The sequence below is a fragment of the Mercurialis annua genome, linkage group LG5 (assembly GCF_937616625.2).
Source record: "Mercurialis annua linkage group LG5, ddMerAnnu1.2, whole genome shotgun sequence".
NCBI lineage: Eukaryota > Viridiplantae > Streptophyta > Magnoliopsida > Malpighiales > Euphorbiaceae > Mercurialis > Mercurialis annua.
In genome coordinates this window covers 42,765,003-42,825,950 of record NC_065574.1, presented here as the reverse complement: position 1 = coordinate 42,825,950, position 60,948 = coordinate 42,765,003, and the positions used below count along the sequence as shown (strand labels likewise).

General features: G+C 33.8%; 6 protein-coding genes across 6 annotated transcripts; all 6 read right to left on the bottom strand.

The window, feature by feature from the left end:
• Nucleotides 1-4,666: 4,666 nt before the first annotated feature.
• On the bottom strand, nt 4,667-5,557 carry LOC126681884 (uncharacterized). The gene has a single exon (XM_050377442.1). The coding sequence runs from the start codon at nt 5,555-5,557 to the stop codon at nt 4,667-4,669; it is 891 nt and encodes a 296-aa protein (XP_050233399.1).
• Nucleotides 5,558-5,580: 23 nt separating this feature from the next.
• Nucleotides 5,581-9,430, bottom strand: LOC126681883 (uncharacterized). Its single transcript, XM_050377440.1, has 2 exons — nt 9,016-9,430; nt 5,581-5,822 (listed from the first exon to the last, which is right to left on the bottom strand). The coding sequence occupies exons 1-2, from the start codon at nt 9,428-9,430 to the stop codon at nt 5,581-5,583; spliced, it is 657 nt and encodes a 218-aa protein (XP_050233397.1).
• Nucleotides 9,431-9,502: 72 nt separating this feature from the next.
• LOC126681882 (conglutin beta 2-like) lies at nt 9,503-10,108 on the bottom strand. Its single transcript, XM_050377439.1, has one exon. The coding sequence runs from the start codon at nt 10,106-10,108 to the stop codon at nt 9,503-9,505; it is 606 nt and encodes a 201-aa protein (XP_050233396.1).
• A 5,319-nt stretch (nt 10,109-15,427) lies between these two features.
• On the bottom strand, nt 15,428-16,620 carry LOC126681881 (uncharacterized). The gene is made up of 4 exons (XM_050377438.1): nt 16,530-16,620; nt 16,250-16,469; nt 15,765-16,185; nt 15,428-15,667 (listed from the first exon to the last, which is right to left on the bottom strand). The coding sequence occupies exons 1-4, from the start codon at nt 16,618-16,620 to the stop codon at nt 15,428-15,430; spliced, it is 972 nt and encodes a 323-aa protein (XP_050233395.1).
• Nucleotides 16,621-25,714: 9,094 nt separating this feature from the next.
• On the bottom strand, nt 25,715-30,635 carry LOC126679922 (probable terpene synthase 8). The gene is made up of 6 exons (XM_050374946.2): nt 30,475-30,635; nt 30,125-30,401; nt 27,477-27,849; nt 26,732-26,950; nt 26,531-26,657; nt 25,715-26,449 (listed from the first exon to the last, which is right to left on the bottom strand). The coding sequence occupies exons 1-6, from the start codon at nt 30,565-30,567 to the stop codon at nt 25,913-25,915; spliced, it is 1,626 nt and encodes a 541-aa protein (XP_050230903.1). The 5' UTR covers nt 30,568-30,635; the 3' UTR covers nt 25,715-25,912.
• A 24,368-nt stretch (nt 30,636-55,003) lies between these two features.
• LOC126683073 (uncharacterized) lies at nt 55,004-56,153 on the bottom strand. The gene is made up of 3 exons (XM_050378902.2): nt 55,911-56,153; nt 55,722-55,826; nt 55,004-55,417 (listed from the first exon to the last, which is right to left on the bottom strand). Exons 1-3 carry the CDS (start codon nt 56,151-56,153, stop codon nt 55,004-55,006), a joined length of 762 nt encoding a protein of 253 aa, XP_050234859.2.
• Nucleotides 56,154-60,948: the final 4,795 nt, after the last annotated feature.

Genomic DNA, 60,948 nt, shown 5'->3' with positions numbered 1-60,948 from the left:
AATGGATTAAAACTCGGGGACTAAATCGTTTAAAAGTGAGGGACCAAATTGTTTAATAAAATTAAAAGTGGGGGAACAAATTGTTCACAAAATTAAAAGTGGGGTACCAAATCGTTTTAAAATAAGTGTCGAAAATAACAAAGGGACCTAATAGTTAACGAAATTAAAACTGAGGGACCATTAAGTAGACTGTTGAAACTAGAGGTACCAAACTGTTAATTATGGTATAACTCAGGGACCTTAGCGTAATTTGCTCAAAAATATATAATAAATATAATACAATAATTTTTATAAAAAAATGTATATTAAATAATATTTATGTGTAACTATTTAAATTTATTCATATTAACAAATGCAACCTAACGTTGCAATTTTTTCAGCTGCACCTAAATTCGCACTTTTAGTTTTCAATTCCACCCTTAAAATCAAATTGGACTCTTTTTTACTCGGGAAAATTTCATAAAACCCTAATAAATTACTCGTTTGAACTCTTTTTCACACAAAAAGTTAGAAATGGATGACTTATTTTAACTTTTTCGAAATGGAGAAGAGATCAATTTAATACTTGAGGGTGGAATTGAGACTCAAAGGTGTGAATTTGGGTGCAGCTGACAAAATTGCAATTTAGAGTGCATTTGATAAGGGGCTAAAAGGTGGGTTTTTTTTGTGATTAAGTCTTCTTTCATTCTTCGAAATTCATTCTCTCACTAAGTGTCATATTCACCTGACGACCGCCATGGTATTCTACTCCTTACGGGGAGCTTATCGTACGGCCATCGTACCATATAAGAAAAGATAGGTTTATGGTCGTTATTGCTAGAGGTATAATTGAAAAAAAAAATTAAAGTTATTTTCAAAATATGATTGTCAAATTTATAGCTTTTTTACCACTTCAAATTACATGTCGTTTTATTTCTAATAATTTTTACTAAATATTTTAGAATACTAAAAGAATTAACTATACTATAGAAATCTCTAGCATTTTAATATCTAAAAGAATTAACTATACTATTTCAAAATATTATAGTAATTTCTAGCATTTTACTAACAATAAAATTATTTAAAACTATAATTATTAAAAAATTAAATGAATTAACTATTAATAATTGATGGAATCTGCCTTCTAATCCGGTAAATCAGACCAGCAAAACAGGGTAGAAGCTAATCGAACAGTGGTTGTCCGGTTAACTCTTCGATGCTAAAGTCAGTATTGAGCTTTGAGCAGTGTTTTGAGTATATCAATATAGTTGTGTGTTTATGCATACCTCATTCTCCTTTTATAGTAGATGATTGCATACATAGTATAGTTATAGTAGGAAAGTGAATCCTACTTTGTAAGGCTTAACCCTGATTAGGAGTAATCTTCCTTATTCAGACATGAGTTCTATTGAGGAACGTCTTCCTAAATAGTCTCGTCTTCCTAAGTTAGAGCTTATCTTCTTGAGTTGGAGTTTGTATCCAAATAGGTATGATACTCAAGAATATTCAGTAGATATGGTAGTCTGTTCGAATCCCAGGGTCGACGCGCTTTGTCTGGGTCCTCGGGGATTCGGAATTATTCTTGTCGGATAGGTCGTGGCGGATCCTATGGATTAGGCCACCTGATTTGTGTTTGGCCCTTCGGGCGGGAGTCCGGTATTGTCTGAGAATGGATCTCCTGCGACCCGACTCCATTGTAGTTAAGATAGGATTTCATATCCATCATTAGCCCTCCGCAAGTGAGCTGAAGTCTTGGTATTTATGCCTTAGTAAATTTTAGCGCTTTTGGAGTTTAGTCGTTTCATATTTGGGCGAGTCGTTTTACTTCACCAGCAAGATTTCTATTTCTTCTCTCCTCCACGTGTCGTTTGCTGATTCTTTGTTGTAACTTGATTTTTTAAGACAAGTGTTTGTTCATGTCTTTCTCCTTGTATTTAAACTGTTCATATTTCATCTTCCAATTTTTCTTAGCATTCTGAAAGCATTCCTCTTTTCCTCTGAAATCCTTCTCGGTTTTCCTGCAATTTGTTTATTTCGATTCTTCATTCTACAAGTTGAGTTTCCACGTACTTGTGGTTGAATTAGAGGTTTAAGACAACTCCTTTGCTCTTTCATAATCTGCATTTCCTGGTTTTTTGTTGTTTTTGATATTCTGGGTAAACTTTCCTTTAGTGTTCTTGGTGTTCTTTGCTCTTATCGATTCCTGCCTTAGCGAAGATGAGGTCTGGGATATTTATTATAGATACAATTTCCCTTCTGAATATAGAGTAAAACTTACTGGGTATGGGAAGCCTGCTTTCGGGTCTCCCGGTTCGCCTTGTAGGGCCATCATTTTTTAGGAGCAGCTTGTTGCTGGTCTTCGGTTCCCCTTAGATCCCTTCTTGATAGAGTTGTGTAGGGACTTAAAGATTTCTGTAGGACAGCTTCATCCTGGGACCATTAGGGTCCTCCTTGCATTTGTCGAAGCATGTAGGCTTCGGGGTCAATCCCCTTCCCTTAACGTTTTTTACTATTTTGTAGAGTTAAAGAAGTGCGATGCTTGTTTTATTTTTCCAGTCGGTCGTAAGGGTCGTTCGTCCATCTATTTACCCTGTTTTGACTGGTTGGCGAAAGTGCTTTTTCATAGTCACCCATAATTTTGCTTTTCTTCATTTTCCTGATGGTTTTTCTATTTATCGTCTTTCGAACTATCCTTCTCCTTTGAGTTTATCCGAGTCGATTCTTGCTTATGATTTGTCATTTCATAGTATTTTTCAGCGTCCAATTTTAGATGTTTTAGTTAATAGTCACATTCGGTGCCGATGGCTTCGTTTGGAGGATCCTTCGCGTGGCTTGGCGGATCTTCATTATGCGTTTCTTGAAGGTATTTATTTCTAACTTTGTTATTTTTCTTTTGTTTTGTAGGATGTCTTCTTCATCTAATGATATGCTTTCCGTTTTTAAAGTAGATTTGGACGTTCCAATGGGAGGTCCTGAAGTAGATGTTGCTGCCGAGCCGATTCCTGAAGATGAAGCTCAAGTCGCCTTGGTTCCTGCTGGGGCGATTTTATTAGCTGGTGATGGAATAATCGTCGTGGTGGATGATGATGCGGTTGAAGAGCCCGCAAATGATGAGGTTGCTGTTCCCATACCCCTAGCTCCAGTGATTCCTTCGGAAGAGGTGGATGTGTTAGAGTTAGACAAGGCAAACGTCCCAGACTCCGAGGAGGTTTACCCGAATCAAGTTCTCAGTGATTTTCCATCTCGGAAGAGACGTCGGGTTTATGAGGGGTCTCCCTCAGGGGAAGGCTATACGGCGGTTCGTCTTGCGCTCCGAAATTAACGGAGTGGGTTGAGGGCCATGACCCGGCCAGTTTCCTGAATCCTCGGGTTCTGGCTGAGTACATCAGGAGTCTGGCGATTCCTGATGATATTGCTTGGTTTGCCTCTAAGCCCGGTCAGGAGCTTTCAGACATTGCTTGTTTCCATGGCATCTCGGTGAGTTGGTTTTTATTTTATTTTCCACTTTTTTAGCTTTGTCAATTTCTCTTTGATAACTCATTTCTCTTGTTGTTTTCATGTTAGGCCCTTCAAGCTGTGCTGGTTTTGAACGATCGTCGGCAATGTGCCGAGGAGGAAGTTGAGTGTCTTACCTACCTCTCTTCTGGTGACGTCCGAGTCGGAGAGGACAAAGTTAAAGATTTCACTGGAAGAGTATGATTCGCTTCTCCTGCAGCTGAAGGCTCGGGATGTTATTAATGATCGTCAGGTCACAATGATCGAGAAGAAAACTGATGATTTGACTCAGGAGATTGAGGAGCTCATTAGGGTGAATACTTATGTTGGTGAGGAGCGGAATAAATTGAGGGCCGAAGTGGAGAAGCTTCATATTCGTCTGCTTGACACGAAAGCTTTTTATTCCGCTTTAATCAGCGAGTATCGTCTCGCCATTGGGAGGAAGCTCTTGGAGCAAAACCCAAAAATTGATTTATCTAGCGTAAATGGGTTAAATCCCTAAGTCATTGCTCATGACCTGCTCGAGAAGATGGCAAAGGATCGTTCGTCTAAAAAGTAGATTTTGATTTTCTTTTTGGCCTTCGCCTTGTTTGTATATGATTTTGTAGTCTCATCTTTTTGTAATTTTGATCTTCTTATGAATATACAACTCTTTTTCTTCATTGTTGATTCAAATGCTTGGTTTATTTTTATTTTTTGCTTTGGATTTTGCCTGATTCGTTTGCCTGTGATATATTTTATTGTTGATGTTTTTGTATTTCTGGGAGTTAGTCTTCTTAGAGATGTTCTTGGTATTTTCCGAGTCGGTTTTTTCTTGTTTTTGTATTGTATTTAGAGTTAATTTAAACTCTATATTTGAATGACATTTTTCCTTGTTTGAGAGTTAATCTAAACTGTTGTTTTGACGTTTCGCCTTGTTCGAGTTAATCTAAACTCCTATTTTGGGCGTTTCGCCTTGTGTGAGTTAATCTAAACTTAGTTTTTATCGTTTCGCCTTTACTTGATTTTAATTACAACTCTTTATCTTTGATTCTTTGCTTTTTTTTCTGGTTCCTTTTTCGCGTTTAGCAATCACATAGTAGGAAAATTGAACTTTTATTAATTTAATAACTGCTTACAAAATATTAAAGATAGTTGTAACACCATCGGATAATACACAAAGTCTTTTTTAGCGATGGATTTTTTTTTTCTTCTATTCCCCTTTCTTCTCTGATTTGCTTTCTTGGAGATCTACAACAGACTCGTCGTAGCATTTTTTGGCGATGTTCTGGTCTCCTCTTAGCGTTACCACTCCCTTCTCGGTTGGTACTTTCATTGTCAGGGCTCCTATGCTGGTTACTGCAGCTGAATCGTGGAGGAAGGGTCTCCCTAGGGTGACATTGTATGTCAGTTCCATATCTACTATGTTGAATAGGGACATGACCTTCTTGTTGATTCCCCTTTCCGGGATGATTATGACTTCCAAAGTGACAGCACCTAGTGGGTTGATTGAGGGGCCCCCGAGTCCGGATAGCGGGATCGGTACTCGGCGCAACTTTGATGCGATTCCTCCCAGCATCTTATATGCAGCATTCGTCATCAGATTTATAGCACTTCCTTCATTAAAAAGGATTCGCTCCATGCTCCAGTTTTCGATGATGGTTGTTACCACCAAGGCATCATTATGGGGCGCTTTCACATGTTCGTAATCCTCGACGTCAAAGATCAGTGGTGGCATGTGGGTTTTTCTGATGTTCATCACTTCTCTTCTTTGCTTTCTTCTGATAGTCGAACTGCTGTGCCCTCCTCCATTGATCATGTGTATGGTTCCCATAATTTTGGATGGCCTCTCTTCTTCCTTTTCCTTTCCTTTGCCGTCTCTGCTCCTCTTCTCTCCCTTATCACTACTTTTTGTTTTGTGAGCTACGAACTTCCTCAGCTCGTCTGCGTCTATCATTCTCTCAATTTCTACTTTTAGGTCTCGGCACCCATCTGCTCCGTGCCCATAATCCTCATGAAACTTGCAGTATTTTCTTGTGTCTCTGATTTCGGCTTTCATCTTAGGCGGCCACACCACGATTTTGACATTTTCTTTGATCCACATGAGGACATTAGTTTGGCTAGTGTTCAGCGGTGTAAAGTTTCGTTCATCATCTCGGGGGTCGTATCTCGGTTTGTATCTTCCTTCGGGGTGAATCGTCTACTCTCTTCAGGTCTCCCTCTCCTATCTTCCGATCTTGATTTCGACTTCTCTTTGGGTTTTTCTTTTGATTCCTTCCCCTTCGCCTCTTTTCCGCGAACCATGCAGCCTTCGTCCAGCTCGAAGTATTTTTGGGCTATGCCCATCAGGTTTGAGAAAGTAGTGGGATCTTTAACCAACAATTTGTCCACTAATTTGCTGTAACAACCCGTAATTTTAAGTAATTACAATGTGCCACGAGGTCAAATTGGAGTATTCAAAATATTAAAAATAATATTTTGAGATTCCGAATATTAAGAAAAGTATTCAGAAAGATTAAGATTAATAGTAAAAGGATAATAGTTAGATTTGACTATTTAAGATTATTAAATCACGGGAAGTGATTTAATAAATTCGGAACACGTAAATTAAATTTAAACGTAAATTTAATTTATATGTATCCGTAAAAGTGTATCGTAAGAATATGAGTTTAAAATTTAAATCAGAAATTTAAATTTTAATAAAGGGATATTAACGGGATTAATATAACAGAGGATACGACCGGACGTCGTAGATAAAAATATATTGATAATTAATATATTAATATACCACTTTAAATAGAGAGTTTATTATTTCGGATGAAACCTCAAAATTAAAATGTCGAAACTTAGAAGTTTTGATGAGTAATCAAAGAAAATAGGTTAAAGATATATATATATATATATATATATATATATATATATATATATATATATATATATATATAAGAATTAATAATAAAAGAAAAACAGATTAATAAAAAAAAGTAAGGCGGTGGAGAGTGGCGGCCAAGTTTGGCAAACATACCATTTTAATCCTTGAATTTTTTATTTTAATTAGTTTCAGTTATAAACTAATTAAATATTATTAGTTAGTCCAAATTCAAATTAAATAATTTATAAGTCCCGAGCGAATAATTTTAATGTTAATATTCGCGAAATATTTTGATGAAACTACCGTCAAATTTTCATGAAATTTAGACATAATAATTTTAATCAAGCGGGACCGACTTGGACATATTAAATCTTCCGAAATTAATTAAAAATAAAATATAAGTCGGATGCGAATAAAAATTATATTTTTATTTATTTTATATTTTATTAGATTTTTGGATAAAGTTTCGTGAAATTTGAAATTAGTCTCCGTTTGAGATACGGACGACTAATTAAAAAACTGGACTAAAGTGCATGTTTGAGCTAGTAATGGAAAATTAACCAAATGTATATATACATACATTGGGAATAAGAAATGAGCTGAGAGTCTCATTCTCTCATTTCTTAAGCTCAAAAGTGAGCTGCTTGTGCTCTAACAGAGGCACACAATTAGGGTTATCGGATTTTGATCCGATTTCGCGATTCCGACTCCGATTTTCAACGAATCCATTAGTAATTGAGATATTAATCTCGTATATGAAATTTATTTCGATATATATTAATTATATATTCGATATTAAACGGTAAACGTATCGAATCGATCGTGTACGTATCGATTCGACGTTTTAATTATAGAATTAGATTGTTTGGATTGTGTTTTAGTGTTCGGTGTGAAATTTAGATCGGAAGCATGTCGGAATAGACCAGGGGTATCGCCCCGTGGCTGTGCGAACGCACGGCCAAAGGGCTGTGCAATCGCACGGCCTGTGTTAGGGCTGTGCGAGCGCACAGCTAGGGCTGTGCGATCGCACAAGCCCTGCTGTGCGAACGCACAGCTCAGCTGTGCAGACGCACAGTGATGCTGACGTTAGGGGCGGAGCATTTTCGTCCTATTTCGAACAGTGTGTTCAACATTAGTCCAATCAGACTCTGAAAAGTGAACTAGGACGTTTTAAAAGGTTAAAACGTTTATGAAAAGTAAAAGATATTCGGTTTATTAAAACAATGTTATGTTTAAATAAAACCCTACTTTAATCAAAGTGATTAATGTTAAAAGGGCTATAAGTCCACACCAAGAGTGGTATTATATATTGAACGAGATGTTCAATATGGAGATTAGTTTATATGCGTTGTTTATAGCGTCATCTATAAATAGAGTTTGCTTAAAGTCTATCGTTTATACGATAGGACAATAGTTAGGAATTCGATGTCTGATATTGTTTTGACATTTGAATTCTAGCTAGATGCGACGAGAGTCGATCTGCCAAGTCAGAACACTAGGGTTTTTGACTAGTGGGCTACGAGGAGCATACGTTTTGGGGAACACCGGTTCTGTGAGTTTTACTTTGTGGTTTTTACTTTTGAATATTTTATATTAAACTGTTTTAAATAACAAATTGCACTAGTATAATTCACCATGAAAGATCCATTGGAACAAGCTTCCTATTGGTTGTCAATAGGACTGTGTGAACACCAGCAGTGTTTCTCGATACGAGCATGTGTCTGACATAGAGGTCAGTTAATGAAATTGAGCGTTGGAAGTGCTAGCGACCCTGACTTAACAGTCTGAGACGGAAGTAACAGTTACGGTCACAGGCAATACTGTGATGGCAGTTTCACGGTTACGGTCCAAACACCCGGCTTAGACGGCAATGATTCAGTTCACGGTCTAAGGCCTATATTGTGTAGGTTGAGACCCAGACAATAGTCTACCTTGTAGGGTTTTATCTGGATCGACTAATTACTAATATTTTACATATACAAATGTTTAATGTAATTGCGATTTGAATATTCAATTGTAAAATTGTAGACTCACTCAGAAATATTTATATTTCTGACCCTCTCCAATGTTCACCTTTCAGTTTATGAAGTACGAGGTCGGACTTCCATAATAATTCTAAAAGTCCATGTCAACTATACCTCTAGAGCTGCAAGTAGTTGGGTACGGGAAGTTTGTCTTTCTGTTTACAGCAGTTCAAACTATTTTGATAATCTCTTATTTGAACTACTGTATATATATATATATATATATATATGATTTCAAAGCTGCGTGTTTTCTAAAATGCTTTGACCGGATGTTTGAGAGATACACTGGTTTTGTGTTAAAAGCATTTTAGGATTGTATTGGAAATAGAGCAAGTACGTCATATGAGATTGATGTTTGCGCTCTGGTTTCATTAAATACAATCAGGGTCTTAAGACCCAGTTTTCAAAAATGTGTTTACGTTAAATGAGAGGAAGGTTTTAACGATATTTTCTGAAAACAGATCATAGGTGATATATGTTCTTGAATTGCGATCGCGTTTTTAATAAAGGTGTTAAAGTACTTCAGCAACGAGGTTGCAAACCTTTTTATGTTTTAAAACGCGAATTTTTTTTATAAAGGATGTTAGGCTTACTACGGGTTTCGGAGCAACCACTCCCATTCCCTAGTGCCGGTCGCGATCCATAAATTTGGGTCGTGACATTTGCCAAATCTTGTTCCCTCTCGTAATGCTTCAGTTGCCATGTCGACATTCAAGTTATCTATCTTTATAGCTTGCTTGTTGAATTGCTCGATGTAGCTTCTTATTGTTTCTACTTCCTCCTGAATACATGACCTCAGGATGTTGGTGGCCGTTTTCGCTGGTATGTTCGTGAGGCACCTGTTGTGAAATTTTGTCGATAGTAAGGCGAAGCTCTTGATTGACCCAGGTTTGAGCTTGTTGTACCATCTTTGGACGGTCCCTGTGAGAGTGGTTGGGAACACTCGACACAGGATCGCGTCTGATACGCTTAACAGCCCCATTGTGGCAGTGAACCTGGACCTATGGTTCCTAGGATCTCCTTCTCCGTTGAAAGTTGGCAAGGTTGGCAATTTCATGTTATATGGGATTGTCTCTTCCATTATCTCGGCTGAAAGAGGGCGAACCCTTCAACCTGAGGTCATCTATTTCAAGCTCTTCAGATTTCAGCTTTTTTAATGTCTTGGCAATCTTTTCCTCCAAGTCCTCTTGGACGATGTATGTAGCTTTACTTTTCTGGGGTGATTCCGAGGATTCGTCCTCTCCCACCGGGTGTTTTTTTTTTTATTGCGCTTTTCCTGCATCTTTGCCCTGTTTCTTGCTTTTTGGTGGCGCATCCTCCTTTTTCTTCTCCTTCGCTCCTCTCTTTTAGAATAGAGCCCGCTCCGGGCGTCGTCCTGGTTCGTGCCGTTTCTGGGCGCTTCTCTCGGGTTTTCTTCTTCAGAATCATCTCTTTTATATTCATGGTTTTCTGGGCTTTCTTCCTCTTCGTTTCTTCCTTCGTTTCTTCCTTCGTTTCCCTCTTCGTTTCTTCCTTCGTTTCTCTTTTCGTTTCTTTGTTCGTTCCTTCCTCTGGTCGGCCCTTGACGTCTTGGCTCTGCGTTTTCAGTTCTGCCCCTTCGCCTGGCAAAATTTAGGCTGAAGTTTTCCCTCAGGATCTTCATTGTTTCGTCATAGTTGTCGTTTGTCATTTTGGCTTCGGTGGCCAATCTGTCCAAGTTTGTCTGGACAAATTCCAGTACTTTTTTCAGAATTTCGTTGTAGAGGTCTTGTGCTGCCATGCCTGGCGTTTGCTCTTCATAAGTTCCCAAATTGAAAACAATCGGATTGCTTCCCCTCGTCGGATTGATATGGTACTGGGAGTGGAGCAGGAGGTCCCTCCGGCGTTACTCTTCCCAACAGAGCTATGCATCCCGTCTTCAGTAACATTAATGATCTCTGGTGTGTCATGTTAACACCTCTCTACTAGGTTTCTTTCATTTATTCAATTCAGTTTTTTTTTATTTCTTTTTTTTCATTCGTTAAATTAATAAATATACAGATTATTTGATGTCTTTTTTTTCTTTAACTTTTAAAAACAAAATTTTACTTTTATAATAATATTATCATAATGCTTTCATAAAAATAATATAGTTTATTTTAAATTACTTAAAAGGATGTTAATAAAAAAAAGTTTTTATAAAATATTTAAACATATTTAGTATAAAAATATTTAATCTTTTGTATTTAATAATTATATCTTAATTTTTTTTATATTTTTAAGATCCTCCCTATATCATAACATTTTCAAAAAAACTATCGTGGTATAATTATGAGCTTATCATAATAGTATCACTGATATAATTATGTAGGTATCATCACCTTATCATCTCGTTATCATAATTTTTCTGTAATTTGTTTTTTCATGCATGTTCCATATTATCAGTTTACTATCATAAAACTTTAATATACTATTATTTTCACATTATCATCTCCATATCATATATTATTTTTCATACATGTGTCATACTAACATATTATTATCTTCACATTATCATCTCGTTATAATAATTTTTATGTATTTTTTTTTCATATAGGTATCATGTTATCATACTATTATCATAACTTTATTATTTTACTATCATCTAGTTATAATACTGGTATCATGAATCTTTTTGTAATTATATTTTCACGTACGTTATCATCCAATTATCATAACCTTATCATTATTCATTATAATCTAGTTATAATACTCCAGTGTTATGATAACGACATGATAATGTAGTGATACTCACATGATAATCAGACACTATTTTATCATACATTATCATGGATATTATCATAACATTATCATATAGGTACCATAAATATTATCATCTCGGTATCATAGTGATACTGACAGGATAATCATAAACAGAGTTAGTTATCATAACATTATCATTCTAGTATCATGAAATCCTTCTATATTTTTTTTATATACGTTACCATAACCTTATCATACTTCAGCATCATATAGCTATCATAACAATATCACACTGGAGTGTTATGATAACAACATGATAATGAAGTGATACTAATATAATAATCAGAGGCTGTTATTTATAAGAAAAATATTTTTTTCTACAGTATTATGATAATGTGATGATAATACAGTGATACTCTTATAATAATCAGATGCTGTTTTTTTTTGCAGAAAATCGGTTTTTTCATCATAAATTGTTTTTCATGTAGATTTTTAGACATAAAATTGAAAAAAAACAAAGAATAATTTACTTAGATATGAAAATTAACGTAAATCATATTAATCAACACGAATTAAGCAAAAAAATCACTAAAATCAAATATGAAAAGAACGATAAAACGATATTTGAATGATGGCGGAGCTATGGCGGACTGATGGAGGAGCAGTGAAGAAGAAGAGAACAAAAATGGAGACGAAAAGAAGAAGAAGAAGAAGAAAAAAAATGGCGGAAAAAAACAAATAGAGAAGAAGAAGAAGAAGGAAGAAAGAGAGAAAAAAAAAAGAAAAAATGACAGTTGTTACTTAGAGTATAAAAAATAAGAAAAACCCATTTCCGGGTCCTTAAAGTATACCGCTTTTAATTGTCTGGTCCCTGAACTAATTTTTGTCTTTTATTGGTCCCTCAACTCCACGGAAACACATATTTGAGTCCTTCGAGTGTTGTCCGTTAAGTGCGTGAGATCACGTACTGTCAACTAACGGAAAAGTCTAAAATATATTCCACCTAGGAAAGAGATTTTTTTTGGTAAAGTTTCAAAAATAACTTTAAGGATTCTTCTATACATTTATCCATTCATTTTCATTAACACTCATCATCTTATTCCCTAAAATAGTCACCCTTTACACTGTTCATCTTCTTCCCTAAACACAATTCTTCACTTATTCTCATTTTTTTAATTTCATCCTTTTAAAACAAAAATTAAGAGAAATCTACAAACCCATCTTCAAAATTGAAAAATCCATCTTTAAAACTGAAAAGCACATCGTTAAAAAAAATTGGAATATATTTTTACCAAACAAAAACTATATAGAGGATCCTTATAGAGGATCCACCAACATTCATGGCTTTGTTTTTGATATCTGAGTTTTGAATTGTTCAAAAAGTGAAATGGGTTTTGAGTTTTAGAGATGATTGTGAAGCAAAATTTGAATAAAAAGATGTGGAAAGTTAGCGGAATAACGACCAACAGCGGTGGAGTAACGAGCAGCGGCAGTAGAGGAGCAACGAGCAGCGGCGTGAACCGGAAGAAAGACTCAACAAAGTGAGGAGGACGATCAAGGTGACTGATTCGATGGCCGATCCAGGTAGAAGAAACCGATCTCATCTTTGAGAAACTTGCACATGCGGCTGAAAATTTTTATTGGGTTCTTTGAACCCTTTTGGTTGATCAGTAAAATTCTTATCTAACATTAATATTTACCGAATTCAATTTAATTAATCTGTCTTAATTTATGGATTAAGAGAAGTGTCAATTTTGCGTAAACAAATTTCAGCATTATGCTTTTGCAGATCTGTTAGTAAAATGAAGATGATGGTGAAGTGTAAAATGGTCCTTAATTTGTAAAAAAAACAGTTTTGAATTTTTTTTAAAAATAAATTGATGATTTATTTGTCCTATGTGGAAGCTAAAATACTCACTCTCCATCATTGGAGTGTGAATCTCACACTGATAACAGACATCCATATAGGGACTTAAATATGTGTTTCCGTGGAGTTGAGGGATCAATAAAAGATAAAAATTAGTTCAGGGACCAGATAATTAAAAGCGGTATACTTTAACGACCTGTAAATGGGTTTTTCCTAAAATAATATGGTTAAGAGTAAAATAATAATAAAAGTTAGGTATAATTATAATATTAACATGTGTTAGAGTAAAAAATATAAAAACAATAAAGGGTGAGGTATTTTCTTCATCTTTTCCTTATTGGGGTAGGAAATTAAATTATTTTAAAAATGAAATATTTATCCTAATTTTTTCTATTTTTTTAATAATTACAGTTGTTCTAAAGAACTATTACCTTAACGAGTTATTGGGTACGATCATGACACTACTCCAGACAAATTTTTTGTATTCTTCAATGGCACTTGCTATTTTTTTTAAAGATCAATGATGTTAATTTATTAACTTCAATGAGATTATATATAGTTTCTGCAAAGGTTGATACTCTTGAGGTTTTCAGAAGTGAAGATGATCTTGAATTCTTTTTAGAAATTTCTTGTGCTGGATTTTCAATTAATAATTATAAAGGATGTGTTTAATGTGGATGTGATTCATTTCTATAAGTAATAATAGTTAGAAAAAATTAAAACCTTTATATCTTGTTAGTAGGAAATTTAAATTGAATCAATTTTTTTTATCAAGGATAATTTTTATTAAAATTGATTATTATTTTTTTATGAGAGAAATTGATCATTATTGTTTTCTAGTTTTTCTTTTAAATGGTTTTTTAACGGAAATGGGATCATTGATTGTGATAAACCGACCCCTCGAGTCTCGCCTCTAGCTACCAAACTTGGGTTAGAGAATTACAACAAAAACTACTATCACAAAGGGCTTTCTTAGCAACGGAATGTGCCACCCAATTAAATGATCTATTAACAAAACCAAAAGTATAAGCTTCCTACAATCTTGGATAACTACTTTGCAAGCTACATCGACCGGTTTGTGCTCAGTCATTGCTTCGATGATACTCTTGGCGTCCCCTTCGAAATGAACAGACTTCAGTCTCATACGAATAGCAAGTAGAATGGCTTCTCTAAGAGCTAAGGCCTCACAGAGAGATGGCGAAGTCACCCCATGAAATTGACGTGCACAAGACTCAATTACTCTTCCCCTGGCATTCCTGGCAACACAAGCACCAGCGCTTGTTTTAGTCTCAACATGAACAGCCCCATCGAAGTTTACTTTAATCCCGTTACCACTAGGAGGCTGCCAATGTAAATGCTGCTGTAATGGAGGCGTATAAACAGCTGACCGATTCCCGGTGGTTGTGTTTGCCGCCATTTATTCCGTTTGAAGCTCCACGACCTTCCCCATAACACTCAAAGGATCCGAGTCGTCTTCCCTGAAGATAATGGCATTTCTTGCTAGCCAAATAGACCAGGTGGTCAAAGCCATTTTTGTCCACTATTCCACTTTATAAACTCTAATGTTCACCGATGCCCAAAAATCCATGAAGTTACCAGCATCAAAGCTAATTCCCCAAGCAGTAATTCGTCCCAAGCCACACTATTTCCGCAAACGGGCATTGAAGAAGCATGTGACTAATGGTTTCAGTATTCGGACATCGCGGACATAGCTTTGTCCTCTCGCAAATTCTCCAATGGATGTTTCCATTTGAAGCTAAACCATTGTTTAATGCCTTCCAAACAAAAACCTTAATCTGTTGTCGAATACTAAGTTTCCAAAGGTGCTTCCAAATCGATGAGTTTATAGGGCCTGGGTCAATGGGGTTCCCTGCAGATGTCTGAGAAGAAATCATCGAATGCGCCAAGTGGTACGCCGAGCCAACGCTGAACTGACCCGTCTTAGTCTCGTTCCAAACCAGTTTTTCATTCATCCCAGTAGCTGATATAGGGAGAGCAAGAATAGCATCCGCGTCCGGACTGGGGAAGCAAGATTGCACTAACAGTTTATTCCAGCAATGAAGACGAGGCCGGATAAAATCTGAAACCCGAACTAAATTGCTTGGTATATTAGCAGTAGAAGAAACCTTAAAAGGAAAATTTAAAGGCAGGATCATGTCGGACGTTAATCTCATTACCATTTCCCACTTGCCATCGAATCCTTTTAACCAAGACCTGACGACCTTTCAAAAAACTCTTCCAAGCCCAAGAGCTGTTCCAATGATTACCCGCCTGGGGGAAAGATTCAGTCAGATGATATTTGCCCTTAAAAACTTTAGAGATTAAGGATTCCGGTTGCGTTAACAGTCTCCAACCTTGTTTTGCTAGAAGAACGAGGTTGAAAACTTCTAGATCTCTAAAACCAATGCCTCTAACACCTTTAGCTTGACACATTTTATTCCACGCAATCCAATGAAGCTTTCTCTCATTTTATTTCTGCCCCCACCAAAAATTAGCTAGGATTCGGTTGATTTATTTTCCCAAACATTTCAGAAGAAGGAAGCAAGACATCGCAAAGACGGGGATTGCCATTGCGATACTTTTAATCAGGTGCTCTCTGCCGCCCATCGATAAGAGATTTTCCTTCCATCCCACCACCTTATGTCTAACTTTAGAATAAATATCATTGAACGTTTCCCTTTTGGATTTGTTAATGAAGGCCGGTAGACCGAGGTATTTGTCTTGACCACCAACGTGAGAAACTTCAAGAATCTGCATCACCACTTCTCTTAATCTAGCGGGAGTATTTCTACTAAAGAATGGACTACTTCAAAAAAATTATAAAATGCCCCGATGCTTGACAGAACACCTGCAGAATGCGTCTCACATTCGAAGCTTGAAAGTGCGATGCCTGCACAAATAAGAGTGAATCGTCCGCAAATAGAAGATGTGAAATAAGGGGGCTTTGCGGTGCAATATGGACACTAGAGATCAGTTGTGCCCCTTCCGCCTGAAAAAGAAGAGAGGAAAAACACTCTGCATAGATAGTAAAAATAAGAGGAGAGAGCGGGTCGCTTTGCCGAAGCCCTCTAGTAGAAGAGATAAATCCATGGACCGCTCCATTGAAATTTAGCGAGTACGTGACAGATGAGATGCACTCCATAATCCATTTATTCCAAACAAAATGAAAAGCCATCATTCGAAGAACTCGTTTGACAAAGATCCACTCGATCCTCTCGTAAGCCTTGCTCATGTCGAGCTTCAAGGCGAGTTCATAACACTGATTTCCCCTGCGGGTTTTGAGGTGATGTGTTAGCTCATGAGCCAAAACGATGTTGTCCGATATGTTTTTGCCTTTGGTAAAGGCGCTTTGGTTTTCGCTGACAATCGTCAGAATGATCTTTTGGAGCCTGTTTGTGAGAAAACCTGGAGAGTATCTTGTAATAGACCGGACAGAGACTAATCGGTCGAAGATCCGCCATTGAAACCGGAGTCTGAATTTTAGGGATTAGCGTAATGGACGTATGATTAATCCTTTGAGGTAACCTGTTTTCTGCAAAAAAGGACTGAATACCTGCACAAACATCGCTTTTAGCAACCTCCCAATTCTCTTAGAAGAAAAGGCCGGTCATACCATCAAGTCCCGCTGCTTTCTCCGGATTAATAGCAAAAGCCGCCTTGCGGATTTCATCCTCTGAAAAATGACGAGTCAGCTGCCTGTTCATTGCTCCAGTAACTTTCGGATGATACCAGCCGTAGCTCTTGAAATATCGTCATGATTCGGTCTACAAGATCTATAAATATTCTTGAAGTAGTCCAGGGCTATAGCTATAATTCCACTCTGATCTTTGTAGTTGTTGCCATCATTATCATTTAGCTGCGTAATATTATTCCTCCTCCTTCGATGGATGACTTTAGCATGAAAGTACAACGTGTTTTTATCTCCCCATTTCTGCCAATTTGTTCTAGCCTTTTGGGCCCAATATTGTTCTTCCCGCTGCACCTCAATCGTTAATTTTCTTCAAGTTCTCTGATCCTCGGAGCATTATCTTCAAAGCCTCTCTGATGTAAATTTTCCAATTCACGTCTGATAGCTACCATGTTCTGCCTTGAGTTCATTTTTTTCGCCCTCGGCCAATTTGCTAGATACTTGTTTTTTTCCCAACTATCTGCATTTATACTCTACATAATGATTAGTTGCAAATTTACCATTTTTTTTTTAAATTCTTTGCATTTATACTCTTTTTAAAAAGCCTTGATAATTAACATGTGCTTTTTTCTAGAATTCAGCCTTCATGTATATAATTTTTTTTCTATTTAAAACGTTAATGATAAAAAATTAATTATTTTTATATTTTTTTAAACCTAACATGTTGAATTATTAGTTTATTTTTTAAAGTTTTCATTTTTCTTTTAAAACTCTAACCGCTCTAAATCCACCAATTAATTTTTCAAAACTAAAAATAAATTTTTCAAATTTGAAAAATAACAATTTAAAAAGGAAACACAATAGAGTAACAAAGAACTAAATTATTAATTTTTTTAATTGTCTAACTGTTTTTCTCATACTGTTATTAAAATGAAAATATTTAATTTTAAAATTGAATATTTAACAAATTTAATTACATTGGCAAGACACTTATTTATCTTTAACTATTTATTTTTCAGAAAATTACACAATCTACCCTTTTATATCTCGTTTATATAAAAAAATTAAAAAATTTGTTAGTTGCTCATTAGTTTTTTTTAAGTAACTCATTAGTAGTTTGTTTGTTGTTATTAACATATATAAAAATCATATATTATTAAAGTAGTTTTGTATTTCACATGGTTGTCAAATTCAAACCGGACCGGTCGGTTCGACCGGAAAACTCTCGAACCGGTCATATCAACGGTTCGGGTTGCACTAAAAACCCTTATAATAACAAACCCGCGGTTTTTAATCGAACCGACCGGGTAACCACTGAATTGGACTAATTAACCAGTCAATTAACTGAAAAACCCGGTCCGGTCAATCACTGAAAACCAGAGCCCTTATTAAAAAAAATAAGAAATTTAAATGTCATTGCTGGAAATTGAGCCTAGGTTGTTTAGTGTTTTTAATAGAAGCATTCAATACCACGAAGCTAATTTGCTATTTGTGTCTATGTTTCTTATTGTATAATTTATATATGATTATTAATAGTTATAATTTTATTTTTTTATTTTTATAATACGGGTTTAACTCCGGTTGAACTCCGGTTGAACCTTTAACCCTTGACCCTCTAGTCTCACCGGTTTTATCACCGGGCCGGGTTTGACAACCATGGTATTTTATTTAAAGAGAAAATTAGCCCACATACGGGCTTTAGCCTTTTTAATTAGAAAAGTACGGCTCCAAAAATCAGTCTTGAGATTTACGGTTGCCTTTTTTTTTATTTGATTTTAATGATTTTGGTTAGCAATTATAGACTTTTCAAATTAGAAAAAAACCTTTAACTGAAATGGTAACGTCCCTCTTCCAAGTTCAGATTGCATGTTCCCATTTCAATTAGATTCTTCAAAAATCTCGCCGGAAATAACTCTACAAATAACTCTACAATCCCACTTTTCAAATCTTTCCCATTTGTTTGATTTTAGGTTGACACAAAATCTGAAATGCCGAAAACTAGGTCGTCTTCAACAAATATTTCTGATATGAAATTATCCCCAACAAAGACACCCGCAATGGAAAAATCGAAGAGGGTATCTAGAAAACAGAAGGTTGATTTTAGTGATGCTCCAACTTCGAGTAAGAACCATAGAATTCTTATTAATCAAGAAGAAAGTGATAGTGATTTTGAGGCATTCACAATCCCTGATAAGTAAAAGAAGAAAAATTATTCCTCCTTCTCATATTACTATTAAGATATTTTTTTTATAATTCTTTATTTTTTTTACCTTTAATGAATTTTTTTAATTGTTTCCTGTGATTCAATAATTTATTTAGGGTTGTATAACTAAATGTTGTCTATTTGGTTATTTTGTTTAGCTATGTTTAAATTATGTATTTGTTATGTTAGTTTTCAATTTTTTTAATGCATGCTAGATGTTTATAATTTATTTTAGGGTTAATATGTAGTTGTCTGATGGTTAACTATAGGTGAATCGAGAGTAGAATGTATTTATGTGTTAAACCCTTTTTATGAACTCTGTATTTGTGTTTTCATGTTGCTAATTTGTAATATGTAGGATTGGATATGTGTTTGTTATGTTAATTTAATTTTTTTTATGTATTTTATTGTTTGTTACATGTGTAAGGGTTAATATGTAGTTGTCTGATGGGAACTATAGGTGAACTAAGAGTCGAATGTTTATGTGTTAGTTCCTTTTTGTGAACTTTTGTATTGTAAATTCATGTTATTAATTGTTAACTGGTTAATTGATGGTTATTTAATTGTTAACTCATGGTTATTTAATGTTTAATTGGTTGTTATTTATCTGAATTGACTTCATGTGGTAACTAATAGTTAACTAGTTTGTTTTTTAAACAGAAAAATGAATTTGTAAGTTTGTCGATCTATCAACCGAACAGAATAGGTAAGTTTTTTAATACATAATTTTATTTTATTTTTTAATGTATTATTACTTATAATTCTGCATTTTTATTTAGTGATTGCGGAGCGTTTTGTATTGGCTTTTGTTGAGCATTTGATCCAGAATCTTCCAATTCCAGCAGCCTTGCCCATTGAGAGTCATCATGAATGTATTTCTTTCATGTTTTATCAATATGGTAAAATGAAACAAACGAGCAACATTGATAGCAATGAGGAGGTGGAACCGAAACCAAAGCTGAGGGGGAGGCAGAAGAATTAGATGTCTTTATAGTTTTGAAAGTTTTAGGTTTTGTTTTTAGTTATAAAATGAAAACAATTAGTATTTTGTAATTGATTTGTAGGCAAATTTGTCTTGCCTTTATTTTGTTTTCAGAACATTTTGTTATTATCAAACGTATATTATATTTTGTTTACTGTTTAGTCACCTTACCCATGTTATAATTTTATTTGATTATAATATATGTAATATATTATTATTATTATTATTATTATTATTATTATTATTATTATGACAATAGTATATTATTAGTGAACTAACAATTAACTATTAGTTAACTTACAGTTAACCAAATGAAAAATAGTATATTATTAGTTAAGTAACAGTGGTATACTTAGTTAAAATATAAGTAGTATACTCTTATCTTTTTAAATGATAAGTAATATACTATTATCTTTTTAAATGATAAGTAATATACTATTAGTTAAATAATAAGTAGTATACTATTTTCTTTTTAAATGAAAAGTAGTATAATATTAGTTAACTAACAGTTAACCAAATGTCCACATAAAGATACCTCTCAATTACTAAATTTATAAATAACATGTGAATGGAATACGTACTTTAATACAAATAATAATCTCAATTTAACAGTATATAATTCAAATACAACCATTAAAAAAACATAATTATCTTCATTTTGAAGAGTATGGCATAATTATCCCTAATTTCTTTTTCTGTTTTACTTGTCAACTTGGTCAAAGTATAAGAAGTTATGTTTCTATTTTTGTAGCTTCATTCTTGAACTCAAATCCTCAAATACTCTAAAAGTGTTGCAATAGGTAATTTCCTTGCTAATTTGATTGCTGCATTAACAGACTCAGCAATATTTGATATCATTGTGGAGTACCTGATTCAACACAAGTGATTAGTACAATTAAAACACTGAGGTTGATAAACTATGAGTAAACTAATAGTTAACTATAGGTTAACTACTTAACATTTTTATAAAAACAGAATAATTGAAATAGGAAATCAAATCATTTACCTGTCATACTCCGTCATATATATATTTTTAAAAATCACATTAGTTAATCTTTAGTTAACTTCAATTATTTGTAAAACAAATTTAAAAACTTTTTTTTTGGAATAAAAATTTACAGAAGCATGTTTTAATCTATTTTATATTGCATAAAAAAAACCATGAAATCGCTTTAACAATTTTTTTAATTGTTATGATACAAGCATGTAATTAACCAATTACGAAAAAAAAATTCAGATATTCATTGTTTATTTTTTTTCTTTTGAATCACAACTATTTAATATCATTCGTTCTTTCAAATCATTGCTTTACATATAATTCACCAATTATAACACATAATATCAATCAATTGTTCATAATTAGCTTGTTTTTATTTTCAGAAAATATTAACCTTTTAGAATGGATGAGTTGTTGATTATCTTCCTTGCTGAATTTTTTTGGTTTCTCAATAAGTTTCTGATTTGCTTTTTTCAAATGAGTTTATGTTTGTAAAGATTTTAGCTACTGCTATATATGGAAGGTTTTTTTTAATATTTGCCATTATTTCTATTAATAAATTTTGAAGATTCTTGAAAAGATTTTTCTTTAGTTTGCTCATTTATAGGATATATTAAATACCATAACAATTGGTTTCCTATTTTAATGCAAACCGTATTTCCTATATTAAAATTGACATTTGTCCAATCTGAAATTTCATAACTGCATTATTCAATTTTGATTTTTGCTCTAATAAAATTTACAATATTTTTACACATGTATGGTATTTGTCAATTTTTCTCTCATTTAAAAAAAAAATTCATAAATGTAAAATTAAATTTGAAGAAAAAACATAGTTTAACATAATCTAAATATATAAATATTTGTTTATATAACTAATAAGAAAAAAATAATTAAATCAACTAAGTTTAAATTTAAATACATAAATTTCCAATTTCTTATTACTTTTTCTGTTTTTTTGTTAGTTACTTTAACTTTTATTCTATAATAATAATAATAATAATAATAATAATTGATATAATATTGTAAGAAATTATCAATATTAACATAGAAAGTAGTGGAATTAAGTAGAATAGGGACTCACACATCATCATTTAAGAAAATGTTAAGACAATCCATGCACATTTTCAAATGTCAAATGAAACAGAGAGCAACTCAATTGATCTATCTATAACTATCTTATAATAAAGGATCACTTTATCTCCCGAACTTGGCATAAAGTATCAAAAATATCCAAATTGAGAAAACCGGATCATTTTTACCCTGAACATGACAAAACCGGTTCAAAAACTCCCTTTATGCTGACGTGGCACTTAATTGGAGAGTGAGATTTATAAAATCAGAATTAACTCTAATTAATCACACTTAAATACTAATTAATTCTAACTAAATTTTCAGGGATCTTTTAAACTTTTTCAAAAAAAATCGATTTTTTTTCTTTTTCTTCAACAGGTTGGCCGGAAAATTTTCCGGCCAACCTGTTGAATTAAAACGGACCCGCCGGTGGAACAGACCCACCGGCGGGTCTGTTTCTTTCGTCATCTGGATTCGCCGGCGAAACGCATCTGGGTTCGCCGGAACCCAGATGAAAACTCATCTAGGTTTGCTAGATCGGCGAACCCAGATGAGTATTCATCTGGGTTCGCCGGAACCTAGATGAAAACTCATCTTGGTTCGCGGCGAACCCAGATGGAAAACTCATCTGAGTTCGCCAGATCGGCGAACCCAGATGAGTTTTCATCTGGGTTCCGGCGAACCCAGATGACGGATGAGGCAAATCCATCAAGGAGGAGTTGCTGCTCCTCACCGGAGCAGCAGCTCCTCCTTAAAAAAAATTATTTTTTTATTAAAAATAATAAAATATATAATTAAAAAAATTTGATTATTTTTATAAAATATACAAAATGGTCCTTTTTATTTTTATTTAACATAAATTAGATTTGTAAAGTTTTAAAATAAAAAAGATTCATTTGTTTTTTAATTATTAGGTATTAATTTAAAATGAATTAACAAAAATTAGGATTTTTTTAATCCTTTCGCCATTAAAAACCATCTAAGAAAAGAAAACCACTATCAAAAACCGGAGAGTGATTCTCACTCTCTTAGGTGAGAGTGGGGAGGGGTGTTTTGTACCAAATTTGAGAAGTTCAGGGTAAAAGTGATCCTGTTTTGCTAATTTGGACGTTTTTGATACTTTGTGCCAAGTTCAGGGGGTAAAGTGATCCTTTGTTCAACTATCTTATATGGGGGGAGGAGAGGGGACATGAAAAATTAAGATATTAGTGTTCATTAAAAGTATAACTAATATTTAAAAATAAAGTTAATAATAAAATATTATAATCAATTAATTAGGAGTTTAATTACAACTTGAAAACAAAGTTTAGATAAGGATGCATATAAGTTGTTTTACACAACATAATGACTGTGCTTGTATGTTAATTTAAAAGTTTAATTTTAATAAGGATATTAAATTTGAAATTCGACAATAAGGATATTTTAACTGCATATCATATAAATATAAGTCTAATTCAATAAGGAGACATAAAACTAAATAGAAGTCTTATTGTAATATAAAAACATAAATCAGTTAAGAGTTTAATTTATAATAAACAATACAAGACATTAGGTTAGAATAATTTGGTGAGAGCTATGGCATTCTAATACTTTCTCATAGATTTTTGTGCGTTGTGCCGAATCAATATATGCATACTAACAAATTTCATTATTTGATTAAATATCATATTTTGCAATTTAACTAATATATATGCGTATGTATATATAATAGATCATATAAACATGATTTATGTGCTATAATTTTAATTTAAATAAAAATAATCTATTAAAAACTAGAAAGTAAAATTTAATAATCTAATTAATATTTCATATAATAACGATTTAGGTTTGATATCATGAAATTTATCAATTCAAGTAAAGTTGGTTATATCTATAAATTAATCAAAACGAATAAGAAAAAAAATCATTTCTGCATTTCCTTAACAATAGTTTTATATCGATCTAAAATACTTAACATAATGAAAAAAGTATGATTTATAATAATAGTGCTTCAATGATTAAAATATTTAACGGGTCATATAAATATCATTCACGTGTATAGCACAATATCAAAAATTTTAAAAAAATAGCAGAATTTGTATATTTACTATGAAAAAAATCTTAAACCTTCATTATAATTAATAATATAATAAGGGTTTGTAAAACTTAGAGCATAAAATTTAAATTATTTATGATCCTATAAAAAATATTTTAAAAAAACTATAAAATTCAAATAAAAATAAAATTTATTTGAGAACTAATAAATTAAAATATTAAATTGAAAAATTAAATTATGCAAATGAACTAACGGTAATCTAACGGGTCATATAAATACAATTTCACAAGCTATAATTTTATTTTAAATAAAAGATAATATATTTAAATAAAAATACTACATGTAATAATTTAAATAATATTTAATATATATAACGGGTCATATAAATGTCGCTCACGTGCATAGAACGTGGTGAAATACTAGTAATATATATAAAAGCACGGATTGGGGGGGGGGCTGGCGAATGTACTGAATAATCATTTTTAGTTTATTGCTAAATAAAGGTTCATTAACTAATTAGTTATTTAATTAATCACTATTATAATTAAAGTCCTAATTAGAATAGGTTGCTAAATTATCTCCAATTTTGTTTTTATTATGTAAAAAATAACTAAATTGTCTCCAAATTAGTAGGAATACCTATCTTTTAGTTTGATTGAACTATAAAATTAAACACTTCATTTGGTCAATATATTTATTATTTAAATTTCAATCTTACTCCCTCCGTCCCACAAAGATAGGCCGTTTGGACAAAAACGGGAATTAAGAAAAAAGTAGTTAGATTAGTTAAAATTAGTTTATTTATATACTTTTCTATTTTTAGCCTTTAATAAATTTTTAAATAAATAAATAATATATTGATGACTAATTTTTGTATTGGTGTATTTTGTATTGGTATTAAAAAATGACATTTATTTCATATTGGAACATGGAGCAATTAATTAAGTTGAAGATAACAATGTATATTTATTAGGAGTAAGTAATACTTTTAAGTTTAAAATTATTAACCAAAAATAGAAGGTGGCCTATAATTTGGGACGCCCAAAATAGAAAGGTGGCCTATTTTTGTGGGAAGGAGGCAATATTATTTTTAAAGATTTTATTAATAAAATTAAGTTAATTATTTAATTATGGTTATTATAAAACCAAAAGAAGAATAAATTGAATATGAAAAAAAATTTAATAACAAAATATATTATATTTACTTTTACAAAAATTATTAATTAATTTAATATTAATTATAAATAAAAAATTAAATTATAATAAATTTACTAATATATACATTGACGAGTTACGTTACGAGCCACGTGCATAGCACGTAATGCGAAACTAGTGTTATAAAAAGCGTAAAAATGAAAAGAAAAATAGAGAAAAGAGCGCGCTTGAAAGATGAAAAGTTGGATAGCTATATTTACAATTTTTCACTAAAATGACGTACAACATGTCGTTTCCTCTTGAATTATTAGAACTGGGTTAAGTTTATAACAAAATTACTGTTGTTTTTTTATTGGGTTTTTACATTTATTTATTATTAACATTTTCATATCCTGAGTAAGAAAAAGATAACAATTTATAGTTCATAGCTGTTGTTTCTGGAGATTTTCATGAATTGCCATATAACAGAATATGGACAGAGTTGACAATAAATTGACGATAAGGATTTTTGTAAAAATCGAACTAAAATCAGGAAATTTTTGGTTGTTAATTGAAGTATAAGGACTTTAACAGAAGATAAATAAAAGTTTATATAGGACAGAAAATGAGATTCTTTATAATATAATGGGCAAATCAGGTAACAATACATGTAACAGAATTTAATGGTTAGGATTAAAATACCATCATCCAAAGGTGTTAATTAAAAATGGTATATAAGAGCTGGTTGTGCCGTAGAATCCCATATTTCAAACCTTAGATATATTTGTTCAAAATACACCCAAACTCATAAATATTCAGAACTTGAATAAAAAAACTGAAAAGCAATCAAACATTATTCAAACTCAACATCCAAAATAACTGAAAACACAAACATTCTTCAAAGTCAGATGAAATATCTTCTCACAGTCATACAAACCAATTCTTAAACTTGCAGCGGTTCGAGGAAGAGTTTGGAGACATAAACTTGCAAATGCACGGAATACGTGTAAGCGTCGCGAATCTTATAAACAAAATTCGCCATTCTTGCGAAGTTGAGATAGTAATTGAGAACAGTGGTAGAGACACGACTTGGATTCATGTATTCTTCATTAATGTCCTTCCATGCATTTGCAATCATTTTCTTGATTTCTACGTATGCAATCTCTTGTGAGACCCCAAATTCATTCATATAGCACTCCACACTTGAAGGACAATCTCCCCTGTTTTGCTCATCAACGTGGGACGCAATATCATCGAAAAGTCGAACAAATAACTTAGTAGACTTGACAATGGTTGGAGCTTGTCGAACCCAAATGATTTCTTTCATCCCGACATCTTCCAGTCCAAGAAAGAATGCCGATGTGAGTAGCTCCCCAGTCGTTGTGATTAATGCATTGTTTAGGTACTCATCGAATGTGGGCACAGACCCACTATTATACCATTCTCCCTCTTGTAAGTCAGCTCTAGTCAGCTCCTTGAACTAATTTATGAAAAATATTAAAACAAAATTCTAAATAAAAATTTAATTAATAGCGATGATGAGAAAAAACATAATTAATACCATCTCCTTGGCATATAATGTTTTATAAGATGCTCCGTCATTCTCTGTTTCTCCAAAAAGACCTAATATAGCCTTGTAAAGATGTTGCATGTATTCTGGTAGCTCTCCAATGCTATCAATATTACATCTGAACCAAGAAATAAAAATAAGTTGAGACTCAATTTGTTATATTATTACTATACACAAACATTTTATATTTACCTCTCAAATGCAGCAGTGAAGAGTCGCGTTTCTTCTATTGTGCCGTAGGCATCATAAGTATCATCAACCGTCATAGCCAGTTGCGTATATTTTGCAACCAACTCGCGAGACTTTACCAATTTAGGGTCCACCATACACCCCAACGCCCATACATACACCTCTACAATTCTGTCTCTTGCATACTTTAGCTTGCCCGCAAGATCCAAAACCTCCCACCACCTGATAAATACAAACATATATATGTTCGAAGCATTGATTGAGTATTCTATTTTGAATTTTTTGGGATTAGAATTTAACAACTTTGTTGTTATTGACCAATTATGAAGTATAATCGTTTTTTATAAGTAAGTATAATCTAATTGTATTAATATTTCTAATTTTATATAGACAATTTGTTTACTATATATGTAACTTTTTCCCAATCCTTTTGGATTATTTTGAATAGAGCTAAACATTATGAGTGTTTTTCTTCTAAGAGACATGTTCGTTATTTGGTGATTTTCTACCAAGTTTTTACTTATTTTGATGATTAATAATTGTCTAATATCAATGTAGGTTTAATTGTCGAATCACGTAGAATTGTCGTACTATTTGTTTATTTCACAAATATTGTTGCTTGTTAGATCAAATCCATAATTAGATACCTTTTCATAGTTATAATTCCACGTGCATACCATTCCGTTCACTACAAACTCGACATATGCATTAAAATTACACATACAGTAGTTAAGTTTAGTAATATTACCTCGATACAACAGCTAGCTCCTCTCTATATAATAGTTGAAGTCTGTTATAATCCAACTTGGCGAACTTGAGCAGAATTTCAATTCTGGAGTCATCTTCTTGGTAAATGGAAATAAATAACAAAGCTTGAAATCTTTCCATGCTACAATGGACAGGGCAAAGCAGAGCATTCCTAATTTGATTTTGAAAGTGAGGGCTAACTTGTGTAGATAATGTCTCCAAGTGCTGCTTTGTAAAGTCAAGAGCTTCGTCTAATATGTCTTCTCCATGAACACTCAAAGCTGATGCTTCGTACAGGCTCAGGAGGCCTTTCACGTCGCTTACTATATCATTCTTGAACTCTCCATTGTCGCCCTTGAATTTGTTGAATACATCTGCGCCATGGAAAACGAACTATCATTCACCTTTCTTTTATTCTTACATTTCTCTAACAATTTTTATCATATGCTACGACATAATGCGATAATGAAAAAGTAAAAAATTATTTTATGCATTTGTTGTTCTATGTTATTCTTATAACAGGCCAATTTAATAGCATTTGAGATGTTGGAATCTTAAATGACTGCATGTCTTTTATAAAAAAAATTCTAAGATCCCAAACGTAATATTGGTTTGTTATAAGAATAACATGAAATAATAGATGTGTGAGATAATTATTTTGAAAATTCTGATTTATAGTGATTTTAAAATTATTACAAGGCCTAATGATATTAAAAGCAAAACGTTTTTGACTTTGTGCGATTCAAGACTTTAAAAATTAATAAATCTATTCCAATTTAATAATATCCCATTTGTCTTTTCAGTTTTTTTTTTAGTTTCAAACTTCTTTTTGGCTTGAGCTATTGAAAAATAAAAAACTTTATGATGTTTTTCATTTTTTTTGAATTCCAAGTTAGATTTTAAAATTCTGTTAAATTGTTTGCTAACTAAGAAATTATATAAATTCAATTGTAAATTGAAAATACTAATTGATTGAAAACAAATGATAAACTCTTAAAGGTTTTAAATAGGTTTGCAAAAATCAAATTGTGCAAAACATTTTCGTTTTTCAGTTTTAAATTTTCTTGTCCATTCATAAATTTTCAGTTTTTAAAAATTTTCCACTTGAAACAAAAATGATAATAAGTACAATTTTCCTAATTTGAAATAAATATGATTATTATTATTTGACAAATAATACTACGAATCACGTGTCAAACATATAAACGACACTAATTAATTATAAATGAGCGCATAATTACAATTGTATATTATATAAGCAACAACTTCAAATTATTAAATAAAATTATACCGGATAAAGAGGAGGTGCAATTACTTACTATTGATCAATTTAAAGAGTCATCTCGAGTGTGTAGTTCTATCTTAAGGGTTAATTGAAAAAAAAAATTAATGTCCTTTATCTTTAAAAAAAAAAAACTTTATCGTGTTTGTGATTACTTCATAACTCTTAAAATTCAGTAAACTTTAGTTGACAATTTATAATTTTCGATATATTATTTGTTGAAAAAGCTCTAATATGGCTACTGGAATAGTGTATATCTAATATTTATATTAACCTTTTTTAACGAAAAATAGATATGGTGATTTAATTTGCCAGAATATAAAACTTGATAACTAATTTTGCTAAATTTTAAAGTCTATGATATGTTTGCAAATCACGTTATAGTTTGCAATTTAATTTGTATTTATCTCATATCTTTTTTAATATAATTGAGTGTTCTTTAAAGAATATACAAATTATAATAAAATAATAACCCTCTCAAAAAAATAACAATATCAAAAACAAATTACGCCGGTAAATGTACTATAAATGTCACAAATTAGGTAAAGTTGCTTTTTAAATAGAAAACATCAAACATGTTTTCAAACCTGTACGTAAATATATGAATTTTGAGAAACTGTTTTCCATATCTAAAATTTGAAAACAGAGTCAATTAAATTCCATTTTCTAATTTTCTTATAATTTTTAACACTATCCATTGTAACTATAACTGAAATAAATTAGTTTTAGTTTTATATAAGTCAAACATTTGTACTAGTGATCATTGTATTGCAGTGGGACAAATATAGTAGATTTATTATTACCAGTGTTTTAAAATTCGAATTGGTGGCCGGAACCGGAAGGACAATGGTTCCATTTTAAACAAAACAAAAAGATAATAAAAATTTGGACGGGTTTTATCGCTAATTCTCTTTCTGCCGTTTGACTAGCGGTTCAACTACCGGTTTAACTAACTGAGTGATAATATACCACTTTTAAATTCCGGAAAAATCTCATTTGTCGTTTGAAGAAAATAAAAGGTAGGCACAACCCAAAACTAAAGTTTTTTCTATTCTTTTCATTAGCATAAAATGACCAGCGAGAATATTGACTAATTGAAATGATTTTATTTGATTTTGGAATGAACAAAATAGATTGAATAGTAAGATTTAGACTATGTTTATATAGTTCATGGAATGAAGTAACTATTTTTTGCTTTTTGAGATTTTTTATTTCATAAAATTATGAAATAGTAATTTCACGGAATTGCTATATATTCTATAAATTAAAATAAAGAATAATTATTTTATTGCGGACCTACTTGATAAACCAAATATAGCATTAGAACTATATATACATATGTAACTGTGAGAGAAGCATGCACTTACCGCAAGGAACTTTTTGCCGATGTTGCCTTAAAACTCGGAATATAAGCGCGACAGTATAGAGGTCACAGTCATTGTGGGCAAGAAAATCAGTGAGTGAGGTGAAGATGAGATTCAAGTGTTGTTCAATCAGAGATTCAAAATGATGCGACACTCCGAGGCGGCATAACAAGTTGATGAATTCGATATTCTGAACTACTCCTTGGTTATTCGATTGTACGAGCATATCCTTCACCTCTTCTTTAAGTTTTTCGACTTGATTAGTATACGATTCAATCTCCTGTAACAAAATGGTTAGAACGAAGCAAAACAAAATAAAAGATAAATAATGAATTATGTGAAAAGAGAAATACCGAATCTTTGAGCGAAAAGGAAGCAAAGGTAGTGCCCCATATAGAAGGGGGAAACTTGGCCAAACGACGAGCAAATTCTGCTTGGTTTGCCATTGTTTTCAGAAAATAACAATTGCTAATTAGAAAATAACAATCTTAATTAGCTTATGCTTATTCAAAACATAACATATGAGGCCATTTTTATAGTAGCATCAACACCCAAATTATTATTTCTTTATTTTTTCACTACTGGCCATACTCATATATATTTATATGTTGCTCTATTATCTCGATGAGTATTTTTGTTTCTTCTGATGGACACATACCATAGGGTCGCGAGATGATGAAATTATACACCTTGCTTGCATTTGCATGTAACATGCTCACATGTAAGGAATATTAAAAAAAAAAAAAAAGATAACCCCAACATTTACAATAAAACTTGAACTCGATCTTTGGCAACAAAATGAACCCTAACTTTTAAAAATTTATACAATTTATATGGCTCTACAATACGTTTCTGTTGTATTTTCATGTTTAACTCGGGTTCACCATGAGTGTTATAATTTGCGAATCTACCCCCAAAGTTTAATTTAATCTTAGGGAATATGAAAAAAAGATAACCCCAACATTTACAATAAAACTTGAACTCGATCTATTGTTGGCATCAAAATTAACCCTTAAAAGGCAAAAATACTGAAAACTCCCCCACCTTTGAACTTTTTTTCAATTCCGCCACCACCTAGGAGAATTCTCAATTGCACCCTATTTAGGGTTTTCACTTTTCATTTGTACCCCAAAATAAAAAAAATTAATAATTTAATTAATTTAATGATAAAATTATCAAAACCAACTAAATAGAGGGATTTCATCATTATTTTTTCCATTTGAAAAAAAAAATTAGTATATGAAGGATTAATTTAAATTTTTTTCTAAGTAAAAAGAGGTCATTTTATTCAATTGGGGTACACACGAAAACTGAAAACACTAAATAGGGTGTAATTGAAAATTCTCCTACGTGGTGGTGCAATTGAAAATAAAGTCAAAAGTGGGGGGTTTTTAAGTATTTTTGCCCTTTTAAAAATGCTTCAAAAATGACACAGCAAGTGTACCCAAAAAAGACCTGGTCACGCTTGTGAGGTAGAAGTTTTCTTTTGAAATCAATTCATACATATAATAAATAGGGGTATTTCTATTAAATATCACCACCTTTGGTTTTTTTCAATGTAAGCCACAATTGTCTCAATTGTCAGCTCAAACTTTCCAATCTTTTTAATTATCAGCCCAGGTCCCATTTTCAGCATCTGAAATCTCACGTGGCTCGTCGGATTGCCTCGTTAGCGCCAGCGTGGCCTTATTTATGCGACGTCGTTTTGGATTATTCTTACCAAATAATACGAACTACCATTTTGTCTCAAATATTAGCACAACCTTTCAAATGTTTTAAATTTTAGCCTAAAACCTGTTTCCGGCTATTGGAATCACAAATAACCCTACATCATAGTCATAAATTTACAACCCTAAAATCAAAAACTCTAAATGCTATGTATGCTATGTTATTATCAACTGTTACATAATGCTATGTATGCTATCAACTGTTACTCACAGTTACAGTTACTGCTATCAACTGCCAAGTCATATAAGTTTAATAAGTTAGCAGTTGTGTTAATAGCGTCTACTTCATCTTAATAATGGGTTATATAAGTGCAATAAATTAGTTTAATTGATATAAATATATTTAACGGATTATATAAATGTCGCTCTCATGCAAACAATTACTATTTAGAAATAAATATTGTATTTTGATATTTCTAATTATTTTTAAATGTAAATGAATATAATTTATTTAAAGACAAAATATTATATTTGATATTTTGATTAATTTTAAAGTTAAGTAACAGGTCACGTAAATATCTTAATTAACATTAATACATATAACGGGTCATATAAAATGTCGCTCATGTGCGTAACACGTGATAATAATAAATTAATATTATATATAACGGGTCTTATTAATATCACAAATGTGGTATAGTTTCTATTTAATAAAAGTAATTATAATAGTTTATTTACAAATAAAGTATTATATTTGATATTTTAATTAATTTAAAATTTAAATAACGGGTCATGTAAGTGTCGCTCACGTGTGTAACACGTGGCGGAACGCTAGTACTATATATAAAATCACGGGTGAGGGTGGGGGGGGGGGAAGAAAGGGGGCGGGGAAAGCACATTTACGTTATTATCCTCTTCACTTTATAAAATATAATTATTAATTAAAAACTATTGAGATAATTATAAGAAAAAAAATACAAACTGATGGATACTGAATTCTACCTTAATTACAATAGAGCCGAGTCACAGGAGATCCATTTTCAGGAGATACCAAACTCCCGTCAGAAGAACAATATATAAGTAAGACGTCAGAATCCATAGGATTCGCCATTACGACCTTCAACAAGATGAAGACCGAATCCCTTAGGACTCGGCCAAAGCGCGTTGAGACGATTCTCAACGACACAACAGCAAGAGGCTATTATAAGTAAGATAGATAGTCGATTAACAATAAGTATGAAGTCACAGCTGTAAGTGAAGAATTAAGAGTTAAAGTAAAAAGAGGGAAACTACGACTGACGCGTAGTGATGAATGTTAAGAAACGTATATGGACAATTTTAAGGTCCCAACAAGTTTTACAAAAATTCGAGGACGAATTTTTATAAGGGGGGAAGAATGTAATACCCCAAAACGTCTAATTATTTAATTGGACCACGTGTCAGTTTCGAGTCGCCAGAGTGGCGATATCAGAAAGTGTACCGATAAAAATTAAGATAAATGAGTTTTAGTAGGTCGGTTTCGAAAAAGATAATAGCGAAGAATTTGATAATATATTTCAATTCTAAAGTTTGAATTATAAGGAAAATATCAAGAATAGTCCCAAATTAAAGTTCAGGGACTAAAGTGGTAATTTAGCCACTACGTTTCAAAAGTGGAAATTTTAGGTTTTGACGGGAAAATATTAATATTAGGTTTCGTATTATTTATAGGATATAAATAATACGTTATAATTTAAGAAGTTATTGATTTAGTTATGGACTAAATCGTACGAAAGAAAAGTTTGAAAGATAAGTTGTAACAAAGAAAGAAAAGAAGGACTAAAACAGACTTTTAGCCATTCAATATATGAGTTACCATTTGAATGAGGAAAGGAATCAGAGAGTGAGAGAAGAGTACCAGAAGCTTCGATCAATACCGTCGTTTCGCCGCCGTTTCTCCGTTCGACGTCCGATTCGAGCGATTTTTGCGGCGATTTCTTCAGAATCGAAATATCTATCCATTTTGATCTTCAAATCAAGGTAAGAAATTGATGATTAGTGTGAAAATTGAGGTTTAGTTGGCTGTTTTGATATTTATTATAGAGGGGTGTCGAATTCAACGAACTTAAGTCGTTTTTAACATTTTGGAGAACTTATGATGCGGGTTTTAAGAGAATGGAAGTTGTAGTAGGTCGGGGTGCGGCGAAACAGCCCGGAAACGACGTTTTTGGGGCTGTGCATAGCAAGCAGCTATGCGCGCGCACAGCTCACATAGCTCAGGCTATGCGCGCGCATAGCCAAGCTATGCGCCAGCGTAGCTCAGGCTATGCGAGCGCATAGCCAAGCTGTGCACCACACAGCTTATTCGAGCTACGCGCTCGCACGACGATTCCTAAGGGACCAAAATGGACTTTTGTCCCGATTGACTGAGGTTTTTGACATTTTCGAGTATTGAACTTTAAAGATAAATTAAAGACCCTAATAACTTAAAAAGTAAGATTTAGCTCGACGTTTTACGCAAGTAACGATAATGAAAAATGATAAGGAAATTGTATATTTATTCGAATACAAGGAATAGTATTCGATAAGTCGGGAATACGATTAAGAATTTCTGAATACGTGAATAATACTAAGAATGAAACCAAAACCAAAATTATGAAAATATTACGTATAAACACGGGATTTACGTCTCACTATTAAACGTCAATTAATATGTATCAGACGTACCACCGAGCAGTGAGGGCACTAGATGTGGACTAGTACTAGCATACCACCACATCGACTTTATTATAGAGTGGATAGCGGTCACTGTGAGTTGCACTTTACTTTCGTGTATTATATATTAAAGTTATTTAATATTATATCTTATATATACGTGTATTCTTTACACGCATCGCATTATATATGATTGATTGAAATATTACATGTTTTATTAAGTTTTTACATACGGGGAACTAGTATGCGATCCAAAGAAACTAGCTACCTATTGGGTGTCAATAGGCTGTGTGATCACCAGTATTGAGTCAGTCTAGTGTGTTTGCATTTGAGAAATGATTGCTCTAACTTAGGAAGACGAGACTATTTAGGAAGATGTTCCTAAATAGGACTCATGTCTGAATAAGCAGGATCACCCTAAATCTGGGTCAATCCCTACAAAGTAGGATTCACTTTTCTACTACAACATTGCTAAGTATGCAAATCATATACTGGAAAAGGAGTATGAGTATGCCTAAAAAAATAATTACATTCATATACTCGAAACGCTGCTCAAAACTCTAAACCGACTTTAACATCGGAGAGTTAATCGGACAACCCCCGTCCGGTTAGTTTCTACCTTGTTTTGCAGGTCTCATTCACCAGTTCAGAAGGCAGACTCCATCACTAGCTAAAATAAATAACTATGCTAAGCTAATTTAGAGTACTAATTAAATTAAACTACTATATTCAGATAATTGTTTTGAATACTAATTAAAATAAATTATTTTAAATATTTAACAATTACTATTTTAATTATATGTAAATCATATAGAATTCTAAATAAGATAAACTACTTTCAATAAATTATTATTTGATTTTTTTATATATAAATTCTTTATAATTATAAAATTTTATTATCAATTAAAAATGTTAAACTATTAAATTAATCATTCAAAGTATTATATAAGATAAAATATTCCTAATTAACTATTATTTTCAATATTATTTAATAATTTGACGAGTCACACTGCGAGCCACTTGTGAAACACGTGAAACGACACAGGTTATTCTTAAATGTGCACATTAGATTCCAATAGCTGAAAACAGATTTTAGGCTAAAATTTAAAATTATTGAAAGGTTGTGCTAATATTTGAAATAAAATGGTAGTTCGTGTTATTTGGTAGGAATAATTCAAAACGACGTCGTATAAAGAAGGCCACACTGGCGCTGACGAGGCAATCTGGCGAGTCACGTGGGATTTCAGATGCCGAAAATGGGACCTGGGCTAATTAAAAAGATTATAAAGCTTGGGCTAACAATTGAGACAGTTTGTAGTAATGACTTAAATCGCAAAAAACGCTAAAAATGGTGCTATTTAATAAGAATATCCCTAATAAATACCAGGTTGATCCTTGCGGCGCGTTGGGCAAATAGAATTAATATATAATATTTTTTTAATAATCAACATTTTATTTTGAACATATAAATATTCCTTACTATGTTGAAGTGACTCAATAAATTATAATTAATTAATTATATAGTTCTTTCATGATTGTATTAAATATCTTAAATGTATTCAACTAATATAAAATACGTTCTAAAAAAACTAATATAAAGTACATATTATTAATATAATATCATAGAAAAACATTACATTTTCTCTTAACAAATACTTGTATAAAATAATTTTAAATTTTTCTATATATCATATGACTTATAATTTAATTTTTTATTACACCTCACATAACTGAAAACGAGAAGGATTTGAAAAATATTTTAGCAAAATTAATTTATTTTAAATCTTTATTTATCTTATTATAAATGGAAATTGAAAATGTTATTCACTTAGAAAAGTATTTTATGATCTCAAAAATTATTTAAATAATTTTTTCCATATTAAAACCATATATTGTTATACACATAATATATATGTAATACAAAAGTTTTACAAACATAGATAAAGTCAGTAATATACAAATCTTATTTGTGTACAAAATATATAATATATAAAAGTACAAAATGACACCCTAGGAGGGAGGTGGTCAATGATGGAATTTTCACACATAAGTATTTCAATCTCACACAAGTCACTTTTTGCAATGATAAACCCTCCAGCCAGAACCACACGTGCAAGTTTTCCTGTATGTGGCTCGTCCGTGTTTTCCGAGGCACTTTTTAAAAATAATGAGTAACAACTCAGTGAATAGATATATCAAAAACATATTTCTTTCAGTTTAAATTATATATTTAAAATATTAACACCATTAAACTTTTATAAACCTTTAAAGATATTTATAAAAATCATCAAAACGTATAGACAAAATATTCTACAATAATAACACATATATATCATCTTTAAAACCCATTATAAAAATAATATTGAAAATCACATAAACATTGTGATATCCGTCTCTATAATAATTTACTGAACCTTACTTAGGTACACTAACTAAACCTTTTTATGCATTTTTGATGGCTAACTCTTCTTTTCCATTAGCATGACATGACCCTCTCCTTTCTTCTGCCATCAATGAAGTGCCCAGTGTCAAAACATGCGCATATACGTATAAATAATATCTTCCATGTGCATATATCAATCTCAGCACATAATCAAGTGCATATCACAAACTCAGCATCTCCAACATATTTTATTACAGAGTATGCATATCACAAACATAAATTTCAAATAATTTAATCACAACTCAATTATCATTTGGCAATAAAGCCATTCTCAAAATATATTTAAATCAAACACTTTTACAAGTTATTTACTAAAATAAATTACTATCAAACTTTCCAAAATGCATTTAGTATTTCTTAAATAATCAATAAGAATATCAAAATTATAAAAGCCTTTTCAAAATCAAATGTTCATATTGATTCAAAACCAATTCTTTCATTTCAAACAACATGGTATAAAGCGTCGACATTTTATCGAGCACTTTTTGTGCATCTCAAAACAGCCAAATAAATCTTATTAAAACCCATTAAATATTCATATATAGTATATAAAAATAACATATCAAGTTCAATTATAAGGGCTTCCATATATACTCATCAAAATGCATCCAAAACACACGCTACCGATTCACCATTTTGTGTAATTCGCATCACCACTTTTCTCTTCCGCAACCACATCTAAATCATGTAAAAATAGAATATAATTAAGTATTCACATAACATATACTCCCTATAACACTAAATGTCCATTACAAAACCTTTTAGAATCAATTCTACATGAAAGTGCATGATAATCAACAAAGTATCAATTCTACAAATTAAGGCAGAACATATGCTCTGTAATGAAATAGGTATTGAACTCAATATAAAAGCTTTGGAGAATTTTTTTTTGAAAAATTATATCCCTATGCGTATAGAATCATTATCAAAAGGCCTTTCATCAATACAAGATCTATACACCAAACTATACCAATTCTCTTGAATATGGTTCAAACTGGCAGGACAGATAGACCAATTTAATGTTTTTATAAAATTAATATGTTAGAGACTAATTTAGGAAAAACGTAAATTTAATGATGTAGATAACATCCTAAATTTTTGGTACTAACAAATAGTACTCAATTCGGAGTTATAAAACTTAAAATATTCATCTCCCACTAAGACTGAAATTTTGGATCAAAAAAAGAACATAGTATAGCATAGGTAAATCACCAATAAATAAGTTAATCTGATGAAATTACTTACCAATTAATCTTGATACACTACCTATACCTTAAGAGCTTAAATATTGAAGGTTTATAAGTTTAACCTAGTTCCGAAGTTCTGAAATTTGTTATGCTTTCCTCTTCCTCTCTTGTATGTACACACACATTCTCAATTTACCAAAATCGAATAGGTTTTTAACCTAGACATTTAAGAAATTTTTAAGGGTAATCTTGACATTATAAATCATCCCTTTATCATGTGATTATATTAAATTAAACTTGAATCAAATTAAAATAAGAAACATAATGAGTTAAACTTAATTAGCATAAGTTAATTGTTAAGTGAAAATTAAATTTACAAAGTTAAACTAATAGATGTGTGTAGACACCTATTTTTCGGATAGGTAAAAAGTGATAAGGGACTGAAGCGTCCAATGATTATTTTCAGAGACATTTGTCAGGGTGTCGAGCTATCGATTCAGCTGTTTGAATTCAAGTAGGCGTGATGAGTGCATAACTGCGAACTTCAAGTATTAAAGCATAAATAGCCGTAAATAGCTTACAAAAATCCAAAGAAATAGTAGTCTAAGTCTAGAAATTGGACTAATTGGAATATCTTAGAAGTTTATGGGCTAATTTGCAAATTTGACGGATTAAATTTAACCATACCCAAACCTATATGGTCCCGAAAACCCTTTTTAAATCTTTCGGGCATAAAAATAGCTTTTAGACACACTTTACTTAACCTTAAAAAAATAATACGAATTTAATATAATTACATAGAAGTTTAATTAATCATAAAACGGAAAAGGCTTATTAATTCACGCACTTTCACTTATCACTCAGCGCACTCTTTCAGAAACTTAATGCAAGACAGGCTCTAGTACACCCTAGGTGTCCCTCCCAATTATAAATACACCATTAACACAACCTAGTTAGGTGAGGGACCAGACAATAATTTAACACACATAAACTCTAGAAAATTAGGTTTTGGCCAAATTATATAGCTCACACACACAAAACTAGTTGATTCTGGTCCTGAAAAACAAGCTTAGACGCTATAATTACTTAAGAACAAGCTATTACACACGGATCTGAAGTTGGATACCAGGTCCGGATCACCAGAAACCGGTCCAAGGACTAAGAACGGTACGTTTGAGGACCCATAATCATCTCTTATCACTTTGCATGTTATTGTGATTATAATTGATGAATCTCTTGTGTTTAGGATGCATGCTAGATCATTCTCTAAACTTTTGCCATAAAATTGCTAAAATTGCCAAAATTGCTAAATTTAGTGTTCTTGCCTTAATGCCATGAAAATTGATTATGAGCATGAAATTAGGTTGTTTTTATATGTTTTGCAACTCGTTTTTAGTTTCTGTTTGATTTAAAAGCCTAGAATGCATGTTAGGATACTTTATGCTTTTCTTGCCATGAATGTATTCTAGCTTAGATCTCCACGATTTCATATCTAAAAGATTTCCTTTAGCTGATTTAGGATGTTTTATTAGCTATATATTGATTTTAGGGCATACCAATGTGCTTCTTGTGCGTTTTTATGGCTTTTTAAGTGCTTTTTCATGACTTCCCGAGCCAAACGACGAACTGCCGCGCTGCCGCCACTCATAGTGGCTTCGAGATCTTCATTCCCCCTTCCAAAATCTCTTTCCAGATCATTCCGGGCCCGATCAGATATTATTTAAGTATTTTCGGGCTCGATTGAGCTCGAAATTGGCCCCGTGTGAGTCCACGTGTATGGAATTAGTTGTAAGATCTGTTGGTAATGTGTATGGGGTCCGTCCCACTTTATTTTGGGCCTCGAAGCTCAACTATGTAATCTATCCAGCCAACTGTGCCTTGAAGCCCACGATCGACGAAAGCAGCAACTTCCAAGAAGAATTCTAGGTTTGATTGAACTCAGAATCGAGCACGGTTTCAACTGTTGGAACCGTATCGACAAAACTAAGAACTTTTATATACTGCCCGAAACCCGGTTCCGACCACACTAACGATCAAACCATATCAAGTGTCAAACAAAATCCGGTCGACGAGTATGCTTACCACCTGCCTATGGGAATGTTGAAATTGTTTAAAGTGTTTTCCAAATTAATCAAAGCCCAACAAATCACTTAGACATCTTAGGACTTCCATATAAAAATGTAATTAGTGGTTGTATAGGCTTTCAAGAATGACATAAAACTAAATAAATCTCACTTAGACATCCGTTTTTAGACTTTATGCATTTAAATTAATCCAGGCTAGCCATTATTTTGACTATTTGATTGAAATCGCTAGATTTAGATGTATGCTTAGGAGTAAGTGCTAGTTGTTTCAAATGTCAGTCTAGATCGAGTCATATGTGAGTCTAATTATTTACTAATTTTTCAGACTTGTTTACTCTCCAGTATTATATCTTGTGGATTGTTATTGTATGTTGAGATGAGAATAACCAAATATATCTAGTAAATAGCCAGTAACTGATAATCCAGGCACACGAGTCTCGAGGAGGTCCACAAACCTGGTCTTATGATCCGACGTACGATTATTTTATCCATAAACGGGTAAGGTTATCCAGTCGGTATAAAAGGCATTTCCTAGCTGAGCTAGGTGGCGACTCCATATATTTCAAATCTTTACAGAATAGAGGTCTGTCATAAGTCTGGGCGAGCGGCCCCCGAACCCCAGTCTGCTCCCAACGTGTTGCATGAAAGTTACATACATTAAAACCATAATTTAGTATTTTAGTAATTAAGTTGAAGTTTAATAAGTTTATTAATACTACTATATATACCCATTAATGTCTCATTTCAAATTAAGAAATGCAAAAGTAAAATAAAGAGCTTAGAAAAATTTGCTTCCTTTTTTCTTTTCTTTTTATTGTGTGAGTATTGTGTGACTATTTTTTTTAGATTATAAGTTAAGGGCATTAGAGCCATAATAGCGAAATGGCAACGAGAGGGAATTTTTTCTTTTCAATACCCACAACTCAATAAAACCAATTATGAGAATTGGTCAAATAGAATGAAAGCTATCCTTGGTTCACAAGGTGTGTGGGATATAGTTGAATATGGTTTTGAGCCGGTCGAAGATGAGGCAGCATTAAATTGAGTCCATAGTGATGCTTTGGAGAAAGAAAAATCAAAGTGCTCTCACAATCATTCATCAAGGTTTGGATGCTGATATGTTCAAAAAGTTGGAAATCAACACAACCTCGAAGCAAGCTTGGGAAAATCTTCAAAACTCCGTCATAGGAATTGAGAAAGTAAAGAAAGTTCGGCTTCAAACTCTAATGGCTGAGTTTGAATCACTAATTATGAAGGAGAGTGAAACCATATCAGATTATACCACAAGAGTGTTAATGGTAATTAATCAAATGATGAGATTTGGAGAAAGAATTTAAGATGTTTGTGCTGATGAGAAGATTTTGCGATCTCTCAATATGAAATTTAATCATGTTGTGATTGCCATTGAAAAGTAATAAGACACTGAGACCATGACAATTGATAAATTTTGTGGATGTTTATGTACCCATGAAGAAAGAATGAATCATGGAAAACAAGACCTTGTTAATCGGGCCTTGGTAACAAAATCCTCTAGCAAATAAAGAGATGATTCTTCTACTAGACGTGGTCGTGGACAACTACGTGAAAGCGACCATGGTCGTGGATATGGACGTGGTTAAGGAAGAGGTGAATAAAACTCTTCCAATAAAAATAGAAATCATAATTTCCATATCGGCTGTGGTAGAGGAAGAGGAACATACAATTATGGTGGGTACAATAAGAAGAAAAATTATAAAACTAGAGTGAAGTGCTACTCTTGTAGCAAGTATGGCCATTCTTCTTTGGAATGCCAAAATGAAGCAGTAGAAAAGGAGACAAAACTTTTAGAAAGCCAAGATGATAAACCAAATTAAGCTTTATAGTAAGGAAGAAACCATGACTCACAAGAGTTTTTGGTACGCTGATAATGGAGCCAGTAATCATATGAGTGGAGATAAAATCAAGTTCGTGAAACTCAAAATTAAAGTTTTTGGCAATGTGCGATTTGGCGATGACACAAGGGTGAAAATTCATGGCAAAGGTACAGTTTTGTTTGAGACAAAAAATAGCGGTCATAAACTTCTCCAAGATAATTATTATATTCCACAATTGAAAAATAATATTTTGAATATTGGCCAGCTTTTTGAAAATGGTTGTAAAATTAATAAGGAAGGACATACTCTATGGCTTAAAGATCGTGATGGTAATCTTATTTTCAAAGTGGCGACGACAAAGAATTGAATGATAATACTATATATGAAAGTAGGTGAAGCTATGTGTTTGAAAGCTTTTGTTGAAGATACATAATGGATTGTCATATGAGATTCGGGCATTTAAATTTTGAAAATTTGAAAGATTTAGGAAGAAAGAAAATGGTAAAGGATATTCCAGTAATTGATCATCCGGGGCAGTTAAGTGAAACATGTTTACTTGGAAATCATTCAAGAAAGAGCTTTCCAAAGCATTCCATCTCTAGAGCTATCGTGTCACTCCAGCTTATTCGTTCAGATGTTTGTGGTCCAATTAATATCCCATCGCTTGGTAAAAGTTTTTATTTGGGTTATTCATTGACTATTATACTAGAAAGACTTGAATTAATTTTTTAAAGAATAAATCGGATGCTTTTGATTTTTTTATAAAACTCAAAGATCTTGTTGAAAAAGATAGAGGTTATAAAATAAAATCTATAAGAACTGATAGAAGAGTAGAGTTTACTTCTAATGAGTTTGAAATTTTATGTGAGTTCTATGGAATTCAGAGGTTCTTGACTATTCTAGGATCACCTAGAAAAATGGAGTTGCAGAGAGGAAATATAAAATGATTATGAATATGGCAAGATCAATGTTGAAGAGGAAAAATATGCCATAAGTCTTTTGGGCTGAAGAAGTTGCATGTGTTGTGTATCTTTCAAATTGGTGTCCAATTATGAGTTTGAAAGATGCGATCCCTCAAGACGTTTGGAGTAAACAAAAGATAAATGTGTCCCATTAGCGGGTTCTTGGATATGTTGCTTATGTACAAGTTCCAAAACAACAAAGGTCCAAGCTGGATGATATAAGTGAGAAATTTGTTTTCATTGGTTATGTTGAGAATTTCAAAGGTTATAGATTGTTCAATCCTGACAATGGAAAGATAGTGACTAGCAGAGATTTTGAGGTTAATAAAAAAAGATCGTGGGATTGAAGTTCACAAAAAGAAGGATCATATCTTATCTTACTTTGAAAATGAAAAATCGATAGTTCATGAAGCTGAAGACACACTACCAGCTTCACCAACTCCTTCATCCGAGACATCAACATGGCATGGACTATAAAGAAGTTTTTGCTCCTGTTGCTCGCATGGAGACTATCAGACGGTTGATTTCGCCTGCAGCTCAAAATCATTGGCAACTTCACCAGTTGGATATCAAGTCAACGTTTCTAAATGGGGTTTTTAAAGAGAAAGATTATATTGAAGAACTCGAGGGGTATATTGTTGAAGGGTATGAAGACAAAGTGCTAAAAATTAACAAGGCTCTACACAGGCTCAAACAAGCACCGAGGGCCTGGAACAGTCGGATCGATAAGTACGTTAAAGGGAATGGCTTCGATGATGCATTCATGAGTATGATCTATATGTCTGAGAACAAGATGGAGATCTATTGTTTGTCTATATCTCTGTAGATGATCTCTATTTTGGAGGAACTATACCCAATATGTTCAATGACTTCAAGAAGGCAATGGAACACGAATTTGAATGAGTAATATGCGACTCATGTCTTATTATCTTGGATTGAAAGTAAAGCAAATGGAAGTTGGTGTTTTCATATCACAGGAGCGCTATGCTAAAACTATACTCAAGAAGTTCAATATGTAAAACTACAAGCCGGACAACATCCCTATGGAGATTGGAGTAAAACCTTCAAAAGTAGAAGAAGACGTCGGGAGAAAAGATTCAACTTTTTTTAAAAGTCTCGTTGGAAGTTTGAGATACTTAACTTGCACGAGACCAGAAATTTTCTTTGCGGTTGGACTTGTCAGTTGGTTCATGGAGATACCCACAACTTCTCATATGAAGGCGGCCAAGAGAATTTCGAGATACCATAAAGACATTGATGATAGAAAAAGCACTAAGGGTTTTATGTTCTCGATAGGAAGTAGTGAAATTTCTTGATGTTTGAAGAAGCAACCAATTGTGACACTTTCATTATGTGAATCTAAGCACGCTGTAGCTACTTCTTGTGCATGTCATGTAATTCTCTAACAAAAACTATTGAAAGAAGGAGATACAACCAAAACTTTGATTGACAATAAGTTTGCTCAAGCACATCAAGCATATCGATAGAAGGTATCATTTTATCCGTGAATGTATTAAAAAAACAAGAAATTGAATTGGAGTATGTTAGAACTAATGATCAAGTTGTTGATATTTTCACAAAACCATAGAAGTACGACAGTTTTCAAAAGCTGAAATTGGTGTTTGGAGTTACAAGAAGTTCAAGTTTAGAAGGGAGTTTTATAAGTTAAACTTGAATTAAATGAAGAAAAGAAACATAATGAATTATACTAAGTTATCACTAATTAATTGTTAAGAGAAAGTTAAATTTACCGAGTTAATTTTTTTTGATGAATAGTAAGCATATTAATGAGCCACAAGAAGTGACAAAAGACCTTAACTCAAAGTTTTTTCACAAGAAGTGGAAAACTCAAGGTGGCACAATAGAGGCTACGATTTAGATAAAAGACCAAATAAACACCAAGAACAAGTCAAGCTCCGGAAAAGAAAATACATAAAGGATTCCTAGACAAGTCCAAATCCGAATAATAAAACTCCCTATTATAACTTTAATAAATAAATGCTGCCTAAAGCACAGTCTCAACGATTGAATTTTTATGTATTGCATGAAGGTTACATGCATTAAACCCACAAGTTAGTATTATAGTAATTAAGTCGAAGTTTAGTTACATAAGTTTGTGTACGTTCATTCTATATACTAATATATATATGTATGTAATGTTTCATTCAAATCACAAAGCAAAAGTGAAATAAAGAGTTTAGAAATATTTGTTTTTTTTTTCTTTTCTATCTATTGTGTGAGTGTTGTGTGAGTATTTTTGAGTGTGTTATTTTAAAGGCCTACCATCGTCCAATAGTACGACATGATAATATTATAATATTATAACCAATCAATAAATATCACATTAATTTTTATTAAAATATAAATAATTAATGAGATTTTTTTTGATTTTTTATGATATTAATTCTTGTTATGATATGTGACACGATAAGTTGATGGTTTATAATTCTGTTTGACGAACTTGGTACCAAGTACTTAATACTTTATAGTCCTTAGGCAAAATTTATTTATAAAGTATTTGGATACTAAAATCTTGATTAATAGAAGACAGAACTTTACAGTATCATCTCATCTCCAAGTTCACTAATAACTTTCTCCACTTCCATAGTTCAAGACTACGATTCACTTTTGTCGAATCAGAATGTTATGCACTAAGTAAAGGTTCAAATCGAAAGATACCTTTGTTTATGCACAATCTTATTGAAACATACATTGCTCGAAAAACTATTTTAAAAATTCAAAGTGGGGGATTGTTGAAAAGGTTATTGAATTTAAAAATGAAAAGGAAAAGTGCATTGTCATAAGAAATGAGAAGATTTAAAGTTTTGTGGTTTTTCCATATTGCTTAGGAGAACTCAATTTATTAGGTTTATAAACTTGGTTTTTGTCATATGGGTTTGGGCCCCAAGGGGTACCCAGTTTTGTGAACGGGTAAGGAGTTACATGCTTCCGTATTTACCACACACGCGTGCGCCATTCGGTCGGTCGGCCAGCCCGACCTGGTATGGGTTGGTTGGCCGGGTGGGTGGTGCAGTTCGGCTAGCACTTTATTTTTTGGATTCAAAAGTATTATTATTTTATCTAATTCTTTTCTATCTGTTTTGACTCTCTAATTTCACCTCCCCACAGTTTTGATTGTTGTTGTTTTCTTTCGTTAATCAGAAAATGTTTTCATATATTAATCTTTTTCTCAACAGCTCTTTTTTCTTGGCCTATAAATACTGGCTTCATTTTTATTTGCAAAAAACACAGAAAGTGTTTAGAGCAGATTTCACAGTGCACTGGAATCAGTATTTTGGCTGTTTTATCCTAGGGACGCCGCGGTTGGTAGTCAGCTTTGCACCACCGAGCTGTATTGCGAAACGTCTAAAAGAGAGCGACCTAGTTCGCAACTCAGCCTCATCGTGTTGGGTTCTTTTACAGCAATTGTATCAGCAATCTTTAGACGTGTCCTTATACAGTTGCTGCCATGAATACCAATGAGGTTGCTGCCTACGGTTAACAAACCATTCCGATTTCAAGGCTTGCATTTCAAAAGGTGGAAACAGAAGACTGAATTCTTCCTAATCATCAAAAAGATGGTTTCTGTTTTGACAATGGCAATGCTTGTCGTTGATTAAACTACCGAGGAAGAAGAAAAAGACAAACAGAATGGTGAACTACAATAGTGGATGACTAACGATTACTTGTGCAAGAATTTTGTTCTCAATGCACTAAGTGTGATCTCTATAATTACTACAATGATGGAAAAATTGCAAAGGAAATTTGGGAGTCACTGCAAAAGAAATATGATATAGAGGGGGCGGGGACTAAAAAGTACACAGCCAGCCGCTACCTCAAATATCAAATGAGTGATGAAAAATCTGTCGAGGCGCAATCCCATGAATTGCAAAAAATTTCTCATGAGATCATCTACGAAAGGTATGGTTCTTGACTAACAATTTCAAGTTGCTTTTTTAATTGACAAATTACCTCCTTCGTGGAGGGACTTTCAGAATTCTCTCAGGCACAAAACAAAAGAGTTCTTGATGGAAAGTTTGATCACTCGTCTTCAGATTGAGGAAGAGGCGAGAAAACATGATCAAAAAGATGAAGTGTTGGTTGTTTCTAACAACACAAAAAGGTTTAGTTCGATGAATCTGAAGCCTAATGGAAAAAATTTAAGAATTAGAATCGCAATTCAAACTCGAATCAAAATTTGAATCGCAACAAAGCAAACCAGAATGGTAATTCTTCAAGGAACCATTTTGTGAAACAGGCACCACTTGTTAAGAATGACCTGCCACCGTTTCTATGCTTTAATTATGGAAAACCGGGTCATATGGCACGCAAGTGCCGGAACAAACCATGTATTGCTCCACATGCAAAATTGAATGAAGAGCCTTTTACGGCCATGATAACATAAATGATGGCTGAGATCAACCTTGTTGGTGGATCAAGTGGTTGGTGTTGACACGGGCGCTAATCTCCATGTTTTCCACGATCGTGCTATGTTTAAAACATACACTGCTGTGGATGATAAGAAAGTGCTACCGGGTGATACTCACACCACTACTGTTGCTAGAATAAAAGTGTTGAACTGAAGTTCACTTCAGGGAAAACACTGATCTTGAAGGATGTGATGCACAATCCTATGATGAGGAAGAACTTGGTGTATGGATATCTTCTCAACAAGGATGGATTTTTTCAGACTATTGGGGGAGATCTGTACACCATTACTAGAAATGGTATTTTTATGGGAAAGGGTTATGCTTGTGAGGGTATGTTTAAATTGAATGTTGAAATTATCAATAAAGATGTTGCTTTTGTTTACATGGTTTGTAATTTTAATATCTGGCATGCAAGACTCTGTCATATAAATAAAAGGATAATTAACAACATGAGTACCCTAGGATTAATTCCTGTAATGAACCAAACTGAGTTTGAAAAATGTGAATTCTGTAGTCAAGCTAAGATAACAAAAAACTTACATAAATCATTAATTAGAGAATATGAACCTTTAGATTTAATACATTATGATATATGTGAACATGACAGTACCTTGACAAGAAATGGTAAAAGATATTTAATCACTTTTATTGATGATTGTTCTGATTTTAAATATGTGTATTTGATGAAAAATAAAAGTGATGCACTTGACATGTTCAAGTTATTTTTTATAGATATTGAAAATCAATTCAATAAGAAAAACAAGAGATTTCGCAGTGATAAAGGTACTGAATACGAATCTAGCTTGTTTTTTACACTTTTAAAACTCACATGGTATTTTCCACGAAAGAACAGCACCTTATTCTCCTGAAATGAATGGTAAATCCGAAAGAAAAAATAGAACACTTACAGAAGTTGTAGTGTCTAATTTACTGAATTTTGGAGCTGCTTCTTATTCGTGGGATGAAATTTTGTTGATTGTTTGTTATGTACTCAACAGAGTCCCTAAATCAAACAGTAAGATTTCACCTTATGAGATCCTAAAGAAAAGATAACCAAATTTGTCTTATTTGAAAACTTGGGGCTATTTAGCCTATGTTCGGATTTCTGATACGAAATGAGTAAAATTAGTAAGAAGAGCCTATGAATGTGTTTTCATTGGGTATGCAGTGAATAGCAAAGCATATAGATTTTATGACTTGACTGCACGAGTTATTATTAAATTAGTAGATACTAATTTTATGAACATAAATTTCCTTTTAAACTAGAAAATAGTGGTGGCGAATCATCCAATAATGTTCTTATGGTCAGGAATAATGAGATTACTGATGATATAGAACCAGAGATCAGAAGAAGTAAAAGTGCTAGAATTTTGAAAGACTTTGGACTTGATTTCCATGTCTATTCTTTATAGGAAGATCTTATGAACCTCCAGAAAGCTCTAACTTCTTTAGATTTTCATTTGTGGCAAGAAGCCATAAATGATGAGATGGATTCACTAGAGTCTAATAAGATATGGCATTTCACTGATCTACCTCCCAGTTGCAAAATCATAGATTGTAAATGGATCTTAAAAAAGAAATTAAAACCTAATTGCATAGTAGACAAATATAAAGCTCGACTTGTAGTCAAAGGTTACAAATAACGTGAAAACATTGATTTCTTTGATACCTATTCACCTATTACAAGAATAACATTCATTAGAGTGTTTATTTCGATTGATGCACTATATGATTTGGCTGTACACCCAATGGATGTTGAGGCTGCTTTTTTAAACGGTGAATTGGAGGAAGAAATTTATATGGCAACCTGAATGTTTTGCGATACATGGTCAGGAACAGAAGGTGTGCAAGTTAGACAAATATTTTTATTGTCTAAAACAAGCACCTAAGCAATGGTATCAGAAATTTGATAACCTTGTCATCTCAAATGGTTTTGAAATGAATGAAAGTGGAAAATGTATTTACTACAAATATGAAAAGGAACTTTGTATTTTCATATGTCTATATATAGATGAATTGTTGATGTTTGGATCAAATGTTCATGTTGTGAATGCTTTAAAATCAATGTTGAGTGCCAACTTTGATATGAAAGATCTAGGAGAAGTGAACGTCATTCTTGGCATAAAGATTACTAGATATGAAAAAGGTTTTTCTTTAGATCAATCTCACTATTTTGAGAAGATTCTTACGATATGTAATTACTTTGACTGTAAACCTGCGTGTACACCATATGATCCAAGTGTAAAATTATTCAAGAACACTGGTGATAGCGTACGACAGTCTGATTATGCGAGCATCACTGGCAGCCTTCGAATGCCACTAATTGTACTAGACCCGACATTGCATATGTCATTGGATTACTATGCAAGTTTATTAGTAGACAAAGTATTGAGCATTGGCATGCTCTTGAAAGGGTTATGAGATACCTTAAAAGAACCATGAATCTTGGTTTACATTATCAGAAGCATCTTGCTGTACTGGAAGGATACGGTTATGCAGATTGGAATACTTTGTCTGATGATTCCAAAGTTACGAGCGGCTATATTTTTCGTATAGCTGGAGGAGTTGTTTCTTGGAAATCAAAGAAACATATGATTCTGGCTCAATCTACGATGGATTCAGAAATGATAGCACTAGTTGTTGCTAGTGAAGAACTAGGATGGTTAAGAAGCCTGCTAGCTGAGATTCCCTTATGGGAAAGACCGATACCAGCTGTGTTGATCCATTGCGATAGTATAGCGGCAATCGCAAAAATTGAGAACCATTATTACAACAGTAAGAAACAACAGATATGTCGTAAGCACAACACTGCAATAGAATTCATCTGAACATGAGCTGTTAGAGTGGATCATGTACGCACTGATGATAACTTAGCAGATCCTTTGACGAAAGGATTAACTAGAGAGAATGATTTGTTATGAAAATTCAATCTTGTTGTGGCACGACTTGTTTTTGTCTTTTAAGTATGCTTGGGGTAAAGTTTTAATGGCAACACTTAGGTGGTTTATGATTGTAGCAATCATAATATTTTTGGTTTTGATTTGCGTGGTATAATTCTCTTACATGTTGAACTAAGTTAATTGTTTTGTTTCATCTATTCGTGCGAAGTAGCACACAGATGATCTATTTCATGCGGTTATGGTAAATACCTGATGTTTGGTTAGAGTGTGAGTCGAACTTTTGTCCATACCCTGTTTTGTTATAGTATCAACTGGGGATAGGTTGGGCTTGCTATATTGTTGTTATGGATCGAACATTTGGGTTTCGATATCGAGAAAGACGAGGGAAGTATTCTCTTGAAATGGTTGATGGTTTCTGATTATCCTAGAAAGGATATTGGAAATTCTGACCCGAGAAGATAGATCGGTATATTAATACACTGGTGATTACACCAATTAATGATACGATGCAGGAGCTGGCGGTAAGTTTTGTAGAAATGTATTGATGTGTTATTTCTTCGAGAATAAGCTCAGTCTGGATTAAGGTTAGATGGATATCTTATTTGATAGAGTTGTAACAAAGTCATTAGGATGAGTTGTTATATAGCATCGAATGTTGGTAGATTGCAAATACGGAATTTGAGGAATATTTTGAGGTTATCGAGTGTACATCTCACAGAGTGTAAAGTCTAGCTAATGTTTTAATGGGAAATGGATTTCAAAGGTTGATTTGCTAAATAATTGAAATATTTCAACACGTAATTGTGCCCAGACATATCATGAACATGCATTTTGAATGTCATGATTAGGATTGCATTGAGCACCGAGTATGCTCACTAAATATAAGATAAATTAATAATTGATACATGCATAATAGTACATGCATCACGTGCATAGAAATTATTAGGGTTGGATGCAACTCTTTGGGGATGAGAGATGTCATCACCCTGGCGCACAATTATGTAAAAAGGATTTTATCGATAAAGTGTTTTGAGAAGGATGTTTTGGAACAAACTCGCGAGTCCCTTTGGGGTAAATGTATTTATAAAGTTGTGGAATTTCAAATGATTTTGAAACTGTTACCGCAAGGTAGCTAGACAAATACTCCGAATCCTCAAAATTATTCAATCAATTGACTATAGTCTCGTATACAACTAGAGATCAAAACGACCAGTTTTATTGTGAGATAATGGTTTGTAGAATCAGAATTTTATGGTTATGAGTAAGAATGATTTTGAGGTTGCGCTCGAGACATAGTTGTGCCAAGTGCGGTTTATGATTAGAGTCAGAGTAGGAAGAGTTCATGATAATTTTCGATTCGTGATTTAAGAATTTGTGAATTAAGGATATTGGTTATGCTCAAGTGTGTGTATACACTGTATTTTTAAAAGAAACCTTATCTTTCCAGATTGAAATTGTCCAAAGTATTTTAATGTATTGATATAAAGGTATGTTTATAAACAAGAGATTTACATTGCTGGTTTTACCTTTCTGAGGAAGGAGAAAATTTTGTCAAAAATTGATTCAAAAGAAATAATAAATTTTTCGCTTGAGCGATTTCTTCAAATTGTGTTTTGTTTGAGAGGATTTAGAAGGGACTTAAAATTTTGGGATGTTTGAAATATCAATGTGTATTTTAAATACGAAGGATTTTGCCACAGTTGGCTTTTAAAGTATAAACTATTTAAAAAGTTTTTAGCAAGTTTGAATTAAAGAGAACATAAATTTTGTCAGTTGAACTGTTTTATAGATTTGCAAATGTATTGGAAGGTAAGGGGAAAATTCGGACTTAAAGGTGGAGGTTTTGAAAATTTTCAAGGGTTTGCAAAATCGATGGTTTTTCAACGGTGAAGGTATTTCAATTTTGAATGAAAAAGGAGTTGTAAGACGTAGAGTCTTTTAAAAAAAGTGGAAATTTTTCTGTATATAAAAAATTTGGGTTAATTGCAAATTAATACACGAACTTTAGCCTAATTTGCAATTACAACACGAACTTTGAAACTTGGCAACTTAATACACCAACTTTCATTTTTTTGGCAAATTAGTACACCGACCAATCATACAACAACACTTGGCTGCATATAACAAGGTCCACGTTAGTGTTTTTCCAGTTTGGTGTATCAATTCGCCAAAAAATGAAAATCGGTGTACCAATTTGCCAAGTTTTAAAGTTCGTGTTGTAATTGCAAATTAGGGTAAAGTTTGTGTATTAATTTGCAATTAACCCAAAAAATTTTGGTATTAAAAGATTTTATACCCACAGAGTTGGTGTCGAGCATAACTAACTATCCGGTCGTAGTAAACTGGTCGTTTTGATCTCTAGTTGTATACGAGACTATAGTCAATTGATTGAATAATTTTGAGGATTCGAGTTCGATTTGGTTATATTAAATAGTTGATTTGAGAATCGGGAATTACAGTTATTAGGTTTCGACAACTATGATTGGTTGATCGATTTTGTTAATCGATGGTGTTATCGTAATCATTGATTATCGTTTCGATCATGGTTGAACAATTGTTGTTGGAGACAAATTTTTTTTAAGTTGTCAGACGCAGTCAATGTTCAGTGTAGTCGTGGCGTTATGTTTCCGAGTTTTGGGAGAATCATTTGATGGATATTGTTTATCACTGATATATAAATTTGTGCTATCATGAGAGAGGTTCGTTTTTCTTTGAATTTACGATATGAGTTTTGTGTTTTGTGATTCACAAGTAAGGGTACTATTGAGTTAGCACTAATAGTTAGGATTAGATTGTTGTTATAATGTTTGTTTTGGAACCGAAATATTATCTGAAGTTATTGGGTTTTGTTTTCGGTCATTTTGATGTAGAGATGCTATAAGTAAAAGGAAGTAAGTGTTTAAGAATGATAGATTTTATCAGCTATGTTACAGTGTTATTGTTTTGTTTGAGGCAAAAGAGTTTGGAGTTGTAGAACTATAGTTGAACTTAACGCTTAACCATGTATTTGATATTAAGGATTTTATAATAGATGAGTTTCGAGCTGGTTTTGGAAGCCACTCCAGTATAGAAAACTGGTGACTCTCAGTTGAATAAATTGTGTTATTATTAGTTGGAGCATCTAATGCTAGAAATATAATTTGGTGCTTATGTGCGTTGTGATCGCTTATATTACGAATCAGTGTTAGTTTTGAGATTCGAGATTTGTTCTTAATTATCCTAAGTATATTAGCCGAGGGCTGTGTAATAGAGTTTGTTTTATCTTAGTTGTTTTCACCTAGCATGGCATTATCTTTTATGTTAAATGGAAGTTAGTGTCGTTACTTTTTGTAACCACTTGAGGTGGTTCAGTTTGTATTAGTGGTGATATTGAGTTATTGTTCAGGTTGAGTTTTGCTTATACAAGTGTGTTGTCGTTGAGACTGTTTTGAAAACAGAGGTTGTTTGCAACATCGTTGGGTATCCTGCTTATACAATTTACGTTGGCTTTATGCATTTTGTTCGGGCATTAGATAGTTTCATGATATGATTTCGTGGATTATGTTTTATTTTAAATTCGAGGGCGAATTTTTAATTAGTTAGGGAGAATGTAATAACCCGTTTATTTTTGATAATTTCCGAAGAGCTTCCGGTGGTGTTCGATATTAATTTATGGCTTGGTAGATTGGTATGTGTTTGAATTGGGGTTGGGTTAAATATTTTTTGGGCCCAAAAAATGATTCAAACCCTTTGGCTCAAGGGAATTGGCTCAAAAGCCAATTCCCGTTCGTCCAACACAGGTCTCGAACGAGACCTGTGTTGAACTAACTTGTTCTCGTACGAGAACTTGGTTCTCAAACGAGAACAAGAGATCTCATGCTGGTCTTGTACGAGACCAGCCCTACGCAACGGAGAGGGGACTTTTTAGACTTGGTATTTTGATTTTCAAACCCGTATTTAAAGCAAACCAAAACCTAATTCATTCCCCACACTACACACTAACCCTAGCCGTCTTATTTCAATCATTTCCCTGAAGATTAACGCTGCAAATCGTCCTCAAAACCACTACTAAAAAACAGGGGTTTAGCGACGGACAATTCCGTCGCTAAACCCTTAAATTCCGTCGCTAATGGTGATTAGCGACGGAATGGCGACAGATTAATTCCGTCGCCACAATGTTGGTCGCTAAACGAGTAGCGACCAACATTCTCAATCCGTGGCAAATTTAGCGACGGAAAATCCGTCGCCAAATTTGCTAATCCGTCGCCATTTAGTCTCATTTGGAGACGAATTCTGAGTTTAATTGGCGACGGATAAAGATATATTAGCGACGGATGTCTCCGTCGCTAAATGTAATCATTTAGCGACGGAAATATCCGTCGCTAATGAGTCACATTTTGTCTCATTGTGTTCATTTTAGCGACAGATGTATCCGTCACTAAACCTGACAATTCTGTCGCCAATAGTGTATTTTTTGGCAAATTTCTGCCGTTTTCTGTTGTTTTTTTGTTTCACTGACGTTTAAAACCTGCTAAATACAATAATTAAATTTTATTTTAGATTACACCTAATTGAAACAGAATAAAAGTATATATATAAAATAAAATATCAAAGTATACATATAACGTTGTCTGAAAAAAACATCGTACATAATATATTTTAGAAAACAAAATAAACAGGAAACTACAAATCTGTAGTGTCGCCACCGTCTGGCGGGGGAGGGGGAAACTGTGGCTGATACTCTGGTGGGAGATTCGGCATCATCCTTGCAATCTCATCACGTATCATCGGTGCCATGCTCGCCTGCTGCGCCGCCAACCGCTGCTCAACCTGCCGCAGGCCCTCCTGGATGCCGGCCTGCACACGGCGCTCGACCTCCTCATCCGCCTGCTGTGATGTCCATGAAGAGCTGCCTCTATGCGGTCTGATACTCGGGCCTACATACCTGCTGGTAGCCGAACCCAGGCCGTACACCCGGTGCTTCTTGTTGGTGCCCTCGATATCCATAAATATCTGCGTCTCATCCACAGGACTCGAGGTGCTCCCCTCTCCGGTCGGCGACTGTGTCGCAGCAGCAAGCCTCTCAGCGTTGGCGTCCTACGTACAAAACAATTACAAAACATATCAGTTTAGTTTTATAACAAATAAAAAAACATAACACTTTATAAATAATTCTAATTATTAAGGAAATTTCGGCAGCATTTCCTCTGTAATATGAACATCACCCATTTTTCAGGGAAGTCCTGCAAGCAAATTACAATATATAACCCAACCAACCAAATATATTGAGTTCTAATTACACAAACGTTAAGCCTATACAGTTTAACTCTTCATGTATAATATATTCAACACTTAAGCCTATATACACAACTTATAAAATTTTAATGTGATAAGGACTTACAGTCATATCCTGAGCCCTCTTGTCGACCGGTTTCTTCTCAGCCTTCGTTTTATGAAGGCGATTGTACAGCTCTGTCGCAGACGGCTTCCGGCCGAGCTCCTTAGCCTATCAGAAAAATACAGATTTATTAAGTATTAAAATAAAACAAATACGTTATTTAAGTAATTTAATTACTGATTAGAAACAAACCATCACATCCATATGCTTGATAGCGGAGCGAGATCCCCCGGTATGGCGGACAAGACCAGAACTGGGGCCCGCAGGCTCACTCATCCGGTTTGCCCGGGCTGTCTCTGACTTCTTTTTCTCCTTCTCTGTGTCCCAAAATGCATTCCAGGCTTCCCAGATCTCCCGATTCACAGATGTATGCTTCTTTTGAATTTTCCTCATCTTGTGGATGTTGTCTTTGTACCGGGTGGCTACATGGGTCATGAAGACCCGTCTGATTACCTCCTCGCTGTACGCAGAGTCATCCCACCAGAACTTCTTCTGCAAACAGTAATAACATGAGCTTTCAGTTAGAATTTTCACAAATATCAAAACTTAAATATATTAAACTGAAAATTTAATTAACTGAAATTCCTGAAAATAGAACTCCCTCTGGTCCGCTGTCAGAAAGCGCCATGCTGATCCAGTCTCGAACCAGCACTGCCTGAAAATATCCCGGATAGCCCGAGAAACAGGCCCAGAGTCCAGCAACATTGTCCTGTGATTTAATAAGCATAATTTACTTTACATACATATTAATTCCATACTAAAAATCACAAAAATTAAAAAAACTTTAATCATACCTGCTAGGGTCCGGACGAACCATCGCCCTACCCTGGTTGTCCAAAATGGTCGGGGGCTCACCTGCCTCACGCTCCTACAAAGGCTGAACAGGTCCTCCAGCCTCCTCACGATGCTGCTCCTCAACGGGCTCGGTAGGGTCCCCCTGTCCTCGGCCTGATCCTCGGCCTGAGCCTCCGCCTGAGCCTCGACCCCTCATACCTGCACTAATTGTCAAGTTAATTGTTCCAAAACTAAACAACACATTATAACACTACATACGTGAAACATATAACTAAGAAATATGAATTCAATTTAAAATAGTACACTTGAATAATATAATTATGAGACATAATTATAATTAAGAAACATGCTAATACATAAAATACTCTAAGCTACTAAAGTTCTTCAATTTCATCTTCGTCTGATGAGGATGCGATAAAGTCAGATTCTGTTTCATCAGGAGGCACGAACAACGCATCTTCTTCAGCTTCTCCGTTGTCATCAGCTAAATATGTCGAATTGTCGTCCGTTGCAACAATGAGAGGATTTTCTTCTATCACGTCTTGAAAAGCCGGGATAATCCCCTCGGGCATGTCAAGTTCAGATCTTGCCTTTGTCCTGCAAACTGCCCACCAATTTAATTTATCCCTTCTTTTACTCGGATATGGCAGGTAATGAACCTGGTCGGCCTGTTCGGCTAAGATGAATGGTTCATACTTATTGTATCTCTTTCTGTTATTAATATCCACCATGTTGTATTTTTTGTTACTAATTGTGCCAGAATTTCGTGCTGGGTCGAACCACTCGCATTTAAATAAGACAGTCGTCTTCATTGGAAGAGCCGGATACTCCAACTCAATTATGTCTGTCAGAACTCCATAAAAGTCATTTTCGCTGTCGACATATTGAGTTCCCTTCACGCAGACTCCACTATTCATAGTAATCTGTTCCTCCCCATAAGCTTGAGTCTGAAACTTAAATCCGTTTACACGGTACCCCTTAAATGTTCTTACTGATCTAAGAGGTCCTTTAGCGAGACTAAGAATAAAGGGATTAGTACAAACAGTTGGATCTTGCACCTGTAGCGTAAAAGTGTATTATAAATCAAAACTTTTTATTGAAAGAATCGAAAAGTATTTTGTAAAATACTTACGTATTGTTGAAACCAGTAGGCAAATTGACTCTCGAACTTCGCTTCAATTTGAAAGATGCGGATTTCAGGGTTTTCTCTGCGCAACTCGCCTTCGAAAACCCTTAGTTAAGAAGAAAACAATTATTAGAAGCTGAATAATTATTGGATATTACATTGACAACTGTATTAAAGCTTACTCTCTGTAATTTTCAATTTCTGAACAATTCAACAGAACATATGTCCGGGCAGCAACAATCTCAGAATCTTCAAGATATCTCTTGCGGCAAGCACCCACTAATTCCCCGTGCGGCTTGAAAATAGATAGTCTGTCGACATCGTCATCGACTGCAATGACATAAACTTCATTCCTTTGCGGCCGCTCAGGTATCATTGGGTCACCTTCCGAAAAGTAATAAGTTGCAAATTTTGCGGTTTCTTCATTCAAGTATCCGATACTGATGCTTCCTTCCACCCTCCCTTTATTGCTGACTTTTTTTCCAGCTTTCTCAAATATCTGATTCCACATGCCTCAATTAGTGAACATGACATGTCAATATATATACTGCTACACAGAATTGAGAAAATTCAGTTACTTTACCTTTCAAATGGATACATCCAGCGATACTGAACCGGACCAGCCATCTTAGCTTCGTACGGGTAGATGTTCCATGGAGTCAAAAAAGCTGGGCGGAAAAATACGTTCCAGCTTGCACAGTATCTTTGGGATTTCCAGCCTCATACGATCTAGATCTTTCTCTGTTAGAGACGTGGAGGTTAACTCATGAAAGAAGATACTCAGCTCTGTTAAAGGCTCCCAGACTTCCTTCGGTAATAGCTCACGGAGAGTGATTGGCAGAAGTCTTTGCATAAAAATGTGGCAGTCGTGACTTTTCATTCCATGCATTTTTAGACCGATTGTATCGAAACATCTGGACAAGTTGGACGCGTAGCCATCTGGAAACCTTATTAACTTAATCCACTCAAGTAAAGCTTTTTTTCCGTCCCTGTCCAAAGCATACATCGCCTTAGGAAATCTCCCAGTAACCGGATCTTTAGCTAACTCAGGCCGATCACATATGTCATTCAACTCTTCTCTAGATTTTGCATGGTCTTTCGTTTTCCCGGGAACATTTAGTACCGTATTGAAAATGTTGTCGAATACGTTTTTCTCAATGTGCATGACATCGAGATTGTGACGAATGAGATTTGTTTTCCAATACGGCAAATCCCAGAAAATACTTTTTTTATTCCAACCATAATTTTCCGACTTCGCAACATTATTTTTCTCAGCCCCAATTTCATATGCCTTCATAAACCCCAGATTATCCACCTCTGCCAACAATTCTTCTCCGGTTTTCGGCTGTTCGAATTCTTTGTTTACGGTTTTCCCTTTACGGAATTGAGTTGTGTTACGACGGTACGGGTGACCACGAGGCAAGAACTTTCTGTGGCAGTCAAACCACGACTGTTTTCTACTCCCTTTAAGCGTGAAAGCATCTGTATTTTTCATGCAGTGAGGGCAAGCCAGTCTCCCAAATGTGCTCCAGCCAGCCAACATGGAATAAGCGGGAAAATCATTAATTGTCCACATCAGTGCCGTTTTCATTTGAAAATTTTGTCGCCTATGAACGTCGAATGTTTGGACTCCAAATTCCCAAAGTTGGTTTAGCTCAGCTATCAACGGCTGCAGGAAAATATCCATTTGATGTTTTGGATTTCGAGGCCCAGGGACAATAACAGTTAAAAACATGAACTCATCTTTCATACACATTCCTGGAGGGAGATTGTAGGGTGTCAAAATTACTGGCCATGATGAATAATTCTGCCCGAAGGCCCCAAATGGTTGAAACCCATCAGTACACAGGCCTAGTCTGATATTTTGAATTTCTTCCGCAAACTCTGTATGCAATTCACTGAAATGTTTCCACGCCGGGGAGTCTGACGGGTGACACATCTTTCCATCAACCATTTCGTGTTCAGCGTGCCACGTCATATGCTTGGCAGTGGCTTTAGAAGCGTACAACCTTTGCAATCTCGTAGTTATAGGAAAATAAAACATTTTCCTATATGGGACGTTAACTCGTCTTTTCGCAGAATTTCCTTTAGGGGCCAGCTTCCACCGTTCGTGATCGCAAATTTTGCATCGCGTTAAATCCGCGTCTGACCCCCAATAAATCATACAGTTGCGTAAACAGCAATTGATAACTTCAACCGGCAACCCAAGACCTCTAACCATCTTCTTTATTTCGGCAAAGTTCTTTGGCATCTTGTTGTCCTCTGGAAGCAGCTCTTGTATAAATTTGGTCACATCATCTACTAAAGCCACTGACCCACTATGTCGACATTTGATGTCCAACATTTTAACAGCCGCAGACAAAGGAGAGTGTTTGCTACTACCGGGGTATACAGGTTCTTCAGCTGCACGCATCATATCATAAAAATGTTTAGCTTCATTATTCGATTCCTCCTCTGTGAACACTACTTCTGGACCAGCAGCATCGATAACCATTCTCTGAACGGAGCTGAAATCGTCTTCCTCCTCATTTTCCATGTCAAAGTCATACTCCAGCATCTGTGCAACGGGACGAGGATCTAAAACATTTCCCTCCCCATGAAAAACCCAGACTTTATAATCTGCCACAAGCCCTTTCTGCAGAATGTGCATCTTCACTGTTTTGACGTCTCGATAACTCGTATTTTTACATCTTGCCCAAGGACAGGGGCATTTAATCTCGGGCCCACTCATACACCCGGGATGACGTAAAGCAAAATTAACAAATTCCTGCACGCGCTCGTCAAAGCCTGGGTATAGCAACCCGCCCTACAGCCGCTTATACATCCAACTTCGGTCTGTATCCATTTCTGTAGCACGGATAATTAGGAGGGGTTCTCGCTCGGAAATAGCAAAGTCAATGTAATTGACTGCTTTAAAGGTATGGACCTATCCCATTCGCAAAACTGGCGCCCCTTAACTCGGCCACGATATATGCCTAGCAACAGAGAAAATATTCGGCAGCCTTCCGGCGTCGTTCTCCTTCAGTGCAATATTTAGTATATGTGGTGTAACGCTAATTATATATTTCCCGAGGAATAAGCGTTACAGAACATATACTATACATCCACCCGGAGAACAAACGCTGGAAAACAACATAATATTTTTCTACCGCCACTAGACATATATAATTTCGTGACCGAGCTACGGGAGGACCAGTTTTGCAAACTGTACAAACTGTACAATCCCGTGTCGTTCAATCGCTTGAACACACGGGATGGGAAATCTACGGCTAGGTTTACGATTTTATTCGGTGGGAATAAAATCGAGGT

What these genes read in the sequence shown, in the direction of transcription:
- LOC126683073 (XM_050378902.2), bottom strand. Translation starts at nt 56,153, where the DNA reads ATGACCCATGTAGCCACCCGGTACAAAGACAACATCCACAAGATGAGG. An exon ending in TCAAGCATATGGATGTGATG is followed by an intron (nt 55,827 to 55,910) that starts GTTTGTTTCTAA and finishes TTTTTCTGATAG; the next exon opens with GCTAAGGAGCTCGGCCGGAA. An exon ending in AGAGGGCTCAGGATATGACT is followed by an intron (nt 55,418 to 55,721) that starts GTAAGTCCTTAT and finishes TTTTGTACGTAG; the next exon opens with GACGCCAACGCTGAGAGGCT.
- LOC126681884 (XM_050377442.1), bottom strand. Translation starts at nt 5,557, where the DNA reads ATGTGGATCAAAGAAAATGTCAAAATCGTGGTGTGGCCGCCTAAGATG.
- LOC126679922 (XM_050374946.2), bottom strand. Translation starts at nt 30,567, where the DNA reads ATGGCAAACCAAGCAGAATTTGCTCGTCGTTTGGCCAAGTTTCCCCCT. An exon ending in TCGGCAAAAAGTTCCTTGCG is followed by an intron (nt 27,850 to 30,124) that starts GTAAGTGCATGC and finishes TCCATGGCGCAG; the next exon opens with ATGTATTCAACAAATTCAAG. An exon ending in GAGCTAGCTGTTGTATCGAG is followed by an intron (nt 26,951 to 27,476) that starts GTAATATTACTA and finishes TGTATTTATCAG; the next exon opens with GTGGTGGGAGGTTTTGGATC.
- LOC126681881 (XM_050377438.1), bottom strand. Translation starts at nt 16,620, where the DNA reads ATGAACAGGCAGCTGACTCGTCATTTTTCAGAGGATGAAATCCGCAAG. An exon ending in GAAAGCAGCGGGACTTGATG is followed by an intron (nt 16,470 to 16,529) that starts GTATGACCGGCC and finishes ATGTTTGTGCAG; the next exon opens with GTATTCAGTCCTTTTTTGCA. An exon ending in CCAAAGCGCCTTTACCAAAG is followed by an intron (nt 16,186 to 16,249) that starts GCAAAAACATAT and finishes CAAAACCCGCAG; the next exon opens with GGGAAATCAGTGTTATGAAC.
- LOC126681882 (XM_050377439.1), bottom strand. Translation starts at nt 10,108, where the DNA reads ATGGCAGCACAAGACCTCTACAACGAAATTCTGAAAAAAGTACTGGAA.
- LOC126681883 (XM_050377440.1), bottom strand. Translation starts at nt 9,430, where the DNA reads ATGGAAGAGACAATCCCATATAACATGAAATTGCCAACCTTGCCAACT. An exon ending in ACGAGAGGGAACAAGATTTG is followed by an intron (nt 5,823 to 9,015) that starts GCAAATGTCACG and finishes TGTTGGTTAAAG; the next exon opens with ATCCCACTACTTTCTCAAAC.